This window comes from Pan paniscus, chromosome X (genome assembly GCF_029289425.2).
Source record: "Pan paniscus chromosome X, NHGRI_mPanPan1-v2.0_pri, whole genome shotgun sequence".
NCBI classification, from domain to species: domain Eukaryota; kingdom Metazoa; phylum Chordata; class Mammalia; order Primates; family Hominidae; genus Pan; species Pan paniscus.
The window spans coordinates 1,688,701-1,760,789 of NC_073272.2; positions in this window are offsets into that span (position 1 = coordinate 1,688,701).

The window sequence follows — 72,089 nt, forward strand, 5'->3', positions numbered from 1 at the left end:
AGGGAAGCTTCAGTAGCTTAATTGGATTGATGGGCACAGTGCCTAGTCCTCCACCCACTGGTCCCAGAGATTTTTATGGATGGCATGCTGATCTTCCATGCCCTGAGGCTTGGGGTCCCGTGTCCAGCCTTCCCCACCAGCTGGGCAGATGCTGCTGGATTTATGTCAACAGCGAGTTCTGCAGGCACACCTCTAAAACACAGTCTCATAGTGTCTTCTGTTTTCAGGAACAAATACAAATTTTCTTCTCACATAAGTTATATCATGAACATGAGCATTTAACAAGGGACGGTGTGTGTGTGTGAGCACGTACATGTTGTATGTTGTGTGTTTTGTGTGTGTATGAGAGAGACACCACAGACACACTAGCCCCATGAAAGGCCAGGGCAGTGAGGCCTGGACCATGGTCTGCTAAGGACCTGGTGTGGCACACTGATGGTTACCACAAGTGGCCTGGGAGGTGTTCTGTTGGCCCCAGAGGTTCACTGACCATCATCACAGGTGGCCTGTGATGTGTTGACTTGGTGGGGCCCACGGACCACCATTGCTGGTGGCCTTAGAGGTGATCTGTTGACCCCAGGGGCTCACCGGTGACCATTGCCGGTAGCCTGGGAGGTGGTCTGTTGACCTTGGGGACTCATTGATGACCATTACAGGTGGTCTGTTGACCTTGGGGGCTCACTGACGGCCATTGCAGGTTGTCTGGGAGGTGGTGTGTTGACCTTGTGGGCTCACTGATGGCCATTGCTGGTGGCCTTGGAGATGATGGTCTGTTGACCCCAGGGGCTCACTGGTGACCATTGCAGGTGGGCTGGGAAGTGGTCTGTTGACCTGGGGACTCACTGACCACCACTGTTGGTGGCCTTGAGATGGTTTGTTGACCTTGGGGACTCACTGACCACCATTGCAGGTGACTTGGGAGATAGTTTGTTGACCTTGGGGACTCACTGACCACCATTGCAGGTGACTTGGGAGATGGTTTGTTGACCTTGGGGACTCACTGGTGACCATTACAGGTGGGCTGGGAAGTGGTCTGTTGACCTGGGGACTCACTGACCACCACTGTTGGTGGCCTTGGAGATGGTTTGTTGACCCCAGGGGCTCACTGATGACCATTGCAGGTGGCCTGGGTGATGGTCTATTGACTGGGCACGTCCTACTGATTCACTGCTGAAGACGGGCAATTTGCTGAGCACCTAGAAGGGCCTGACTGTCAGTGCCAGGGTTAGTGGGTCCAACCTCAAGGTCCTGCACCTAGAGGACCTAACACAGACAATCTTCTGCTGGCTGCTGAACACTTGGACCTAACCCTGACCATCTTCTGCACATTGCCCAGGACTAGTTGGCCCCACTTCTTCTCTTCTCAGAGCCCACGATAGGCCCTGTGGTCACTCCCTCTGCAGAGGTGGAACTGAAATTCCCTCAGGTCACATTCCTGGTTATGCAGGAAGCTGAGAATGAGACAGCAATTCCAAACCCAGGTCAGTGGCCTAAATATGGTCCTGTGGATCTGACCACAGGCAGTTACAAGGCTGGACCCCAGGGGAAAGCTGCCTTCCCACATCGCACTGGGTGCACACCTGGAGCATGGCACAGCTTGGGGGGATGAAAGGCAAGACCTCAGGCCCCTGGGCAGCCATGCTCTTATGAGTATGCATATCCTGGAGCAGGTCCTGCCACTTCAGGCCTCCTTACCAGTGGTGGAAGAGGCGGGTGCCTGAGCCCCTCTTCCCCATTCTGACTTGTACTTTTTGACTCCTAGCCCTTTCCACTCTCCCTCCCCAGACCTCCTAGTTCAGGACATGCCTGAACACCTCCGGTAACCTTCCCATGTGTAGTTTCCAGTACACCAAGAGGAGCTTGTGCGGTGGTTGAGCTTTAAGCAGCAGAAAGTTTCTCAGCAATTTGCCTCGTATATATTCGTATTGGTGTGCTCCAGGGAGACAGAACGAATTGTATCATTTCACGATAAGAAGAGGTTCTAAGTCGGGCACAGTGGCTCACACCTGTCATCCCAGCACTTTGGGAGGCTGAGGTGGATGGCTGAGGTCAGGAGTTCGAGACCAGCCTGGCCAACATGGTGAAACCCCGTCCCTACTAAAAATACAAAAATTAGCCAGGCGTGGTAGTGGGTGCCTGTAATTCCAGCTACTCGGGAGGCTGAGGCAGGAGAATCGCTTGAACCCGGGAGGTGGAGGTTAAAGTGAGCCGAGATTGCGCCATTGCACTCCAGCCTGGGTGACAAGAGCGAAACTCTGTCTCAAAAAAATAAAGAAAATAAAGAAGAGGTTCTAAGCCAGGCATGGTGACTCACACATATAATCCCAGCACTTTGGGAGGCTGAGGTGGACAGATCACATGATATCAGGAGTTCCAGACCAGCCTGGCCAACATGGTGAAACCTCGTCTCTACTAAGAATACAAAAATTAGCTGGGTGTGGTGGCGGGTGCCTGTAATCCCAGCTACTCAGGAGGCTGAGGCAGAAAAACCGCTTGAACCCAGGAGGTGGATGTTGCAGTGAGCTGAGATCGTGCCATTGCACTCCAGCCTGGGCGACAAGAGCGAAACTCTGTCTCAAAAAAATAAAATAAATAAAGTAAAATAAAATAAAATAAATAAAATAAAGAAGAGGTTCTAAGCTGGTCATGGTGGCTCAAGCCTGTAATCCCAGCACTTTGGGAGGCTGAGGTGGACAGATCACCTGAGGTCAGGAGTTCAAGACCAGCCTGGCCAACATGGTGAAACCCCGTCTCTATTAAAAATACAAAAAATTAGCCGGGCGTGGTGGCGGGTGCCTGTTATCCCAGCTGCTTGGGAGGCTGAGGCAGGAGAATCACTTGAACCCGGGAGGTGGAGATTGCAGTGAGCTATCGTGCCACTGCACTCCAGCCTGGGCAGCAGAGCCAGTCTCGAAATATATATATATAAATGTATATATGTGTGTGTATGTGTGTATATATGTATATTTATGTGTGTATGTCTACATGCACACGAGTTTGTATATATGTGTCTACATGCATGAATGTGTTTGACATATGTATATGTATATGTAGACATATATTGTATATGTCTACATATACACGTGTATATGTAGACATATGCATATATGTATACACATATACGTGTATATAAATATGCACATATGTATACACATATACGTGTATATGTATAAATATGCATATATGTATACACATACACGTGTATATGTATACATATGCATATATGTATACACATACACGTGTATATGTATACATATGCATATATGTGTATGTATATGTCAAACACGTGTATGCATGTAGACACACACACACACAATATACGTCCAAAGACAGCATCTGAAAGACTTCAGGCTAAACCTACCTGGTGGAAGAAACTATTAACTCCCATTTCCACGTGAGAAGTATATTTAAGATGGGTGTACTTCCCTCACGGTGAAATGGTTTTCACCTTCTCAGGGACAGAAGTCTTATTTCCTTTTTCCCTTTCTCCCCCCATTTTCCCTTTCTTTCCTCTTCCACATAGAGCATTTTAGATGCGTCCAGGGGGCCATGGTCTGTCACTCACTCACTTCTCTTTAGCTTACAGAAGGACATCATTCTATGAAAAAGAAAGAAAAAATCTCTCTTCTCAGTTTCTGATGTTTGCTTATCTGTTATTCTTGTAGATGTATATTGCCAGATTTGTATATGTCAATGTATTATGGAAATTTTAACAGATATAAAAAGTATAAACAATAGTGAGTTTCAGCCAGGTATGGTGGCTCACGCCTGTAATCTCAGCACTTTGGGAGGCCAAGGCGGGCGGATCACGAGGTCAAGAGATCAAGGCCATCCTGGCCAACATGGTGAAATCCCTACTCTACTAAAAAGGCAAAAAATTAGTCAAGCATGGTGGCATGTGCCTGTAATCCCATCTACTCGGGAGGCTGAGGCAGGAGAATGGAGTGAACCCAGGAGGTGGAGGTTGCAGTGAGCGGAGATCACGCCACTGCACTCCAGCCTGGGCGACACAGCAAGACCCCATCTGAAAAAAAAAAAAAAAAAGAATAATGAGTTTCAGCCAGGTGCGGTGGCTCATGCCTGCGATTCCAGCACTTTGGGAGGCAGGAGAATTACTTGAGCCCGGGAGGTCGAGGCTGCAGTGAGCCAAGATCACGTCAATGCACTCCAGCCTGGGTGATGGAGCGACGTTCTGTCTCGAATTTTTAAAACAAGAAGGGTGAGTTTAAAAGCTTGTGTACCTGCGCACAACTTCAAGAAAATATCGCAATGTTATCTTCTTCACTTTCAGCCAGAAACTTAGCCAGGTGTGGTGGCAGGTGCCACCTGGAGACCTGGATGGGTGTCCTATGAGAACATCATGTTCTTTTTCTGAGCCTCTGGTCTCCAGCCTAGCCTGTAGGCATTGCTTCCTCCGATGAGCAGTTTGTGCCTCTGGAAATCACCCTTCTACCTCCCATACCCGCCATCCCAATATCTCTGTGTGCTTGGCACATAGGAGGTGGGACATTTGGTAGGGAAAATACGTGCTGAAGCAAATGGAGTGAAATTGAGGAATCTGATAGAAGCAAATGGAGTCAAATCTGGGAATTTGATAAGCCTCCCATTCACACTGGGGATACTGGGACCAGATCCAAAGCCAGCAGCATTGAAACAGCTGTTGAAGCAGCGTTCAAACGGTATTGAAACAGATTTGTGGACACCGAAGTCGTGCACGCATTCCTCATGAGGAAAGGCTGTCACTCTTTAAATTTCTCCCTGACTTGGGTGTCTGCAAATATCCATGAGTCTTATTCTCTACGTGGACACACAGATGTCCACTCGGATACCTCAGCCGTAGAAGAATCACCAAGCATCTATGACCCACATTGTTTATCTATTTATCTTGCCAGTCGTTTTGTGGGGAGGAAGGGGGCTTGCTTTGTTTAAAAAATTATTTGAGGCCAGGCACGGTGGCTCACGCCTGTAACCCCAGCACTTGGGGAGGCTGAGGCTGGTGGATCACCTGAGGTCAGGAGTTCGAGACCAGCCTGGTCAACATGGCGAAACCCCGTCTCTACTAAAAATACAAAAATTAGCCAGGCGTGGTGGCAGGTATCTGTCATCCCAGCTACTTAGGAGGCTGAGGCAGGAGAACTGCTTGAACCCGGGAGGTGGAGGTTGCAGTGAGCCAAGATTGCGCCACTGTGCTTCAGTCTGGGTGACAGTGCGAGACTCTGTCTCAAATAAAAAAAATTATTTGAAGTAGTGTGCAAGAATGTAGGAGAGAAAAAAACCCTAATCCACAGAGCATTGAGTTCATTATAAATACACACGAGACTGACTCATCTTCTCTGGGAAGATGACAAGAGTTGGAAAGGCCCTGACTTGTGATTGGAAGGGAGGCTTCAGGTACTTGGAGTGAAAATGAGAATTAAAGGCACAAGAAAACAGTTATTTTGCAACAGGAATATATTTGGCAGGGACCTCAAAATCCCAGTTGTGGACCCATTGCTAGCTGCAAGTACAGGATCTCAAACATGGTTTATCTATGTTGCCTATATTTTTTGGAGAGGAAGCGGGCTTGCTTTGTTTAAAAAATTATCTGAGGCCAGGCACGGTGGCTCACACCTGTAACCCCAGCACTTGGGGAGGCCGAGGCTGCTGGATCACATGAGGTCAGGAGTTCGAGACCAGTCTGGCCAACATGGCGAAACCCCGTCTCTACTAAATATACAAAAATTATCTGGGCATGGTGGTGGCCACCTGTAATTCCAGTTACTTAGGAGGCCAAGGCAGGACAATTGCTTGAACCCAGGAGGCGGAGGTTGCAGCGAGCCGAGATTGTGCCATTCATTGCACTCCAGCCTGAGTGACAGAGCAAGACTGGCTCAAAAAAAAAAATATTTGAAGTAGTTTACAAGAATGTAGGAGAGAAGACTGGGAAGATTGGCATCTTGGGAAGATGCCAAGAGTTGGAAAGGCCCTGAGTTATGACTGGAAGGGAGGCTTCAGGTACTCGGAGGAAACATGGGGATTAAAGGTACAAGAAAACAGTCATTTTGCAACAGGAATATATTTGGCAGGGACCTCCAAATCCCAATTGTGGACCCATTGCTGGCTGCAAGCACAGGCTCTCAAACCTGGTTGGGCAGTGGGGACCCTCTGGGCAGAATCACCTCCATCCCACCTGGGTTTCCACTTTAAACCCCGCAGTGAGGATTTTCCCATTCTGGAGACCTGGATGGGGTCCTCTGAGAACATCAGGCTCTTTTTCTGAGCCTTTGATCTCCAGCCTAGCCTGAATTAGGCTGGATGTCAGAGGTGCATCCTCCTCAGAATGAAGGAAGAAGGGACTTGGTAATGTTCTATGTACACACGACAGGGTGATGCTTTGGGGTGTTTGTAAACGAGGTTTCCCCCTTTCATTCAGTTGCTCATCTTCCCTTTCACCCACTGCCCTGCCAACTAATTTGAGTAGCCTGATGGTGCTTGCTTCATCTCGCCAGGGGAGGGATGGGTTAGACCAGAGAGATGGAGAAAAACCAGCCTCTCCCTCGCTTGACTTCAAGGTCTGTTTTCAAGAGGGAGGTGAGTGTGGGTTTGGGTTAGACCTAAAGTGGTTGATGCTTAGAGGGAGGGATTTCTTTGCTCTCAGACTAGGGGGCAGAGATGAGGTAGCGAGGATGGAATATAGAGGTGACTGAAGGTATTTGAAAAGATATGCGTGGGCAATATGCAAATACTACGCCATTTTATATAAGGGACATCCATGAATTTTACTAGCATCTGCTGAGTGTCCTGAAATCAATCCTCCACAGATAACAAGGGATGACTGTATATAGATGACTTAGAGATAGAGAAAGATATATAGAGAGATAGGGCGATACAGAGATGAAAGATTGATTGATGATAGTTATCTGGATGGATAGATAGGAGATAGATACATAGATAGATACATAGATACATAGATAGATGACAGATACATAGATAGATAGGTACATAGATAGATACATAGATACATAGATAGATGACAGATAGATACATAGATAGATAGACAGATAGATATAGAAAGATGATAGATGGTAGATAGATAATAGATAGATAAGTAAATAGATAGTAGACAGAGATAGAAGACAGATAGTAGAGAAGTAGCTGGTAGGTAGGTAGATAGTAGAAAAGTGGTAGATAGATAGAAGACAAGTCGCTGGTAGGTAGGTAGGTAGATAGACAGTAGACAGGTAGCTGTGTAGACAGATGATAGATAGATAGATAGATAGATGATAGGAGACAGGTACATAGATATCTGGATGGACAGATAGGAGATAGATAGATACATAGATACATAGATATATAGATAGATGACAGATAGATACATAGATAGATAGATAGATGATAGAAGATAGAAAGATAGATGATAGATGGTAGATAGATAATAGATATAGATAAGTAAATAGACAGATAGTAGACAGAGATAGAAGATAGATAGTAGACAAGTAGCTGGTAGGTAGGTAGGTAGATAGATAGTAGAAAAGTAACTGGTATATAGATAGAAGACAAGTAGCTGGTAGGTGGTAGATAGACAGTAGACAGGTAGCTGTGTAGACAGATGATAGATAGATAGATAGATAGATAGATGATAGATAGGAGACAGGTACATAGATTGATGTTGTGTTGATTGACAGATGATAGAGCCATATACACTGAGGGGTGTACACACACATGTATAAACACACATTGGATATACAGATGTATATATACAGAGAGAACCATATGCACAGAGTCATGTACTGACATGCCCCCCATTGCTGTGTCACTGCGTACATTTTCGGAAGTCCACCTATTTCTAAGTCGAGGAAGAACCTGCTCTCCCAGGGGTAAAGGGGTGTGCCGCTCCAGGATGACATGCCACCCTGGTGTTGGCTCTTTCAGCCCCACACACAAACAATGGAGATTCCTACCCCACCCACTGGGTCGGGGTTTACACCCTCTTCAGTGAGTGTCCTGGATTTCCTGGAGAGGCTCAGCCAGGCAGGAGGGGACCAGGAGAGGCACTGGCCATTCCTCCAGTTTGGTCACCAAGAAGTGGGTGGTTTCAGCCTGAAAGATGCACCTGCAGGACCTGTGGGTTGAGTAGATGGTGTCACCTGAGGGGCAGGGGATGACCAGCGTCCCTGGGTGGAGAGGGCTGCGTGGACAGTGCACTCATCCCACCTTGCTGCCCCTCAGTCGCCTGGCCACAGAAACTCCAGGTCCACCACATTGAACCCCCACTGCCACGATGCCCTTCACCCTTGACGTGAAAGTCCCTTCCTCACCTGAGCCCGCCAACGTCTCTCCATCCTCACTTCCTCGTCTCTGCGCTGAGTCTATCTACTTATCTATTTATCTACTATCTATTTATCTACTATCTATCTATCTAATCTATGTATCTATCTATCTACTATCTATCTATGTAACTATGTATCTATTATATATCTATCTATCTCTATGTATCTATCTCTATCTACCTATCTATCATCTATGTGTCTATCTATCTAGCTATCTATGTATGTATCTAGTATCTATCTATCTAGCTATCTATGTATGTATCTATGTATTATCTATCTATCTTCTATCTATCCATCCATATATCTATCATCAGTCAATCAATCCTTTCATCGCTGTATCACTCTATCCAGGTATCTTATCTATTTATTTTTCTCTATCTTTCTCTATCTCTAACTCATCTATATACAGTCATCCCTTGTTATCTGTGAAGGATTGGTTCCAGGACACGTGACAGATAATAGTAAAATTCATGGATGTGGCTGATATAAAATGGTGTAGTATTTGCATATTAGCTATGCACATCCTTCCAAATACCTTCAATTGCCTCTATATTACTTATAATACTTAATACAATGTAAGTGCTATGTAAATAGTTACTATACCATATTGTTCAGGGAATAATGTTTTAAAAAGCCTGTACATGTTCAGTACAGATCCATTTTTTTCCAAATATTTTTCATCTGTGGTTGGTTGAATTCATGGATTTGGAAGCCACAGGTATGAACAGCCAACTCTGTGTGTGAGTGTGTGTGTATATATACATAAGTATGTGTGTATACATGTATATGTATATATGTTTGTGTGTATATGTGTGTATATGTATATATGTATGCGTATATATGTGTGTATATATGTGTATATGTATACATATTTGTGTATATATGTATATATGTGCATATAGATGTGTGTATATATGTACATGTATATATGTATGAGTGTATATATGCATGTGTGTATATGTATATGTGCATATTTATATGTATATATGTATATGTGCATATTTATATGTATATATGTATATGTGCATATATGTATGTGTGTATATATGTACATGTATATATGTGAGTATATATGTGTATGTGTATATATGTATGTGTATATATGTATGTGTGTATGTATATGTATATATTTATGTGTGTATATGTGTTTATATGTATGTGTATATATGTACGTGTGTATATATGTGTATATATGCATATATGTATGTGTATATCTGTATGCATGTACATATATGTGTTATATATATGTATATATGTCTGCATGTACGTGTGTATATATGTATATGTGTATATGCACGTGTGTATGTACATGTATATGTGTGTATATATGTACATGTATATATGTGTGTATGTGTGTGTATGTGTGTGCATATGTATTTGTGTGTATATATGTATATGTACATGTGTATATGTGTGTGAATATGTATGTGTGTATATATGTATATGTGTATCCGTGTATGTATACACTACATTTATTCTATTTATCTCATAATTATGTATAAAACATGTAAGACAGATGCTAATTGTTGCCACTCACCTACCTACATTTTCTCTTTAAGAAACATACGGTTTCAGATTTTAAAATGAAACAGACTTGAAGCCGTGTGGAAAATTTTGACTGAAGTTCTCCAGTGGCCAATTTCTGTTTAAAAAATGTAAAAAGACCAAGGATTTCACACACTCCATCAGGCACCTAATAAAGAGACTCATGCATCTGTCAGTAATAGCAGCCCAGCAACCCAGCATTGCACGGTTAGAATATCTACTAGGAAGTGAAAAATAAATAACCGTTGTATCTGAACGTTTACAGGGTCTCAAACACCTGCCTGATTCACAATGGTGCATAATTCCAGTGATTTTCCATTTATGAAGGTTCTTGCTTGGAGCACCTGGTCTCTCTTCCCTATGATCATGCAAAACCAGCTTTCAAAACCTTTTCATCGGTGGATTAAACAGATTCTCGTTTCCCCTCTCCCTTACTACATTCCAAAGTGTTTGAAAGAGTCGTGGATACATTTTAATTTTCTTAATCATAGTTTTGCGGCGAATTGTCACGTCTCCGGGTTCATTTGTTTGGAAGTGTATTGAAGCTTCCTCTTCTGTAGCGTTATGAGATAGTGGCTTTCTATCCAAATCCCATTCTGTGAACCCATGTGTCCAGTGGAGGGTGCCTGTACCCAAGCTAAGTTACTCTTTCAGCCCGGGAGGCTCTAAAATCCAAAGAATGCTTGCTTGTCTAAAACGTCCAGTTCAATATCTGGACCTTCGCTTTTTCTTTTCTTTTTTCTTTTTAACCAGTAGCCTAGTTAGAAGGTCCCTTCCTCTTTATTTTTATTTTACTTTAACTTCTGGGATACATGTGCAGAATGTGCAGGTTTGCTACGGAGGTATACATGTGCCATGGTGGTTTGCTGCACCTGTCAACCCGTCATCTAGGTTTTAAGCCCTGCATGCATTAGGTATTTGTCCTAATGCTCTCCCTCCCCTTGCCCCCCACCCCGCAACAGGCCCCGGTGTGTGATGTTCCCCTCCCTGTGTCCATGTGTTCTCATTGTTCAACTCCCACTTATGAGTGAGAACATGCAGTGTTTGGTTTTCTGTTCTTGTGTGAGTTTGCTGAGAATGATGGTTTCCAGCTTCATCCATGTCCCTGCAAAGGACATGAACTCATCCTTTTTGATGGCTGCATAGTATTCCATGGTGTCTATGTGCCACATTTTCTTCATCCAGTCTATCGTTGATGGGCATTTGGGTTGGTTCCAAGTCTTTGCTATTGTGAACAGTGCTGCAATAAACATACGTGTGCATGTCTCTTTATAGTAAACTGATTTATAATCCTTTGGGTGTATACCCAGTAACGGGATTGCTGGGTCAAATGTATTTCTGGTTCTAGATCCTTGAGGAATTGCCACACTGTCTTCTACAATGGTTGAACTATTTTTCATATTGTTTCTATTGCATAAGCACTTTCTTAAATAAAAAAAGTTTTATTCCTCCTTCCCAATATGTAGGCATTTTCTTAGCTTTTTTGAATTGCACTAGAGGGTCCTACAGTTTGCTTTTGTGTGAGACAGGACATTTTGCCGTGCTCCTGATCTTACCAGGAAGGCATTTAGCCCTTCCCTGCTAAGTATAATCAATAGCTGTCAGTTTGTAATGCGCTTTATAAGGTGGAAGAAATTGTCTCTATTCCTACTTTAAGAAATATATATATATATATATAAACATAAATGAATGTGTACATTTGTTAAGTGCCTTTTGGCATTTACTGTAATCATATGCTTTTAATTCTTTATTCTGTTGTCATGGTGAGTTACCTTGATCTGTTTCAAAGGCTGAGCCAACCCACGTTTCTGGGATAGATTCTTTCCTTCCCCAACCCTTGGTCCTGAAATATTCTCTTCTCCTCTCCTCTCTCCTCTCCTCTCTCCTCTCCTCTCTCCTCTCCTCTCTCCTCTCCCCTCCCCTCTCCTCTCCTCTCCTTTTCGGTGTGTGATGTTCCCCACCCTGTGTCCATGGGTTCTCGTTCAACTCCCACTTATGGGTGAGACTCTCTTTTCTTTTCTTTCTTTTCTTTTCATTTATGTTTCTGAGACGGAGTCTCACTCTTGTCGTCCAGGCTGGAGTGCCGTGGCGCGATCTCAGCCTCACTGCAACCTCTGCCTCCCGGCTTCAAGCGATTCTCCTGCCTCAGCCTCCCGAGTAGCTGGAATTACAGGCACCCAGCAGCACATCTTGCTAATTTTTGTTATTTTTAGTAGAGACGGGGTTTCGCCATGTTGACCAGGATGGTCTCGATCTCTTGACCTAGTGACCCGCCTGTCTCGGCCTCCCAAAGTGTTGGGATGACAGGTGTGAGCCACTGCACCCGGCCAATACTATTGTTTTAGTACTGGTGGTTTTGATCTGTCAACATCTTGTGAAGCCAGCATTCCCTGGATACTAACACCAGACTAGGACATTGTCAGACTCTAAAACGAATGGCAAAGATTCCTCATGAGCAAATATACAAAAAGTCTTTAATATAATGGGCTGAGAAGTATATGCTTCCATTTTCTGGAAGCATTTGTATAGCATTGAGGTTTTTTTTTTTCTTGAATAATTGGTAGAATTTACCTGTACAGCTGTTTGGGGTTGGAGTTTTCTTTGGGAGTATTTAATGACAAATTCATTTACCTTATTCGATATATAACACAGCAGTGAGTGAGCCGAGCCTCTTTCAAACCAGAACCCCCGTGGGATCCCAAGACCTTCCACTGAGTCAGATGCTGGAATCCACCTCAGTACCCCACGGAACTCAAAGAACAGGCTTAAACAGTGAGAAAAACACCCTTTCGAGTCAGATTAAAAACTGGGACATTTCCATGTTTCTGTTTGACGCCATTTGGTGCATGTATAAATATAATCTCAAGGGATAACTTCCAGTTCCAGGCAGAGCAAAGGACCATGACGTCTCAGCCCAGAGAGAAAGGCTTTGAGTATCTGCCATCCTCCCAGGAAAAAATAAAGGCGTTTTTCCATAGTTTCCTTCCGACTTATCTTCCCCTTGACATATTGCATCAAATGCTTTAAAATTTTATTTTTGGTGTTGGCTCATGACTCACATCCATGCTCCAATGTCTGAAATCTAATTAATATTCTCTGAGTACCCCCTGTGAGTTAGCCTCAAGTCCGAGCCTTTGAGCAGTGCTCAGACGTTACAGGAAGAAGAAAGTAATCGAAACTTGGTGAGTTTGAGACACTTTTGAAATGTTCCTCTGCGTTTAGAGATCCTGCTAGTTCTCATCTCTTACCAGTTCCAAAGTGTAACACATTCTGCTTCCCTGAGCTAATAAAAATCAATTTCTGCTGCTCACAGTTTGTCTTTCTCAGAAAGACGGGTCTCAGGCTATTTGTCTTGGCCAGGTGCCACAGAAGTAACTACAGGGAGGATCTGGTCTTTGATGTTCTGTCCGTAAGATTAGCCATCTTGGCCGGGCACGGTGGCTCACGCCTGCAATCACAGCACTTTGGGAGGCCGAGGTGGGTGGATCACTTGAGGTCAGGAGTTCGAGACCAGCCTGGACAACATGGTGAAACCCCGTCTCTACTAAAAATACAAAAAAATTACCCAGGCGTGGTGGCGGGTGCCTGTAATCCCAGCTACTCAGGAGGATGAGACGGGAGAATCGCTTGAACCTGAGAGGCGGAGGTTGCAGTGAGCCGAGAACACATCATTGCACTCCAGCCTGGGTGACAAGAGTGAAATTCCATCTCAAAAAAAATTAATCATCTCCTGGGTTTTTTGTTTATTTTTATTTTTATTTTTTTTGAGTTGGAGTCTCACTCTCTGTCGCCCAGGCTGGAGTGCAGTGGCGCGATCTCAGCTCACTGCAACCTCCGCCACCCAGGTTCAAGCGATTCTCCTGACTCAGCCGCCTGACTAGCTGGGACTACAGGCACATGCCACCATACCTGGCTAATTTTTGTATTTTTAGTAGAGATGGGGTTTCACCATGTTGGCCAGGCTGGTCTCGAACTGCTGACCTCAAGATCCGCCCGCCTCAGCCTCCCAAAGTGTTGGGTTTACAGGCGTGAGCCACTGTGCCTGGCCAGAATGATGTGGTTTTAAACATCAATACTGCTGAGGTTGAGAAAATCTTCTTTAGCATGAGAGACTCAGTCTACATATTCTCTCTCTTTCATCTGTCACTATTGTTATTATTCTATCTGTTCATCTAACTATTAATATCTACATATCTTCTATATATCATCTATTATCTAACATCTACCTATATCTATATATCATGTATTATCACGTATCTATCCATTGTCTATTTCTATCATTTATCATTCTGTGTATTGATCATCTTTTTTTCTATCATCTATGTAACTCATCTATCATCTGTCATGTCTATCATCTATTTTTCTATCATCTGTGCATTGATCGATCTAGCATCTATTATCCCTATCATCTATTGATCTATCTACATATCTATCCGTCTACCTACTTAGCATCTATCTGTCATCTATTGGTCTTTCTACATATCTACCTACCTACCTACCTACTCAGCGTCTATGTATCTATGTATCTATCTATCATCTATTGATCTCTCTACATATCTACCTACCTACGTACTCAGCGTCTATGTATCTTTGTATCTAGCTATCATTTATTGATCTATCTACACATCTATCTACCTACTTAGCATCTATCATCCATTGACCTATCTATATATCTATCTACCTACCTACTCACCATCTATTATCTATCATCTATCTAATCTATCTATTGTCTATTGATCTATGTACACATCTATCTACCTACCTAGTTAGCATCTATCATCTGTTATCTATCTACATATGTGTCTACCTATCTACTTAGCATCTATCTATCATCTATTGATCTATCTATATATCTATCTATCTACCTACTTAGCATCTATCTATCTATGTATCATCTATTGATCTATCTACATATCTATCTACCTATATACTTAGCATCTATCTATCACCTATTGGTCTATCTACATGTCTATATACCTACCTCCTTAGCATCTATCTAATCTATCATCTGTCTATCTATCTATCCAGCTATCTCTCATCTATTTACCTAAGTATTCTCTCTCTCTCTCTCTCACTCTTGCTGTCTCCCCCTTGCTCTCTCCCTACTACCTATCTATTATATATCTATCTATGGCAGTTGCTAGCAACCAGCTATGATGTTTTGCCCTAGGGCACATTTGGCAATGTCTGAACATATTCTTGGTGTCACAAGGCTGTTTGGCACATCTTGTGTAATTATGAATTTCCCAGAACATAGGCTTTTATCAGGAAATCCTCATGGTTCTGCCCTCAGCATGTATCCCACAGGTGAGTACATTATGACCTCTAGGGTGCCCAGTGAAGTCTCAGCCCTCCACCACACACCCTGTGCTTGACTTTTGAAGCCATCTCTTCCTGGTCTTTCTGCCTCTTTCCTGACCCTTGGTCTATCAGCTGTAGATAATCCTGGGGAATAATCATGCTGTTACCTGAGTGGGCTGCTTTGAAGAATGTGTCCCAAATCCATCCAACGGGAACCTCAGAATGTGACCTTACTCGGAAATAAGATTTTTGCTGAAGTGATGAGTTAACACAACATCATATTGGAAGTGCATGGGCCTTAAGTCCAATGACAGGTGTCCTCGCAAGAGACAGAAGAGGAGACACAGACACAGACGAGGAGGCCACATGGACATGGCGGCAGAGACTGGAATGATGTGGCCACAAGCCCATGGATGCCTGCCACCCCCAGGAGCTGGGAGAGGCAGGAAGGATCCTCCCCTAGAACCTCCAGAGGGAGCTCAGCCCTGAGACACATTCAGTTCAGACTTGTGGTCTGCAGGACTGGGAGAGGATAAATTTCTGTTCTACCTATCTGACTATCATCTATCTATCATCTCTATTTATCTATCATCTCTATCATCTATCCCTCATCTCCATCTATTATCTATCGACCTATCATCGATCTATCATCTATTATCTATGTATCTATCTATCCTTTCCATCTATCATGTCTATTTATCTAACCTATCTGTCTATTATCTATCTATGTATCTCTCACCTCCATCTATTATCTATTGATCTATCATCTATCATGTATTATCTGCCTATCTATCATCTATTATCTGTCTCTCATCTCCACCTATTATCTATCGATTTATCATTTATCTATCATCTATTATGTGTCTATCTATCCTTTCCATCTATCATCTCTATTTATCTATCCTATCTATGTACCTCTCATCTCCATCTATTATCTATCGATCTATCATCCGTCTATCATCTATGTATCTCTCATCTCCATCTATTATCTATCGATCTATCATCTATGATCTATGTATCTCTCATCTCCATCTGTCAATTATCTATTACCTATTGATCCATCATCTATTATCTGCCTATCATCTATTATGTATGTATCTCTCATCTCCATCTATTATCTATAAATCTATCATGTATCTATCATCTATTATCTATATATCTATTATCTATGTTTCTCTTATCTCCATCTGTCTATTATCTATTTTCTATTGATCTATCATCTATCATCTATTATGTATGTATCTCTCATCTCCATCTATTATCTATAGATCTATGATGTATCTATCTTCTATTATCTATCTATCCTTTCCATCTATCTATCATCTATTATCTATCTATCTATCTATGTATCCTTTCCATCTATCTATCATCTATTATGTATCTATCTATCTACCCTTTCCATCTGTCTATCATCTATCATTTACTGTGGTGTCCCCAGGATCACCCCCTGGGCTCTCATCAACAATGAGAATGAATCCCAGTGGACATCCTTTCGTTCAGGGTCTCCAGACACCATCTCTGGACACCCTCCTCTTTTCTAACTCAAACTGCCACAGACCAAGATAAACATTTCAGCTGGAATTTCCACTTTGTGACCCTGGAGGAAGAATTTCCTATCCTTCAGGTCCCAGTCTTGATTTAGTCATTTCTGCCAGCTGATTGCTCTGTGATTTGTTAATTACCCACTTGCTCTTCAGTGACCACAATTTAATCTCAACTTAACAGGGTCGCGCTCCATACTCAGAGCTTGGCGGATGTTTTCTTACTGACCAAAGACTGGATTTCTCAGGCATGTGTTTTCAGACACTGCTCAGAATCTACAGGCAGGAATGTCAGAGCTAATTTCAGGTCTTAGGAGCTCAGCACAAAATTAGGTAGTGAGTTTTCTTTCCATGCACACCTTGCTGTTCATTTTTTTTTTCTTTTTTTTAGACGGAGTCTTGCTCTGTCACCCAGGCTGGAGTGCAGTGGCACAATCTTGGCTCACTGCAACCTCCACTTCCCAGGTTCAAGCGATTCTCCTGTCTCAGCCTTCCGAGTAGCTGGGATTACAGGTGGGCACCACCACACCCGACTAATTTTTTGTATTCTTAGCAGAGACGGGGTTTCACCATGTTGGCCAGACTGGTCTCGAACTCCTGACCTCAGGTGATCCACCCCCCTCGGCTTCCCAAAGTGCTGGGATTACACGTGTGAGCCACCATGCCCGGCCCCAGAGTCAGTTCTGATCATTCAGTGTGTAGAACAGCTCAGGAACCATGGATCTGGCTTGGTGTTTGCAGCCACCAGGTGCTTTCTCTACAGGCTGGTCCCCTTCCCATCTCTTCTTGTGGACTGGATTTGACCCCCTACCACCACTCAGAGACACAGGTGGAAGCTCTGAGTCCACCATTACGACTGTATTTGGAGACAGGGTCTGTGAGGAGGTAACTGAGGTCAAATGTGATCATAAGTGTGGGGTTGTAACCTGGTAGAATTGTGTCTTTACAAGAAGAGTACTGGCTGGGCGAAGTGGCTCATGCCTATAATCTTAGCACTTTGGGAGGCCGAGGTGTGTGGATTGCTTGAGGTCAAAAGTTCAAGACCAGCCTGACCAACAAGGTGAAACCCCATCTCTACTAAAAATACAAAAAAAAAGTTTGTGTTTATTTTTTTGCGGTGGTGCATGCCTGCAATCCCAGCTACTCGGGAGGCTGAGGCAGGAGAATCCCTTGAACCTGGGAGGAGGAGGTTACAGTGAGCTGAGATCGAGCCACTGCATTCTAGCCTGGGTGAGAGAGCAAGACTCCATCTCAAAAAAAAAAAAAAAAGAAAAGAAGAGGATCACCTTTTACCCTCAAGTAGACCCCCTGTCTTTTCTCTCTCTCTGTGTTTCCATGTCTTCTGGATATTTAACTCTCACTTATCAGTGAGAACAGGTCGTATTTCATTTTCTCTTCCTGTGTTAGTTTGCTCAGGGAAATAGTCTCCAGCTCCAGCCATGTCCTTGCAGAGGACATGATCTCATTTTTTTTTCTTTTTCTTTTTTTTTTGAGACAGAGTTTTTCCTCTCGTTGCCCAGGCTGGAGTGCAATGGCACGATCTCAGCTCACTGCAACCTCCGCCTCCCGGGTTCAAGCCATTCTCCTGCCTCAGCCTCCCGAGTAGCTGGGATTACAGGCATGCACCACCACGCCCGGCTAATTTTGTATTTTTAGTAGAGATGGGGTTTCTCCATGTTGGACAGGCTGGTCTTGAACTCCCAACCTCAGGTGATCCACCCTCCTTGGTGTGATTACGGGCGTGAGCCCCCTCCCCTGGCCATCTCATTCATTTTTATGGTTGTATAGTATTCCACAGTGTATCGCTACCACATTTTCTTTATCCAGTTTATCACCGATGGGCATTGATGTTGATTCCATCTTTTTGCTGTTGTGAATAGTGACATGAACAGGTAGTTTTGAAAAGAAGGCATACGTATGGCCAAGAGTCATATGAGAAAAATTCTCAACATCACTAATCATTAGAGAATTGCAAATCAAAACCACAATGAGATACCATCTCACTTCAGTCAGAATGGCTATTACTACAAAATTGAAAAACAGCAGATACTGACGAGGTTGCAGAGAAAAGGGAACGCATATATGCTGCTGGTGGCAATATAAATTAGTTCAACCATTGTGGAAAGCACTGTGACAACTCCTCAAAGAACTAAACACAGAATTACCATTCGACCCAGCAATCTCATGATTGGGTATATACCTGAAGGAATATAAATTGTTCTAGTGTAAATGGCCGGGCACGGTGGCTCATGCCTGTAATCCCAGCACTTTGGGAGGCTGAGGCAGGTGGATCACAAGGTCAGGAGATCGAGACCAGCCTGAGCAATATGGTGAAACCCCGTCTCTACTAAAAATACAAAAATTAGCTGGGCACGGTGGCTCACGCCAGGAATCCCAGCACTTTGGGAGGCCAAGGTAGGCAGATCACAAGGTCAGGAGATCGAGACCAGCCTGAGCAATATGGTGAAACCCCGTCTCTACTAAAAATACAAAAATTATCTGGCTCACGCCAGTAATTCCAACACTTTGGGAGGCCGAGGCAGGCAGATCACCTGAGGTCAGGAGTTTGAGACCAGCCTGGCCAACATGGTGAAACCCCATCTCTACTACAAATACAAAAATTAGCCAGGCGTGGTGGCTCACGCCTGTAGTCCCAGCACTTTGGGAGGCCGAGGCAGGCAGATCACAAGGTCAGGAGATCGAGACCAGCCTGACTAACATGGTGAAACCCCATCTCTACTAAAAATACAAAATTTAGCTGGCTTACGCCAGTAATCTCAACACTTTGGGAGGCTGAGGCGGGTGGATCACCTGAGGTCAGGAGGCTGAGACCAGCCTGGCCAACATGGTGAAACCCCATCTCTACTAAAAATACAAAAATTTGTCAGGCATGGTGGCTCACACTTGTAATCCCAACACTTTGGGAGGCGGAGGCAGGCGGATCACCTGAGGTCAGGAGTTTGAGACCAGCCTGGCCAACATGGTGAAACCCCGTCTCTACTACAAATATAAAAATCAGCCAGGCATGGTGGCTCATGCCTGTAGTCCCAGCTACTTGGGAGGCTGACAGAGGAGAATCACTTGAACCCGGGAGGCAGGGGTTGCAGTGAGCTAAGATCCTGCTACTGCACTCCAGCCTGGGTGACATAGTGAGACTTGGTTTCAATAATAATAATAATAAATAAATAAATTGTTCTAGCATAAAGACACGTGAACACGAATGTTCACTGCAGCACTAACTTTTGGCTTTCTTTTCTGGTAGGATCCAAACGTTTTCACGGGTTGGTGCCATTTTATTCTGTTGTTAGCAAGCATCTATGACCTGTGGTGAGTTACTCCTAAGCAGTGGCTCTGAACTCTGGGTGCACAAAGGCATTTTATGGGAGCTTTTAGAAAATACTGAGGCTAGGACCCCCCCCCCCAGAGACCCACGTTTATTTGATGGGAGGCGTCGGCTGGGTAACAGGAGTCCTAAGGTATCAGCAAGGGGTGGTGAAATGCAGGGAGTTTGAGAAACCGCTGAGCTAGCCAGGTGTTCTGCACCTTAACTCCCCCATCCCTAGTGGGTTGGGGGTGCCCTCAGGAGTCAGTGAGGAGCCTCCAGTTTGGACGCGGCTTCAGCAGCTTGGCTGCAAGACATCCCATCAATACAGGCCAGCCAAGATGAATCAATTTTCAGTTGCGTGTGGCCAGCTGCCCTGCAAAGCCAATTTGTAATCTGATCCCGTCCTTGTCCAGGGGAGCTTTCTTTTTTGTTTTTTTTTTGAGACAGAGTCGTGCTCTGTCACCGGATTCGAATGCAGTGGAGCTTTCAAATTTCCCTGGGATGCCCGGAAGCCTGTGGAGACAGAGAGGCTGTTTCTGTAGGGTTACCCGGTGGCCGCGCCAAAATGCTCAGCTCTGCGTTTCGGGGGCCGGCATCCCCTGAGACTCAGTGAGAAAAGAAAACAAGGGCTAGAAGGAGGGTTAGCAGGACGGGTGAGAGGCTGTTTCAGACATGGTATTCTGCAGTGTGCTGGTATACAAAATGCAGCATAGTGTCATGCTTTGTGTTATATGTACTTTATAACACCTATAAAACATCTATAAGATGCAGAATATATAATCGCGCAATTGTTAAAAAAGATATATATGTTATAAAGTATATATAAAGATATATATTATATATAAAATATACATAAAGACATGTATCTTTATCTATAAAAGATATATATTTATAAAAAAAGACATCTTTATATATAAAAGATATATATTTATAAAGACATGTATCTTTTATATATATAAAGATATATATTTATAAAGATATATATCTTTATACATATAAAAGATATATATTTATACAAAAGATATATATCTTTATTATATATGTCTTTATTATATATATTTTATATATCTTTATATATATTATATATCTTTATTATATATAATATATATCTTTATATATATTATGTGTCTTTATTATATATATTATATAAGATATACATTTATAAATATATATCTTTAATATATATAAAAGATATATATTTATAAATAAAGATATATATATCTTTAATATATTATTAAAGATATATATATCTTTAATAATATATTAAAGATATATATATCTTTATATATATATTAAAGATATATATATCTTTAATATATATTAAAGATATATATATATTAAAGATATATATATCTTTATATATATATTAAAGATATATATATCTTTAATATATATTAAAGATATATATATATTAAAGATATATATATCTTTATATATATATTAAAGATATATATATCTTTAATATATATTAAAGATATATATATTAAAGATATATATATCTTTATATATATATTAAAGATATATATATATATTAAAGATATATATATATATATATATTTTTTTTTTTTTTGCAGGAGTCTTGCTCTGTCACCAGGCTGGAGTGCAGTGGCGTGATCTCGGCTCACTGCAACCTCCGCCTCCCGGGTTCAAGCAATTCTCCTGCCTCAGCCTCCTGAGTAGCTGGGATTACAGGCACCCACCACCATGCCCGGCTAATTTATTTGTATTTTTAGTAGAGATGGGGTTTCACCATGTTGGCCAGGCTGGTCTTGAACTCCTGAGCTCAGGAAATCCACCCACCTCAGCCTCTCAAAGTGCTAGGATTAGGTATTTTTATAGCAGCCTGAAATGGACAAACACACAAAGATGAAAAAAATAACTCTAGTCGTGTTCTCCAGGGTTTAGAACAGCGGCAGAATAGGCAAGCTCATGCCTTGCAAATGGTGAGACCCTTTTTGACAAGCTGTTGGACAGCAATTCCTTTTCCATGAGATTTTTTTTTTCCTAAGGATAAAAATGGAAAATGGACTGGGCGCGGCGGCTCACACCTGTAATCCCAGCACTTTGGGAGGCCGAGGTGGGAGGATCACGAGGTCAGGAGTTCAACACTAGCCTGGCCAATATGGTGAAACCCCGTGTCTACTAAAAATACAAAAATTAGCCGGGCGTCTTGGTGTGCACCTGTAATCCCAGCTACTGAGGAGGCTGAGGCACGAGAATCACTTGAACCCGGGAGGCAGAGGTTGTGGTGAGGCGAGATGGAGCCACTGCACTATTCCAGCCTGGGTGACAGAGCAAGACTCCGTCTCAAAAAAAAAAAAAAAAAAAAAAAAAAAAGGCAAATGAAACATTAAGGATCAGACTGTGTTGCCGTGCCATTTATACATGGAGAAAACTCCAGAGGGATCTCATGTCCAAGGACCAGGACACGGCCAGGTAACAGCAAAGCTTCCATGCAAGTGACAGGGTGAAAAAAATAGTGTGGATGGTCCCCACCGAGAAAGAAACCCAACACATTTTCCAGTGGAGAAAATGGGACTGGTGGGAGAACATCACGACGACGATGGTGCTATCTGTGAGCGAAAGGGTTTGCACTGGTGTGAAAAGCCCTGGAAAGCAGCAAGTCAATCTACGCACAGAGGTTATCTGGATTCAGCAGAAAACGAAGGTGGCAGGTGTGAGCGGTTTGCATTTCATAAATATTTGCAATGCTTTTTAATTAATTAATTAGTTTATTATTTTTGAGACGGAGTTTCGCTCTTGTCGCCCAAGCTGGAGTGCAGTGGTGCAATCTCTGCTCACTGCAACCTGTGCCTCAGCTTCATGCAATTCTCCTGCCTCAGCCTCCTGAGTAGCTGGGATTACAAGCGCCTGCCAGCACGCCCGGCTAATTTTTGAATTTTTAGTACAGATGGGGTTTCTCCAAATTGGCCAGGCTTGTGTCAAACTCTTGACCTCAGGTGATGTGCCCGCCTTGGCCTCCCAAAGTGCTGGGATTACAGGTGTGAACCACTGCACCTGGCCACATTTTCCCCCTCTTATAATGACAGTATCATGTTGCATCAGGGGCCAACTCCGCTTCATTCTGACCAAATCTTTACGAATCGCATCTGCAAAGGCTCTATTTCCAAACGAGGTCACACTTGAGCTTCTGAGCAGACGTGAATTTGGGGGGTACATGTTTCAACCCCATTCACATCAACGTCTTTTTCTTCTTTAGCAATCAGTGAAGATAATAAGGTCATTTTTATTCTGAGAGGAAATGTGAGTTTGTCTCGTCTCAGAGGATTGCTCAGAGTCCAGTTGAGCATGGCTGGGGTGCTAGGCTGTGCCGTTCTTGCTCTGAGCCCGAGGGATAACTAATTTCCATTATTTTGTTCTTGCCGCCTCATAATTTGTCTACATGGGGGTGAGGAGAGTGAATGTCCTGTGACAGGAAGCTGTTGCGGTTGCACTATTTAAAGGGATTTCAGGCCGGGTGCGGCAGCTTATGCCTGTCATCCCACCACTTTGGGAGGCCGAGGAGAGTGGATCACAAGGTCAGGAGTTCGAGACCAGCCTGGCCGATATGGTGAAACTCCGTCTCTACTAAAAATACAAAAATTAGCCGGGTGTGCTGTCGGGCGCCTGTACTCCCAGCTACTCAGGAGGCTGAGGCAGGAGAATCTCTTAGAACCCGGGAGGCGGAGGTTGCAGTGAGCCAGATTGGGCCACTGCACTCCAGCCTGGGTGACAAGAGGGAGACTCCATCTCAAAAAAAATCCTAAAATAAAAAATTAATTAATTAAAAAGCCTAGGTGCAGTGGCTCATGCCTGTAATCCCAGCACTTTGGGAGGCCGAGGTGGGCAGATCACCTGAGGTTGGGGGTTCGAGACCATCCTGGCCAACATGGTGAAACCCCATCTCTACTAAAATACAAAAATTAGCTGGGTGTGGTGTCGGGTGCTTGTAATCTCAGCTACTCAGGAGGCTGAGGCAGAATCTTAGAATCCAGGAGGTGAAGGTTGCAGTGAGCCGAGATCAAGCCATTGCACTCCAGCCTGGGCGACAAGAGGGAGACTCTGTCTCAAAAAAATACATAATATAATATAAATAAATAAATAATAAAATAGGCCGGGCACGGTGGTTCACGCCTGTAATCCCAGCACTTTGGGAGGCCAAGGCAGGTGGATCACCTGATGTCAGGACTTCGAGACCAGCCTGGCCAACATGGTGAAACCTCGTCTCTACTAAAAATACAAAAATTAGCCGGGTGTGGTGTCGGGCGCCTGTAATCCCAGCTTCTCAGGAGGCTGAGGCAGGAGAATCTCTTAGAACCCCGGAGGCGGAGGTTGCAGTGAGCTGAAATTGCACCACTGCACTCCAGCCTGGGCGACAAGAGGGGGACTCCGTCTAAAAAAAAAAGATGATAAAAAATAAATAATATAAAAAGTAAAATAAATAAAAGGATTTCAGAGGCATCTAACCGAGTAAGGACCTGGCCAAGCATATATGTTGAAGACAAGCTGAGAAGGCTTTATAGCAATTAACAAAAAAAAACAGCTGGTAACAACAGCCAGTCTGGGGGTGTAAAAATGGAACTACCATTGGTAACAGGACCTTCCGTTCCTTCTAATGACCTCTTTGAAGGTACGAGTGATTTACACTCCATCATAACCCTCTTGGCCCCTGGGGCCTCATCTCAGCATCCGTTCCGTAGGCAGGAGGCACGGTTCTCGGTGTCCCCGGAGACCAACCCTGTTTTGTTTCTTTGGTAAAGCATAGAGCGTGGTGCTACTGACGTCAGGAAAATACCACGGCTTTGAAAACATTATTCTCAGTGAACAGAAGCCTGTCACTGAAGACCGCGTATCCTGTGATTTCATTCAGATGAAAGGTTCAGAATAGACCAGTCCAGACACAAAGCAGATTAGTGGTTTCACAGGGGCTAGGGTGGGGGTGGGAAGGGAGTGGGGTCATGGGGAAAGAGTGTGGGCTTTCTTTGTCTTATGCAAGGGATGAAAATATTGTAATCTACCCACAGTCATGCTTCTCTGCATCTGTGAATATCCTAAAAGCCACTGAATGGTAAATTGAATTGTCCATGACTAGAGGGGCCGGTGCACGTCACAGGCAGAGGTAGGAGACCCCATCCTAGCATCCACTGTTGACATTCTAAAAGTGACTGTCGGCCAGGCATGGTGGCTCACGCCTGTCATCCCAGCACTTTGGGAGGCCAAGGTGGGTGGATCACCTGAGGTCAGGAGTTGGAGACCAGCCTGGCCAACACGGTGAAACCCCATCTCTACTAAAAATATAGAAATTAGCTGGCCATGGTGGCTCACGCTTGTCATCCTAGCAGTTTGGGAGGCCGAGGTGGGCGGATAACCTGAGGTCGGGAGTTCGAGACCAGCCTGGCCAACATGCGGAAACCTTGTCTCTACTTGAAAAATGAGTGAATTGTATGGGATGTGAATTATATCTGAATAGAACAATCTCTTTTCTTTTTCTTTTGGCCGATTTTCTTTTTCTTTTGGTTTCTTTTGATCTGATGGTTTTACAAATGGGAGTTCCCCTGATAATGTCTCACTCTGTCACCCAGGCTCAAGTGCAGTGGCACGATCATAGCTCACTGCAGCCTCGATCTCCTGGGCTCAGGTAACCCTCCCACCTCAGTGTCAGCGTAGCTGGGACCGCAGGTGTACACCACCATGCCCAGTTAATTTATTTCTTCTAATTTGTAGAGACTTAAAAAAATATATATATATATATATATGGAGGCTGATGCGGGTAGATCACCTGAGGTCAGGAGTTCGAGACCAGCCTGACCAGCATGGCGAAACCCCATGTATAGTAAAAGTGCAAAATTACCCGGGCGTGGTGACTCATGCCTGTAATCCCAGCTACTAAAGAGGCTGAGGCAGGAGAATCGCTTGAGCCAGGGAGGCGGAGGTTGCAGTGAGCCCAGATCATGCCACTCCAGTCTAGCCTGGGTGACTGTGTCTAAAATATATATACATATATATATATGTTCTTAGAATTTTTGCTTTAACCTTTTAACCTTTAACTTTAGCCTTTAACCTTTTAACCTTTTAATATATTTAATATATATCTTAGCATTTTTGCTTTAACTTTAATGTTTAATGAAAAACTTCAGAGCATACTTCGCAGATCCTGTAGGATCAGCTGCAGACCACTGCAAGAAAATGAATATCACAGTAAAGCAAGTCACACAATTATTTTTGTGCATATAAAAATGCATATAGGGCCGGGTGTGGTGGCTCACACCTGTAATCCCAGCACTTTGGGAGGCCGAGGCGGGTGGATCATGAGGTCAGGAGGTAGGGACCATCCTGGCTAACAAGGTCAAACCCTGTCTCTACTAAAATACAAAAGTTAGCCGGGCATGGTGGTGCTTGCCTGTAGTCCCAGCTACTCAGGAGGCTGAGGCAGGAGAATTGCTCGAAGCTGCTAGGCGGAGGTTGCAGTGAGTGGAGACCTCACCACTGCACTCCAGTTCGGGTGACAGAGCAAGACTCCATCTCAAAAAATAAAATAAAATAAAAGTGCATATAAAAGGTATGTTTATAACCATATTGTAGCCTATTAAACGTGCAATAGCATTATGTCTTAAAAATATGCATGCTTTAATTTAAATCTACTTTTTTCTTAATTATAGTTTAAGTTCTAGGGTACATGCGCACAACGTGCATGTTTGTTACATATGTATACATGTGCCATGTTGGTGTGCTGCACCCATTAACTCATCATTTACATTAGGTATATCTCCTAATGCTATCCCTCCCCCCTCCCCCTACCCCAATTTTAAATCTATTTTATTGCTAAAAAAGCTAATAGATTTTCTTCATGGGTGGGGTTACAACATTCCTGCAATTTGTAAACAACAACAACAAATAGTGTCTGACGGTGCCATAAAGCAAACTGCAATCAAATGAGGCATGCCTGTATAGACACACTTTGGCATCCATTCAATTCTTTATCCAACCAGAATATATATGTAATTTTCATTATTTATTTATTTTAATTTTTAATTTTCTAATTCTTTGATATTTTATTTTATTTTATTTTATTTTATTTTATTTTGAGGCAGAGTCTCGCTCTGTCTCCCAGGCTGGAGTGCAATGGCCCTATTTTGGCTCACTGCAACCTCCACTTCTGGGGTTCAAGTGATTCTCCAGCCTCAGCCTCCTGAGTAGCTGGGATTACAGGCATTCACCACCAGGCCTGGCTAATTTTGTATATTTAGTAGAGACAGGGTTTCGTCATGTTGGCCAGGCTAGTCTTGAACTCCTGGCCGAGGTGATCCGCTCGCTTCAGCCTCCCAAAGTGCTGGGATGACAGGTGTGAGCCACCTTGCCCAGCCCAAATCTTTCAAGCCAGCTGTCAGCAGGCATCCATGTAAGGTCCACCTGTCCGTCCAGCTCCAAGCTGATTGTCAGCCACTGCACAGGCTGAAAAAAATGGACTTTAATATCTGTGAAAATTTCGTTGGCTCAAAGGAACCTGTAGAAAATTCTTTTTTTAATTTTTATTTTTTAACTCAAAGAGTGAAGTTTGCATTGACCTTGTGATGGCACGCTGCTCTTTTGTTTTGGTGAAAATCCTCTAGTGGGCACTTTGCAAAAGCAATTTTAGAGCAAAGGTGGTGGCATGGAGTTGTGTGAGGTTGCTGAAAAGTAGCAAATGGAAGAAAGGTTAATGGAGCTGGATTTCTACAAAGGACGTCCTTTGAGGAGATCCACAGCGGCAACAATCACAGAGCAGCTTGCCTTTCCTATTCTGGGGACTTGGAGCACTTGATTGTAAGGAAGAAAGTGTGAGTGGGCACAGGGCTGGTGGTCACAATAAAAAGAACAACAGTAATAATATGATACTACCACTGCATGAGAGCAGGAATAATCACAACAGTAATATGATACCACCGCCGTGTGAGAGCAGTCATAATCACAACAGTAATATGATAGAACCACCGCATGAGAGCTGTAATAATCACAACAGTAATATGATACTACCGCCGCATGAGAGCAGTAATAACAACAGTAATATGATACTACTGCCGCATGAGAGCAGTAATAATCACAAGAGTAATATGATACTACCACCGCAGGAGAGCAGTAATAATCACAAGAGTAATATGATACTACCGCCGCAGGAGAGCAGTCACAACCACAACAGTAATATGATACTACCACTGCAGGAGAGCAGTCATAATCACAACAGTAATATGATACTACCACCACATGAGAGCAGTAATAATCACAACAGTAATATAACACTACCGCTGCAGGAGAGCAGTCTTAATCACAACAGTAATATGATACTACCACTGCGTGAGAGCAGTAATAATCACAAGAGTAATATGATACTACCGCCGCATGAGAGCAGTAATAATCACAACAGTAATATGACACCACCGCCGCAGGAGAGCAGTAATAACAACAACAGTAATATGATACCACTGCCACATGACAGCAGTAATAACAACAGTAATATACTACCGCCACATGAGAGCAGTAACAGTAATATACTACCGCCACAGGAGAGCAGTCATAATCACAGTAATATGATACTACCGCCGCGTGAGAGCAGTAATAATCACAACAGTAATAAGATACCACCGCCGTGTGAGAGCAGTCATAATCACAACAGTAATATGATAGAACCACCGCATGAGAGCTGTAATAATCACAACAGTAATATGATACAACCACCGCATGAGAGCGGTAATAATCACAATAGTAATATTATAGAACCACCGCATGAGAGCTGTAATAATCACAACAGTAATATGATACAACCACCGCATGAGAGCGGTAATAATCACAACAGTAATATGATACTACCGCCGCATGAGAGCAATAATAACAACAAAAGTAATATGATACTACTGACGCATGAGAGCAGTAACAACAGTAATATGATACTACCACCACAGGAGAGCAGTCATAATCACAACAGTAATATGACACCACTGCCGCATGAGAGCAGTAATAACAACAACAGTAATATGATACTACCGCCGCATGAGAGCAGTAACAACAGTAATATGATACTACCACCACAGGAGAGCAGTCATAATCACAGCAGTAATATGACACTACCGCCGCATGAGAGCAGTAATAATCACAGTAATATGATACCACCACTACATGAGAGCAGTAATAATCACAACAGTAATACGATACTACCACCGCATGAGAGCGGTAATAATCACAACAGTAATATACTACCACCGTATGAGAGTAGTAATAATCACAACAGTAATATGATACTACCACCGTATGAGAGTAGTAATAATCACAACAGTAATATGATACTACCACCGTATGAGAGTAGTAATAATCACAACAGTAACGATACTACTGCCACATGAGAGCAATAATAACAACAGTAATATGATACTGCTGCCGCATGAGAGCAGTAATAACAGTAATATGACACCACCGCCGCATGAGAGCAGTAATAACTGTAATATGATACTACCGTGACATGAGAGCAGTAATAATCACAGTAATATGATACCACCACTACATGAGAGCAGTAATAATCACAACAGTAATATGATACTACCACCACATGAGAGCAATAATAACAACAGTAATATGACACCACCGCTGCATGAGAGCAGTAATAACAGTAATATGATACTATCACTACATGAGAGCAGTAATAATCACAACAGTAATATGACACCACCGCCACATGAGAGCAGTAATAATCACAACAGTAATATGATACTACCGCCGCATGAGAGTGGTAATAATCACAACAGTAATATGACACTACTGCCTGCAGGAGAGCAGTCATAATCACAACAGTAATATGATACTACCACCTCATGAGAGCAGTAACAACACTAATATGATACTACTGCCGCATGAGAGCAGTAACAAGAGTAATATGATACTACCGCCGCAGGAGAGCAGTCATAATCACATCAGTAATATGACACCACCGCCGCATGAGAGCAGTAACAAGAGTAATATGATACTACCGCCGCAGGAGAGCAGTCATAATCACAACAGTAATATGACACCACCACCGCATGAGAGCAGTAACAACAGTAATATGATACTACCGCCGCAGGAGAGCAGTCATAATCACAACAGTAATATGATACTACCGCGGCATGAGAGCAGTCATAATCACAACAGTAATATGACAGTACCGCCACATGACAGCAGTCATAATCACAACAGTAATATACTACTGCCGCATGAGAGCAGTAATAATCACAACAGTAATATGATACTACCACCGCATGAGAGCAGTAATAATCACAACAGTAATATGATACTACCACCACATGAGAGCAATAATAACAACAGTAATATGACACCACCGCTGCATGAGAGCAGTAATAACAACAGTAATATGATACTATCACTACATGAGAGCAGTAATAATCACAACAGTAATATGACACCACCGCCGCATGAGAGCAGTAATAACAGTAATATGACACCACCGCCACATGAGAGCAGTAACAAGAGTAATATGATACTACCGCCGCAGGAGAGCAGTCATAATCACATCAGTAATATGACACCACCGCCGCATGAGAGCAGTAACAAGAGTAATATGATACTACCGCCGCAGGAGAGCAGTCATAATCACAACAGTAATATGACACCACCACCGCATGAGAGCAGTAACAACAGTAATATGATACTACCGCCGCAGGAGAGCAGTCATAATCACAACAGTAATATGATACTACCGCGGCATGAGAGCAGTCATAATCACAACAGTAATATGACAGTACCGCCACATGACAGCAGTCATAATCACAACAGTAATATACTACTGCCACATGAGAGCAGTAATAATCACAACAGTAATATGATACTACCACCGCATGAGAGCAGTAATAATCACAACAGTAATATGATACTACCACCACATGAGAGCAATAATAACAACAGTAATATGACACCACCGCTGCATGAGAGCAGTAATAACAACAGTAATATGATACTATCACTACATGAGAGCAGTAATAATCACAACAGTAATATGACACCACCGCCGCATGAGAGCAGTAATAACAGTAATATGACACCACCGCCACATGAGAGCAGTAATAATCACAACAGTAATATGATACTACCGCCGCATGAGAGTGGTAATAATCACAACAGTAATATGACACTACTGCCTGCAGGAGAGCAGTCATAATCACAACAGTAATATGATACTACCACCTCATGAGAGCAGTAACAACACTAATATGATACTACTGCCACATGAGAGCAGTAACAAGAGTAATATGATACTACCGCCGCAGGAGAGCAGTCATAATCACATCAGTAATATGACACCACCGCCGCATGAGAGCAGTAACAAGAGTAATATGATACTACCGCCGCAGGAGAGCAGTCATAATCACATCAGTAATATGACACCACCGCCGCATGAGAGCAGTAACAAGAGTAATATGATACTACCGCCGCAGGAGAGCAGTCATAATCACAACAGTAATATGACACCACCACCGCATGAGAGCAGTAACAACAGTAATATGATACTACCGCCGCAGGAGAGCAGTCATAATCACAACAGTAATATGATACTACCGCGGCATGAGAGCAGTCATAATCACAACAGTAATATGACAGTACCGCCACATGACAGCAGTCATAATCACAACAGTAATATACTACTGCCGCATGAGAGCAGTAATAATCACAACAGTAAGATGATACCACCGCCGTGTGACAGCAGTCATAATCACAACAGTAATATGATAGAACCACCGCGTGAGAGCTGTAATAATCACAACAGTAATATGATACAACCACCGCATGAGAGCGGTAATAATCACAACAGTAATATACTACCACCGTATGAGAGTAGTAATAATCACAACAGTAATATGATACTACTGCCACATGAGAGCAATAATAACAACAGTAATATGATACTACTGATGCATGAGAGCAGTAACAACAGTAATATGATACTACCACCACAGGAGAGCAGTCATAATCACAACAGTAATATGACACCATCGCCACATGAGAGCAGTAATAACAGTAATATGACACCACCGCCGCATGAGAGCAGTAATAACAACAGTAATATGATACTACCACTACATGAGAACAGTAATAATCACAACAGTAATATGACACCACCGCCGCAGGAGAGCAGTCATAATCAGAACAGTAATATGATACTACCGCCGCATGAGAGCAGTCATAATAACAGTAATATGATACTACCGCCACATGACAGCAGTAATAATCACAACAGTAATATGACACTACCGCCGCAGGAGAGCAGACATAATCACAAGAGTAATATGACACCACCGCTGCATGAGAGCAGTAACAACAGTAATATGATACGACCACTGCAGGAGAGCAGTCATAATCACAACAGTAATATGATACTACCGCCGCAGGAGAGCAGTAACAACAGTAATATGATACTACCGCCGCAGGAGAGCAGTAACAACAGTAATATGATACTACCGCCACAGCAGAAGAGTAACAGTAATATGATACTACCGCCACAGGAGAGCAGTCATAATCACAACAGTAATATGATACTACCGCCACAGGAGAGCAGTAACAACAGTAATATGATACTACCGCCGCAGAAGAGCAGTAACAACAGTAATATGATACTACCACCACAGGAGAGCAGTAACAACAGTAATATGATACTACCGCCACAGGAGAAGAGTAACAACAGTAATATGATACTACCGCCACAGGAGAAGAGTAACAACAGTAATATGATACTACCACCACAGGAGAGCAGTAACAACAGTAATATGATACTACCGCCGCAGAAGAGCAGTAACAACAGTCATATGATACTACCGCCGCAGGAGAGCAGTCATAACCACAACAGTAATATGATACTACCGCCACAGGACAGCAGTAACAACAGTAATATGATACTACCGCCACAGGAGAACAGTAACAACAGTAATATACTACCGCCGCAGGAGAGCAGTCATAATCACAACAGTAATATGATACTACCGCCACAGGAGAGCAGAAACAACAGTAATATACCACCGCCACAGGAGAGCAGTAACAACAGTAATATGATACCACCGCCACAGGAGAGCAGTAACAACAGTAATATGATACTACTGCCGCAGGAGAGCAGTAACAACAGTAATATGATATCACCGCCACAGGAGAGCAGTAACAACAGTAATATGATACTACCGCCACAGGAGAACAGTAACAACAGTAATATACTACCGCCGCAGGAGAGCAGTCATAATCACAACAGTAATATGATACTACCGCCACAGGAGAGCAGAAACAACAGTAATATGATACCACCGCCACAGGAGAGCAGTAACAACAGTAATATGATACCACCGCCACAGGAGAGCAGTAACAACAGTAATATGATACTACCACCACAAGAGAGCAGTAATAACAGTAATATGATACTACCGCCACAGGAGAGCTGTAATAACAACAGTAATATGATACCACCACCGCATGAGAGCAGTCATAATCACAACAGTAATATGATACCACTGCCGCAGGAGAGCAGTAACAACAGTAATATGATACTACCGCCACAGGAGAGCAGTAGTAGGAGTAATAATAAAGGTAACAGCAGCAGCCGGGTCTGGTGGCTCACGCCTGTCATCCCAGCACTTTGGGAGTCCGAGGCAGGTGGATCACTTGAGATCAGGAGATAAGAGACCATCCTGGCTAACATGGTGAAACCCCATCTCTACTAAAAATACAAAAAATTAGCTGGGCGTGGTGGCAGGTGCCTGTCATCCCAGCTACTCGGGAGACTGAGGCAGGAGAATTGCGTGAACCCAGGAGATGGAGCTTGCAGTGAGTCGAGATCGCGCCACTGCACTCCAGCCTGGGCGACAGAATGAGACTGCATCTCAAAAATAATAATAAAAACTAAAAACAAGAGTAATAACATTATACTACCACCGCATGAGAGCAGTAGTGAGAGTAATAATAAAAGTAACAGCAGCAGCCGGGTGTGTTGGCTCATGCCTGTCATCCCAGCACTTTGGGAGTCCGAGGCGGGCAGATCAGTTAAGGTCAGGAGATGGAGACCATCCTGGCTAACATGGTGAAACCCTGTCTCTACTAAAAATACAAACAATTAACCAGGCGTGCTGGCAGACACCTGTAATCCCAGCTACTCGGGAGGCTGAGGCAGGAGAATCAGGTAAACCCGGGAGGCGGAGGTTGCAGTGAGCTGAGATCATCTCACTGCACTCCAGCCTGGGTGACCGAGTGAAATTCTGTCTCAAAAAAAGAAAGAAAGAAAGAAAAAAATGTAATCCCCAAAGTGGCAGTATTGGAAAATGGTTCTGTTAAGAGGTGACAGGGCCATGAGACCTTTGCCCTCATGAATGGATGACTCCACACATAGATTAATGAATTAATGGGTTAATAGATTAAGTGTTTATCATGCAAATGTACTGACCTAAGCCAAGATGTGGATATTATGGGGTTTCACCCATGCTGCCATAGCAAAGTCTCACAGACTAGGTGGCTTAACCAACAGACATTGATTCTCCCACAGTCCTGGAGGCTGGAAGTCTGAGATCCAAGGTGTGGGCAGGGCTGGTTCCTCCTGAGGCCTCTCTCCTTGGCTTGTAGACACTGTCTTCTCCCTGCAGCCTCACAGTGTCATCCCTCTGTGTGTGTCTGTGTCCTCACCTCCTCTTATGAGATGCCTTAGTCCATTTCAGGCTGCTAACACAGAATACCATAGACTGGGTGACTTATAAACAACAGGCATTGATTCTCCCACAGTCCTGGAGGCTGGAAGTCTGAGATCCAGGTATGGGCAGGGCTGGTTCCTCCTGAGGCCTCTCTCCTGGGCTTGGAGACGCCGTCTTCTCCCTGTGTCCTCACAGGGTCATCCCTCTGTGTGTGTCTGTGTCCTCACCTCCTCTTCTTATGAGATGCCTTAGTCCATTTCAGGCTGCTAACACAGAATACCATAGACTGGGTGACTTATAAACAACAGACATTGATTCTCCCACAGTCCTGGAGGCTGGAAGTCCGAGATCCAGGTGTGGGCAGGGCTGGTTCCTCCTGAGGCCTCTCTCCTGGGCTTGGAGACGCCGTCTTCTCCCTGTGTCCTCACAGGGTCGTCCCTCCATGTGTGTCTGTGTCCTCATCTCTTCTTATGAGATGTCTTAGTCCATTTCAGTTTGCTATCCCAGAATACCATAGACTGGGTGGCTTATAAGCAATAGACATTGATTCTCCCTCAGTCCTGGAGGCTGGAAGTCTGAGATCCAGGCGTGGGCAGAGCTGGTTCCTCCTGAGGCCTCTCTCCTGGGCTTGGAGACGCCGTGTTCTCCCTGTGTCCTCACAGGGTCGTCCCTCCATGTGTGTCTGTGTCCTCACCTCCTCTTCTTATGAGATGTCTTAGTCCATTTCAGGCTGCTATCACAGAATACCATAGACTGGGTGACTTATAAACAACAGACATTGATTATCCCACAGTCCTGGAGGCTGGAGGTCTGAGATCCAGGTGTGGGCAGGGCTGGTTCCTCCTGAGGCCTCTCTCCTGGGCTTGGAGACGCCATCTTCTCCCTGTGTCTTCGCAGGCTCGTCCCTCTGTGTCTGTGTCCTCATCTCCTCTTCTTATAAGGACACCAGTCCTATCGGATGAGGGTCCACCCTAGTGACCTCATATTACCTTAATCACCTCTTTAGAGGCCCCATCTCCAAACACACTCACATTTGGAGGTCCTGGGGGTTAGCGGCTTCAACATAAGGATTTAGGGCAGACAACACTCAGACCTGGAACCACTGTATACATCACTGTTCCAGGGTTGTAGAGATATCCCTAGCTAGGAGAGGTAGCCTTGTGGGGTGACTCTGAAAACACCCAAATCTAAAAAGACAGGGGAAGACCATGGAGAGGGGGGTCATGTATCTGTAACTCTTGAACATTTTATTCCAGGATCAAGTAAACGTGCCAATATTTGGGTTAGCTTTCTGCTTTTTCTCCGGCAAAACACGACAATTTACACTGCATTGAATTTAAGGATGGTTGCTTTCTCCTTGACATGCCAACAGAACAAACAGGGTCTCCGATTCTGAAATGACTCCAGATTTGGGAGACAAAGTTGTGTCAGCCAATTTCTACAGATGCTGTCTGTAGACTCCGGTTGTGCCTGCATTTGGCTTTACAGATTCAGACTGTGTTTCTGGAGCCACCTCGCACTTTCTCCTCTATGGAGATTATAAAATTATCAAAAGCTTGAAGGTAAATGCTCTCTGTTGACTCAACACGATTACAACTTTTTGTGTGTGTGTTTGCTGCAGTGCAGCGCACAAGTTTTATAGGACAACCTGAGCCTTCATTTCTTCAGTTTGACATTCTGAGTTTAAGACAAAGGGAATGATCACCCCGCAGTGTTCTTGGTAAAGGAAGAGTGTTAGAGCATCATGGCAGTATTCTTCCAGCCTCTAGGAAGAGAAGCTTTTAAAATGACAATTTCTGATTTGACATTTTCACTTATAACACCCTAGAGGTATAGGCAGGTCTTGCATCAGCAAGAGGTTATTGCTGTGGAGAATTAGGAGCTCTGGTAAATGAAGTGTGACCGCCTTGCCCACAGTAAGGCAGGGAAGACAAGAGAATGTAAAAAATGTGAATACCTTGAGGAAGACAGTGTGGCAATTCCTCAAGGATCTAGAACCAGAAGTACCTTTTGACCCAGCAATCCCGTTACTGGGTATATACCCAAAGGTTTATAAGTCATTCTACTATAAAGACTCATGCACACTTATGTTTATTGTGGCACTGTTCACAATAGCAAAAACTTGGAACCAACCCAAATGCTCATCAATCATAGTCTGGATAAAGAAAATGTAGCACATATACACCATGGAATACTCTGCAGCCATCAAAAGGAACAAAATCATGTCCTTTGCAGGGACAGGGATGAAGCTGGAAACCATCATCCTCAGCAAACTAACACAAGAACAGAAAACCAAACACTGCATGTTCTCACTCATAAGTGGGAGGTGAACAATGAGAACACATGGACACAGGGTGGGGAACATCACACACCAGAACCTGTCAGGGGATGGGGGCTAGGGGAGGGATAGCATTAGGGGAAATACCTTATGTATATAATGGGTTGATGGGTGCAGCAAACCACCATGGCACATGTATACCTATGTAACAAAACTGCCCATGCTGCACATGTACCCCAGAACTTAAAGTATAATTTAAACAAAAAAAAAGAAAAAAAATGTGCAATACTCACCAGATGATGTTCCAAGTTGTTTAGCTGCAATAGTGACTGGCTTAATGCATTAGTTTGCCCCCCTTTTTCCTTATTATTTTGTTATCCCATAAAACCTTTCCTACAGGGGCTAAGAATATATGGGAAATTCCAATATACCATTTCTGGGGAAACCCAAGCAAATAACAGACAGGGGTAATGGCCACACCGTGCTTTCTGGATATACACACTGTTATGAGTGGAAATGTGTCCTACGCAAAATTCATAGATTGACGTCCTAAATCTCAGTTCCTCAGACTGTGGTCTTGTTTGGAAGTACATCATTGCGGATGTAATTAATTAGTTCTGTTAGGATGAGGTCAGGCTGCAGTCAAATGGGCCCCTAATCTAATATAAATGTTCTCTTCAAACATTTGAGCATCTATCACAAGATGTCATAAATTGGGTTGGTTTGAAATAACGGGAGTTTATCGCTCACAGCTCTGGAGGCTAGAATTTCAAGATCAAAGGGTGGAAGATTCAGTGTGTGCGGAGGGCTTCCTGGTTCACAGACGGTGCCTTCTCACTATGCCTTTACATGGTATCGCCTCCGCCAACAGGGAACAGACCTGAGCATCAGACTCAAACACCTCCACCCAGTCCCACCTCCATCACTGGGAACCAGATTTCAGCATGAGACCCAAACCCCTCACCCAGCCCCATCTCCAACACTGGGAACAAGATTTCAGCATGAGACCACACACCCTCACAAAGACTCACCTCCAACAATGGGGACCAGATTTCAGCATGAGACGCAAACGCACTCACAGAGCCCCACCTCCAACACTAGGGACCAGATTTCAGCAATAGACCCAAACACCCTCACCCAGCCCCACCTCCAAACTGGGGACCAGATTTCAACACGAGACCCAAACACACTCACGCAGCCCCAACTCCAACACTGGGGACCAGATTTCAACATGAGAAACAAACACCTCCATCCAGCCTCACCACTAATACGGGGGACCAGATTTCAGCATGAGGCCAAAACACCCTCACCCAGACCCACACCCAAAATTGGTGACCAGATCTCAGCAAGAGACCCAAACACCCTCACCCAGACCCACCCCTAACACTGGGGACCGGATTTCAGCATGAGACCCAAACACCTCCATCGAGCCTCAGCAACAACACTGGGGACCAGATTTCAGCATGAGGCTCAAACACCCTCACCCAGACCCACCTCCAACACTGGGGACCAGATTTCAGCATGAAACCCAAACACCTCCACCAAGCCCCACCTCCAACATTGGGGAACAGATTTCAGGATGAGATCCAAAGAGTTCCACCCAGCCCGACCTCCATCATTGGGGACCAGATTTCACCATGAGGCCCAAACACCCTCACCCAGGCCCACCTCCAACACTGGGGACCAGATTTCAGCATGAGACCCAAACACCTCCACCCAGCCTCACCGCCAACACTGGGGACCAGATTTCAGTAGGAGACCCAAACACCCTCACCCAGACCCAATTCCAACACTGGTGGTCAGATTTCAGCATTAGAACCAAACACCCTCACCCAGCCCCACCCCTAACACTGGGGACAAGATTTCACCACGAGACCCAAACACCTCTATCCAGCCTCACCACCAACACTGGGGACCAGATTTCAGCATGAGGCCTAAACACACTCACACAGACCCACCTCCAACACTGGGGACCAGATTTCAGCATGAGACCCAAACACCTCCACCCAGCCTCACCTCCAACACTGGAGACCAGATTTCAGCATGAGACCCAAACACCCTCACCCAGACACACCTCCAACACTGGAGACAGATTTCAGCATGAGATGCAAACATCTCAACCCAGCCCCACCTCCAACACTGAGGACGAGATTTCAGAATGAGACCCAAACACTTCCACCCAGCCCCACCTCCAACATTGGGGAGCAGATTTCCGCATGAGACCCAAACACGTCCACCTGTCCTCACCTCCAACCTCAGGGACCAGATTTCAGCATAAGACACAAACACCTCCACCCAGACCCACATCAAACACTGGGCACAAGATTTCAGCATGAGACCTAGACACCTCCATCCAGCCTCACCACCAACAATGGGGACCAGATTTCAGCAGGAGACCAAAATACCCTCACCCAGACCCACATCCAACACTGGGGACCAGATTTCAGCATGAGGCCCAAACACTTCCACCCAGCCCCACCTCCAACACTGGGGACCAGATTTCAGCATGAGGCCCAAACCGCCTCACCCAGACCCACCTCCAACATGGGGGACCAGATTGCAGCATGAGACCAAAGACCTCCACCCGGCCTCACCTCCAACACTGCAGACCAGATTTCAGGATGAGACCCAAACAGCCTCACCCAGACCCACCTCCAACACTGGGAATCAGATTTCAGCATGACACTCAAACAGTTCCACCCAGCCCCACCTCCAACACTGGGGAACAGATTTCCCCATGGCATCCAAACACCCTCACCCAGACCCACCTCCAACATCGGTGAAAAGATTTCAGCATGAGACCTAAACACGCTCACCCAGCCCCACCCCTAACAGTGGGGACAAGATTTCAGCATGAGACCCAAACACCTCCATCCAGCCTCACTAGCAACACTGGGGACCAGATATCAGCATGAGGCCCAAACACACCCACACAGACCCACCTCAAACACTGCGGACCAGATTTCAGCATGAGACACAAACACATCCACTCAGCCCCACCTCCAACAATGGGGACCAGATTTAAGCATGAGGCGAAAACACCCTCACCCAGACCCACCTCCAACACGGGGGACCAGATTTCAGCATGAGACCCAAACACCTCCACGTGGCCTCACCTACAACTTCAGGGACCAGATTTCAGCATGAGGCCCAAACGCCCTCACCCAGACCCACCACAAAAACTGGGGACCAGATTTCAGCGTGAGACCCAAACACCCTCACCCAGCCCCACCTCCAACACTGGGGACCAGATTTCACCATGAGACCCAAACATCCTCACCCAGCCCCACCTCCAACACTGGGGACCAGATTTCAGCATGAGACCCAAACACCCTCACCCAGACCCACCTCCAACACTGGGGACCAGATTTCAGCATGAGGCCTAAACATCCTCACCCTGACCCACCTCCAACACTGGGGACCAGATTTCAGCATGAGACCCAAACATCCTCACCCTGACCCACCTCCAACACTGGGGACCAGATTTCAGCATGAGGCCCAAACACCCTCACCCAGACCCACCTCCAACACTGGGGACCAGATTTCAGCATGAGACCCAAACATCCTCACCCAGCCCCACCTCCAACATTGGGGACCAGACTTCAGCATGAGACACAAACACCTCCACCTGGCCTCACCTCCAACTTCAGGGACCAGATTTCAGCATGAGACCCAAACACTTCCACCCAGCCCCACCTCTAACACTGGGGACCAGATTTCAGCATGAGACCCAAACACCTCCACCCAGCCTCACCTCCAATACTGGAGACCAGATTTCAGCATGAGGCCCAAACACCCACACCCAGCCCCATCTCCAATAACGGGTACCGGATTTCATCATGAGGCCCAAACACTTCCACCCAGCCCCACCTGCAACACTGGGTAACAGATTTCAGCATGAGACCCAAACACCCTCCCCAAGACCCACCTCTAACACTGGGGACTTGATTTCAGCATGAGACCCAAACACGCTCACCCAGCACCACCCCTAACACTGGGGACCAGATTTCAGAATGAGACCCAAACACCCTCACCCAGCCCCATCTCCAAGACTGGGGATCAGACTTCAGCATGAGACCCAAACAACTCCATCCAGCATCACCAACAACACTGGGGACCAGATTTCAGCATGAGACCCAAACACCTCCACCTGGCTTCACCTCCAAATTCAGGGACCAGATTTCAGCATGAGACCAAAACACTTCCACCCAGCCCCACCTCCAAAACTGGGGACCAGATTTCAGCATGAGACCAAAACACCTCCACCCGGCCTCACAACACTGGGGACCAGATTTCAGCATGAGACCCAAACACCTCCACCTGGCCTCACCTACAACTTCAGGGACCAGATTTCAGAATGAGACCCAAACACCTCCAACCAGACCCACCTCCAACACTGGGGAACAGATTTCTGCATGAGACCCAGACACCTCCATCCAGCCTCACCACCAACACTGGGGACCAGATTTCAGCATGAGGCCCAAACACCCTCACCCAGAGCGACCTCCAACACTGGGGACCAGATTTCAGCATGATACCCAAACACCCTCACCCAGACCCACCTCCACCACTAGGGACCAGATTTCAGCATGGGACCCAGACAACTCCATCCAGCCTCACCACCAACACTGGGGACCAGATTTCAGCGTGAGGCCAAAACACCCTCACCCAGCACCACCCCTAACACTGGGGACCAGATTTCAGCATGAGACCCAAACACCTCCATGCAGCCGCCTTTACCTCCAACACTGGGGCGAGATTTCATCATGATACCCAGACACCTCCACCTGGCCTCACCTCTAACACTGGAGACCTGATTTCAGCATGATACCCAAACACCCCCACCCAGACCCACCTGCAACACTGGGGACCACATTTCAGCATGAAACCCAAGCACCCTCACCCAGCCCCACCCCTAACACTGGGGACCAGAATTCAGCGTGAGACTCAAACACCTCCATCCAGACCCACCTCCAACACTGGGGACAAGAATTCAGCCTGAGACTCAAACACCTCCATCCAGACCCACCTCCAACACTGGGGACCAGATTTCAGCATGAGACCCAAACACCCGCACCCAGCCCCACCCCTAACACTGGGGACCAGATTTCAGCACGAGACCCAAACACCTCCACCCAGCCCCACCCCTAACGCTGGGGACCAGATTTCAGCACGAGACCCAAACACCTCCACCCAGCCCCACCCCTAACGCTGGGGACCAGATTTCAGCACGAGACCCAAACACCTCCACCCAGCCCCACCCCTAACGCTGGGGACCAGATTTCAGCACGAGACCCAAACACCTCCACCCAGCCCCACCCCTAACGCTGGGGACCAGATTTCAGCATGAGACCCAAACACCTCCACCCAGCTCCACCCCTAACGCTGGGGACCAGATTTCAGCATGAGACCCAAACACCTCCACCCAGCCCCACCCCTAACGCTGGGGACCAGATTTCAGCATGAGACCCAAACACCTCCACCCAGCCCCACCCCTAACGCTGGGGACCAGATTTCAGCATGAGACCCAAACACCTCCACCCAGCCCCACCCCTAACGCTGGGGACCAGATTTCAGCATGAGACCCAAACACCTCCACCCAGCCCCACCCCTAACGCTGGGGACCAGATTTCAGCATGAGACCCAAACACCTCCACCCAGCCCCACCCCTAACGCTGGGGACCAGATTTCAGCATGAGACCCAAACACCTCCACCCAGCTCCACCCCTAACGCTGGGGACCAGATTTCAGCATGAGACCCAAACACCTCCACCCAGCCCCACCCCTAACACTGGGGACCAGATTTCAGCACGAGACCCAAACACCTCCACCCAGCCCCACCCCTAACGCTGGGGACCAGATTTCAGCACGAGACCCAAACACCTCCACCCAGCCCCACCCCTAACGCTGGGGACCAGATTTCAGCACGAGACCCAAACACCTCCACCCAGCCCCACCCCTAACGCTGGGGACCAGATTTCAGCATGATACCCAAACACCCGCACCCAGCCCTACCCCTAACACTGGGGACCAGATTTCATCATGAGACCCAAACACCTCTGTCCGGCCAGCCTCACCTCCAACACTGGGGACCAGATTTCAGCGTGAGACCCAGACACCCTCACCCAGCACCACCCCTAACACTGGGGACCAGATTTCAGCATGAGACCCAAACACCTCCACCCAGCCCCACCCCTAACGCTGGGGACCAGATTTCAGCATGATACCCAAACACCCGCACCCAGCCCTACCCCTAACACTGGGGACCAGATTTCATCATGAGACCCAAACACCTCTGTTCGGCCAGCCTCACCTCCAACACTGGGGACCAGATTTCAGCGTGAGACCCAGACACCCTCACCCAGCACCACCCCTAACACTGGGGACCAGATTTCAGCATGAGACCCAAACACCTCCACCCAGCCCCACCCCTAACGCTGGGGACCAGATTTCAGCATGATACCCAAACACCCGCACCCAGCCCTACCCCTAACACTGGGGACCAGATTTCATCATGAGACCCAAACACCTCTGTCCGGCCAGCCTCACCTCCAACACTGGGGACCAGATTTCAGCGTGAGACCCAGACACCCTCACCCAGCACCACCCCTAACACTGGGGACCAGATTTCAGCATGAACCCAAACACCTCCATCCAGCCTCATCACCAACACCGGGGACCAGATTTCTGCATGAGACTCAAACACCTCCATCCAGCCGGCTTCACCTCCAACACTGGGGCGAGATTTCATCATGATAGCCAAACACCTCCACCTGGCCTCACCTCTAACACTGGAGACCAGATTTCAGCATGAGACCCAAACACCCCCACCCAGACCCACCTGCAACACTGGGGACCAGATTTCAGCATGAGACCCAAACACCCTCACCCAGTCCCACCCCTAACACTTGGGACCAGATTTCAGCATGAGACCCAAACACCCTCACCCAGCACCCCCTCCAACATTGGTGACTAGATTTCAGCATGAGACCCAAACACCCGCACCCAGCCCCATCCCTAACACTGGGGACCAGAATTCAGCATGGGACCCAAACACCTCCATCTAGACTCACCTCCAACTTTGGGGACAAGATTTCATCATGAGACGCAAACACCTCCGTCCGGCCGGCCTCACCTCCAACACTGGGGACCAGATTTCAGCGTGAGACCCAGACACCCTCACCCAGCCCCACCCCTAGCACTGGGGACCAGATTTCAGCATGAGACCGAAACACCTCCATCCAGCCTCACCACCAACACTGGGGACCAGGTTTCTGCATGTGACTCAAACACCTCCATGCAGCTGCCTTTACCTCCAACACTGGGGCGAGATTTCAGCATGATACCCAAAAACACCTCCACCTGGCCTCACCTCTAACACTGGAGACCGGATTTCAGCATGAGACCCAAACACTTCCACCTGGCCTCACCTGTAACAGTGGAGACCAGATTTCAGCATGATTCCCAAACACCTCCACCTGGCCTCACCTCCAACATCAGGGATCAGATTTCAGCATGTGATTTGGAGAAGACAAACATGCCAACTATATCAGCCACTGAGCCTGGCCACAGATATTTAGTCCTTAGCAACTGATGTCTTCATGAAAAGGGGGAAATGGGATGTGAATGGCGAGAAGCTATGGGAACTTTGCAGTGATGCTGCCCGAAGTCAAGGAAGTAACAGATGCCAGAAAAGGCAAGGAAGGATTCCTCCCTGGATCCCTCAGAGGAAACGCAGGTCTGCAGACACCTTAATCTCAGACGTCTGGACTCCAGAACTGGGTGAATCTACACTTCTGTTATTGAAGCCCCTCTGTTTTCTGTATTTTGTTAGATCTGCTCCAGCAAACTAACATTTCATTCCTGTACCTGAGCATTGAAAGTCAGCTATGAATGAGTCGGTTCCTGGTACACAGCTTTTTTTTTTCCTTTTCTTTTTCTTTTTTTTTCTTTCTTTTTCTTTTTTTTTACACAGTCTCAGCGTCTCACTCTGTCACCCAGGCTGGAGTGCAGTGAGATGATCTCAGCTCACTGCAACCTCCGCCTCCTGGGTTCAACCGATTCTGCTGCCTCAACCTCCCAAGTAGCTGGGATTACAGGTGCCCACCACCATGTCCAGCTAATTTTTTTTTTTTGTATTTTTTTTAGTAGAGACAGGGTTTCACCATGTTGGCCAGGCTGGTCTCAAACTCTTGAACTCATGATCTGCCTGCTTTGGTCTCCCAAAGTGCTGAGATTAACAGGCATGAACCACTGCACCCGGACTGGAATGGACAGTGTTTTTCTTCCTTGCCAGAAAAGGCAAGGAAGGATTCCTCCCTGGATCCCTCAGAGGAAACGCAGGTCTACAGACACCTTAATCTCAGACGTCTGGACTCCAGAACTGGGTGAATCTACACTGCTGTTATTTAAGCCATTCTGTTTTCTGTGTTTTGTTAGATCTGCTCCAGCAAACTAACATTTTATTCCTGCACCTGAACATTGAAACTCAACTACGAATGAGTAGGTTCATGCTGGACAGCGTTTTTTGTTGTTGTTTTTTGAGACAGAGTCTCACTGTTGCCTAGGCTGGAGTCCGCTAGTGCAGTCTTGGCTCACTGCAACCTCCACCTCCCGGGTTCAAACGATTCTCCTGCCTCAGCCTCCCAAGTAGCTGGGACTACAGGTGCATGCTACCACGCCCAGCTAATTTTTTGCATTTTTAGTAGAAACAGGGTTTCACCATGTTGGCCAGGATGGTCTCAATCTCTTGACCTTGTGATCCGACCGCCTCAGCCTCCCAAACTGCTGGGATGACAGGCGTGAGTCACCACGCCCAGCCTGCAATCAATGGACTGTGTTTTTCTAACGTCATCCTCATAGACTCAAAGGCATCTCTCGGCCTTCAGTCCACCTGGGTGGGTCATCACAACTTTACAACCCTGCTGTCCCATCTGGGTAGAATTCCACCTGCGTTCATTCCACCAGCACGATTTTATGACCCTGCTGTCCAAAAGTATATGTACATTGGCTTGATTTAGCTGTTCCAGCATGTGTATATATATTGCAAAAGAACATAGTGTGCCATGGTAAATAAATGCCATTTAAATCTGTCCATTTCAAAACGATAAAACTTTAAATACAATAGGGCAAATTTACCAACTGCAATAAACAAGCAAACCCTGAGGATTGGTGCACTGTAAACTGTAATAGGGTTCTTGACAGGGTAAAGGAACAGGCTGGGAGCTTCAGAGCAAGCAAAGTTCTTCAGACACTTTAAACTTTGATGTCTGGACTCCAGAACTGAGAGGGTCTACACTTCTGTTATTTCAGCCATTCAGTTTGCTGCATTTTTGTTAGATCTGTCCCAGCAAACTAACATGCATTGATCAAAAGTATTCAGGTATTTCATTCCTGCACCTGAAAATTGAAACTCAACCATGAAAGAGTCGTTTCCTGGTGGACAGCGTTTTTCTTTTCTTTCTTTTTGTTTTTTTTTTTTTTGAGACAGAGTCTCACTGTGTCGCCCAGGCTGGAGTGCAGTGGTGTGACCTCGGCTCACTGCAACCTCCATCTCCCGGGTTCAAGCGATTCTCCTGCCTCAACCTCCCACATAGCTGGGACTACAGGCGCCCGCCACCATGCCCTGCTAATTTTTTTGGTATTTTTTTTTTTTAGTAGAGACGGGGTTGCGCTATGTTGGCCAGGCTGGTTTCGATCTCTTGACCTCGTGATCCACCCATCTCAGCCTCCCAAAGTGCTGGGATGACAGGCGTGAGCCACCACGCCCGGCCTGCAATGGACTGTGTTTTTCTAACGTCATCCTCATAGACTCAAAGGCATCTCTCGGCCTTCAGTCCACCTGGGTGGCTCATCGCAATTTTACAACCCTGCTGTCCAAAAGCGTGTGTACAATAGTTTCATTTAGCTTTTCCACAATGTGTGTAGATGTTACAAAAGCACATAGTGTGCATGATAAATAAATGCAATTTAAATGTACTAATGTTAAAAGTAAAAATGTTTAAAATAATAGGGCAAATTTATCATTCCAATTTTAGTTATATGTGCTGCCAAAGTGAGCGTGGCAAAGTTATCAACTGCAACAAACAAACCAAATGCAAATTGTAATAGTGTCCTTGAGACGGGAAAAACGGACCCTTGGCCCTTCACTGGGAATGCAGTTCTGTGGACACCTTAATCTCAGACGTCTAGAGTGCCCTTGAACAGTGAGTCTAAATTTGTGTTGTTTAAGCCACTCAGTCTGTGGTATTTTGTTAGAGTTGCCCTAGCAAACTAATATGCATGGAACAAAAACAAAGCTCATCCCAGCACTTTGGGAGGCCGAGTCGGGTGGGTCACGTGAGGTCAGGAGTTCGAGACCAGCCTGGGCAACATGGTGAAACCCCATTTCTACCAAAACAACAACAACAACAAAAAAGTTAGCTGGGCGTGGTGGCACGTGCCTGTAATTCCAGCCACTCGGGAGGCTGAGGCAGGAGAATCGCTTGAACCTGGCAGGTGGAGTTTGCCGTGAGCCAAGATTGTGCCATTGCACTCCTGCTTGGGGGACAGAGGGAGACCCTGTCTCAAAAATAAAATAAAATAAAATAAAATAAAATAAAAAACAAAGCTTATGAGACACTGAAATGGTCTGAATTCAGCAAACTTCCTTGGAATAACATCTTGTACTAGTCCATTTTCATACTGCTATAAAGAAACACCTGAGACTGGGTAATTTATGAAGGAGAGAGGTTTAATGGACTCATAGTTCCACATGGCTGGGGAGACCTCACAATCATGGCAGAAGGTGAAGGAGGAGCAAAGCCACACCTTACATGGCGGCCTTACATGGCGGCAGGCAAGAGAGAGTGTACAGGGAAACTCCCCTTTATCAATCCATCAGATCGGCCAGGCACAGTGGCTCAAGCCTGTAATCTCAGCACTTTGGGAGGCCAAGGCCGGCGGATCGCCTGAGGTCAGGAGTTCGAGACCAGCCTGGCCAACATGGTGAAACCCCGTCTCTACTAAAAATACAAAAGTTAGCCAGGCATGGTGGCGGGCACCTGTAATCCTAACTACTTGGGAGGCTGAGGCAGGGGAATCGCTTAAACCTGGGAGGTGGAGGGGCCAGGTGTGGTGCCTCATACCTGTAATCCCAGTACTTTGGGAAGCCAAGGCAGGCGGATTCACGAGGTTAGGAGTTTGAGGCCAGTTTGACCAACATGGTGAAGCCCTGTCTCTACTAAAAATACAAAAATTAGCCAGGCGTGGTGGTGCGCACCTGTAATCCCAGCTACTCAGGAGGCGGAGGCAGGAGAATTGCTTGAACCTGGAAGGCGGAGGTTGCAGTGAGCCGAGATCATACCAGTGCACTGCAGTCTGGGCGACAAAGTAAGAGTGTGTTTCAAAAAACAAACAAACAAAAAAAGTGAAAAAGCAATGGACTGTGAATGACATTCATATCTTAAATTCCCACACACATCGTGAAACTGGCTGCTTTCAGCTTTACGGAAAACCCAGGGAGGATGATTTCAATGTTTAGCAAATACTGGGTCAATATTGAAAACAGGGTCTACTATTTTTCCACTCACTCGAGACAGTGGGTGAGACCTGGCCATTCTCCATAAGTTGGAGGCATCTGCTCTTGTTTAAACTCATATCCAAACATGGAAGTATGAACTTACTTGGAAAAATGATCTTTTGGAGTAAGGATTATTATTATTATTATTTTTTGAGACAGAGTTTCTCTCTTGTTGCCCAGGCTGGAGTGCAGTGGCATGATCTCAGCTCACTGCAACCTCCCCTTCCGGGTTCAAGCAATTCTCCTGCCTCAGCGTCCTGAGAAGCTGGCACTACAGGCACCTGCCACCACGCCCAGCTAATTTTGTATTTTTAGTAGAGACAGGGTTTTGCCATGTTGGCCAGGCTGGTCTTGAACTCCCGACCTCAGATGATCTGCTTGCCTCGGCCTCCTTAAGTGCTAGGATTACAGGCGTGAGCCACCGCGCCCAGCTTGGAATAAAGATTATTTACACGTGTAAACATTCAGAATCTTTATGTAATCTTTACTAATTAGATAAGTGAACTTACTTGGGTTCGACCACACAGTAGCAGAAAAGTAGCAGAAAAGGCTCACTTAATTGGCTAGCCCATGGACTTGGGTCCCATTCAGATTTCCAGGTGGGAGTGGGTGTGTGGTGCCCGCCAGGTCTAGGGTGGGTGGAATAACACAGGACTGCTTTGAAAGGTCTTCAGAGAATCTATTGTTAGTTCATTCATGCTTCCCAGCTCATAATGATAAATTAATTTGCTTCAATGAGGCTGAAACGACGATATCCATGTTATCCGATGGGGTCACCATATTGAAAGTCATGCACGGGCCAGGCGAAGTGGCTCATGCCTGTCATCCCAGCACTTTGTGAGGCTGAAGCGGGCGGATCACCTGAGGTCAGGAGTTCGAGACCAGCCTGGCCAACATGCAGAAACCCCGTCTCTACTAAAAATACAAAAAGGCCAGGTGTGGTGGCTCACGCCTGTCATCTCAGCACTTTGGGAGGCTGAAGCAGGTGAATCACCTGAGGTCAGGAGTTCGAGACCAGCCTTGCCACCATGGAGAAACCCCGTCTCTACTAAAAATACAAAAAGGCCAGGTGTGGTGGCTCATGCTTGTCATCCCAGCACTTTGGGAAGTCAAGGCAGGCAGACCACTTGAGGTCAGAAGTTCAAGACCATCCTGGCCAACATGGCGAAACCCTGTCTCTGCTAAAAACACAAAAATTAGCCGGGCATGGTGGTGGGTACCTGTAGTCCCAGCTACTCAGGAGGCTGAGGCAGGAGAATCACTGGAACCTGGGAGGCGAAGGTGGCGGTGAGCCAAGATCACGCCACTGCACTGCAGCCCGGGCAACAGCGCGAGACTCCGTCTCCAAAAAAATTAAAAAGTTATACATGGTACTTAGATGGAGCTGGAGTACGGTCATGTAACAGAACCACCTCGTTGTGACCCTTTGCAGTTCAAGTTGGTGGAAGAGCCGGCTCTGGGACTCAAGGAGGTGGCTGGGAGACAGGGAGTGAGGGATTAGGTGAGCTGATGTCTGGTCATACCCAAGCACTATGAGGAAGACAGCGGAACGGTGGCAGCTCTCGTCTCCAATATAATTTTCTTTCTTTCTTTTTGAGACAGAGTCTTGCTCTGTCACCCAGGCTGGAAGGCAGTGGCACAATCTCGGCTCACTGCAACCTCTGCCTCCCAGGTTCAAGCCATTCTCCTGCCTCAGCCTCCCGAGTAGCTGGGACTACAGGTGTCCACCAACACTCCCAGCTCATTTTCATATTTTAGTAGAGACAGGGTTTCACCATGTGGGCCAGGCTGGTCTTCAACTCCTGAGCTCAAGTGATCCAGCCACCTCGGCCTCCCTAAGTGCTGGGATGACAGGCAGGAGCCACTGGGCCCGGCCTCCAATATAATTTTCTTACACTTGACCTTTGCCGTGGCCTCCATGGATAGAATCCAGGCTGCGACCTGGCCAGGAGGCTCTAAATGCATTCCCAAAGCCAGGGAAGTCAGAGAAACTCAAGGCAGCACGGGCCATCTTGGCCATGTCGTCCATTGGAGAAGGTTTTGGGCTGTAATGTGTTGGAATGAATTTTGGAAGGCGCCTTCAAGAATGTTGCTGAGCTGTGTTGAACGCTGATGGAAAGTTATGCATTGTCACGTATGGGGTTCTCCAAAAGTGACAGCTCTCCGAGGAGTTGGCTTCTGTGTCCTCCAATTTAATTTTAAATTGCCCTCAGGGAGGTGCTGGGAACCTCTTTCCCTGGAGGCTGTGAGCGATGGGAGAGAAGCCATCTGTCTGCCTCGCTTGGGTGCTAGTAACACAATGCAGCTCATCTTCCAGCTTCCAAAGCAGGATGATATACGCGTCATTCCTCATGATGTAGACACCGAAGGCAAGAAAAAGAAATCCACCAAAAGACCCACTTTTACATCTTCTTATGCTTTCAAAGTCAGGCATGAAGTGTCTTCACATACAGAATGGTTGTTATTGTTTTTTAATTACAACCATTTCTATGGGAGCCTGCACAGCACAGATAAAGCCACCAGAGAGAAACATTCATGAAAATGAAACGTCGTGTTTGGAAATAATAATGGAAGAAATCAATATGTACGTTGCCGGCTCAGGGGAGATTTACCTTGTTAATTCGACATGAAGGCCGTGAGGCAGAAATGCATTCTTAATTTAACTGTACGGTGTTTACAGATTTATGAAGATTATACTAGTAAATGCAAATAGGCATTGGCATGAATATGGAAAGAAGGATGTAAAATGTGATTAAAAATTACAAATGGAGAAGAAAAGGAAACAATAGTCATGAAGGAAGGAAAGAAAGAAGGAAGGAAGGAAAAGGAAGGAAGGAAGGGAAGGGAAGGAAGGAAGGGAAGGAAGGAAGGAAGGAAAGGAAGGAAGGAAGGAAGGGAAGGAAGGAAGGAAGGGAAGGAAGGAAGGAAGGGAAGGAAGGAAGGAAGGAAGGGAAGGAAGGAAGGAAGGGAAGGAAGGAAGGGAAGGAAGGAAGGGAAGGAAGGAAGGGAAGGAAGGAAGGAAGGGAAGGAAGGAAGGAAGGAAGGAAGGGAAGGAAGGAAGGAAGGAAAGGAAGGAAGGAAGGGAAGGAAGGAAGGAAGGGAAGGAAGGAAGGAAGGGAAGGAAGGGAAGGAAGGAAGGAAGGGAAGGAAGGGAAGGAAGGAAGGGAAGGAAGGAAGGGAAGGAAGGGAAGGAAGGAAGGAAGGGAAGGAAGGAAGGAAGGAAGGAAGGAAGGAAGGGAAGGAAGGAAGGAAGGGAAGGAAGGAAGGGAAGGAAGGAAGGGAAGGAAGGAAGGAAGGGAAGGAAGGGAAGGAAGGAAGGGAAGGAAGGAAGGGAAGGAAGGAAGGGAAGGAAGGAAGGAAGGAAGGGAAGGAAGGAAGGAAGGAAGGAAGGAAGGAAGGAAAGGAAGGAAGGAAGGGAGGGAAGGAAGGAAGGAAAAGAAGGAAGGAAGGAAGGGAAGGAAGGAAGGAAAGGAAGGGAAGGAAGGAAAGGAAGGAAGGAAGGAAGGAAGGGAAGGAAGGAAGGAAGGGAAGGAAGGAAGGGAAGGAAGGAAGGAAAGGAAGGAAGGAAGGAAGGGAAGGAAGGAAAGGAAGGAAGGAAGGGAAGGAAGGAAAGGAAGGAAGGAAGGGAAGGAAGGAAGGGAGGGAAGGGAAGGAAGGGAAGGGAAAGGAAAGGAAGGAAGGAAGGGAAGGAAGGGAAGGAAGGAAGGAAGGAAGGAAGGGAAGGAAGGAAGGAAGGGAGGGAAGGGAAGGAAGGGAAGGGAAAGGAAAGGAAGGAAGGAAGGAAGGGAAGGAAGGGAAGGAAGGAAGGAAAGGAAGGAAGGAAGGAAGGAAGGGAAGGAAGGAAGGGAGGGAAGGGAAGGAAGGGAAGGGAAAGGAAAGGAAGGGAAGAAAGAAAGAAAGAGAAAGAAAGAAAGAAAGAAAGAAAGAAAGAAAGAAAAAAGAAAGAAAGAAAGGAGGAAGGAAGGAAGGAAAAGGAAGGAAGTAAGGGAAGGAAGGGAAGGGAAAGGAAAGGAAGGGAAGAAAGAAAGGAAGAAAGAAAAGAAGGAAGGAAAGAAAGGAAAGAAAAAAGAAGGAAGGAAAGAGAAAGAGAGAAAGAGAGAGACGGACAGAAGGGAAGGAAAGGGAAGGGAAGGAAAGGGAGAGAGAGAAAAAAAGAAAGAAAGGAAGGAAGGGGAAAGGAAAGGAAAAGAGAAAAAGAAAAGAAAGAAATACAAAGGAGAAATACAAGGATATAGGATTGGGGAGATCCAACATAGGAGAGAGGCAGACGAAATTCCAAAGATCATCATAAAAAACATCTCAGGAAAAGAGATCTGAACAGCAATCCATTCAGAATGCAGTAAGAGAGTATAAGACATTAATCAATCCATGAAACTGATTGATTTTCAGAAACTCTACAAACAGGCACTATTTCTTCTGCGAATCTACTGCCAGGTTGATTAATCTGCTGGTTTGTCACTCTCCCTACATGTTGGTAACACCCAAATCCATGATATCTCCCAATTGAGGAAGCATGGATTGCATCAGCCTGGTTTTTAGCAGAAAATGGCTAGCTTGCTCATTTAGGATTTTTAAAACCCTGCACAGATAAACGGAAAGGGTTAAGAAAATTCCCAGTGGCTGCTGATCCTCCCAGAGCTTACTAACATAGCAGAGAAGTTTTATCACCCCTGAGCTTCCAGGTCAAAAGACAATGAGGTCAAGATACTGTTAAGGCTCATTTAACAGCAAGGGCCGCCTGCAGCAGAGAGGCTGCCCAACAAAAGACGTAGTTGATGAAGGACACAGATAAATCCATATATGTCCAAACATGGAATGACCCAGAGAATAAACATCCAACACTCCTTTTCGTTCCCCGCCTTCCATTACTTGTTAGAGTCTTTTTTTTTTTTTTCTTGAGATGGAGTCTCCCTCCATCACCCAGGCTGGAGTGCAGTGGTACAATCTCAGCTCACTGACACCTCCGCCTCCCGGGTTCAAGAGATTCTCCTGAGTCAGCCTCCCCAGTAGCTGGGACTATAGGTGCCCACCACCACCCCCAGCTAATTTTTTGGTACTTTTTAGTAGAGACGGAGTTTCACCATATTGGCCAGGCTGGTCTCGAACTCCTGACCTCAAATGATCCGCCCGCCTCGGCCTCCCAAAGTGCTGGGATGGCAGGTGTGAGCCACCACACCCGGCCTGGTCACTGTCTCTCCTTCCCTGAATTCACATAGAAAAGCTCCAGAAACCTTGGGTGATGAAATCCAAAGTCATCAGCCTCTTGGAGATGTAAATTTGATCAAACAGAGGGAAATGTAGTGTGTCTGGTATACGTATCAAGTGCTGAGGGTCGGTCATCTGAAGTCCGCTCTTACCAGGCTAAAAGTTAGGTGTGGGAGAGTCTATTAGTTCTTCACAATTCTTCTTCCTCTCTACCTGGTCTCTGGCTCATGCCCCACGGGAGAAGCACGCCTCCTGCCCCCACTAACTTTGGACTGACATCTGATTTGTTTTTGCTTATAGAATGTTGGTCAGTGGTGTTGCGGTAAACTGAGGAACGGAGAGACCAATACGGAGTACAGGAGGATTTGTTTATTTTTAGCTACACACTGGCTCAGCAGACTCGCGTTTCAAAAGCTCAGCATTGAACAAAGACGGAGCGGGGGTTTCATAAGCGGCCTTATAACATAACTCGTGACCTTGCATAGCTGGTGGCCTTGTAGCTGCATTGAAAGAAAAACAAGAACTGGCTAAATACAGACATTTGTAAAACATAGTCATGCTTAAGAAGCCTGGGAAAAGAGTAACAGTAAAATAATCTGTCTTTCTCTTTTTTCCTTCAACCTTGCTCTGGAAGGCGGGTGGGGTGTCTGGAGCCCATTCCTTTGGCCTTGGCTACTGTGACAGTGTTACTTTATAACTATCCTTGAAGTGAGCTGGTAGGCAGAGGAAAACTTGTTCTTTTCTCTCTTTTTTTTTTTTTAACCCTTGCCTTGCCACATTCTGGGCCTTAGCTTTGACTTTTCTTGGAGTGAATAAATGCAGGACTTATTATTTTTTAAATTTCTGCCTCGGTGGAGGCACAACAGGGATTGACATAGTGTGTTATGTCCGTTCTCATGCTACTAATAAAGACATATCTGAGACTGCGTAATTTATTAAAAAAAAAAAAGAGGTTTAATGGACTCACAGTTCCACATGGCTGGGGAGACCTTACAATCATGGCTGAAGGTGAAGGAGGAGCAGAGGCATGTCTTACATGGTGGCAAGCAAGAAAGCTTACGCAGGGGAACTCTCCATGATGTCTCCCAATTAAGGAGACATTGATTGCATCAGTCTGTTTTTGGCAGAAGACCGCCAGATCTCATGAAACTTATTCACTATCACGAGAACAGCATGGGGAAAACCAGCCTGCGTGATTCAATTACCTCCCACCAGGTTCCTTCCATGGCATGTGGGCATTATGGGAGCTACAGTTCAAGATGAGATTTGGGTGGGGACACAGCCAAACCCTATCACATGGTTGGACTTTTCCTCTGCATGTCTGTATTCCAACATTAGAAAAATGTGCCCAGGATAACCACTGGTTCCTCCCATGGCATGTGGGCATTATGGGAGCTACAGTTCAAGATGAGATTTGGGTGGGGACACAGCCAAACCCTGTCACATGGTTGGACCTTTCCTCTGCACGTCTGTATTCCAACATTAGAAAAATGTGCCCAGGATAACCACTGGTTCCTCCCATGGCATGTGGGCATTATGGGAGCTACAGTTCAAGATGAGATTTGGGTGGGGACACAGCCAAACCATATCACATGGTTGGACTTTTCCTCTGCACGTCTGTATTTGAACATTAGAGAAATGTGCCCAGGATAATCACTGGTTCCACCCATGGCATGTGGGCATTACGGGAGCTACAGTTCAAGATGAGATTTGGGTGGGGACACAGACAAACCCTATGGTCCCAAAATGATGACAGTATGTGGCATAGACATGAATCCAACCTTCAGCTTAGCTTGGGGTAACCCAGCCTATATCTGCACCAACCTAGCTGACTGGTAGACTCACATATTTAAAAAAGAAATAAATACTTATTATGGTAGAGAATTGAGATTTAGGACTATTTATTATCCAGCATAACTTCAGGTGTAGCTGACTGATACAGAAAGCAGGCATCTTCTAGGGTGGGAAAAGGCTCTTAGCAGAAAACTTCTCTAAGAAAAGATTTCACAACCAATTGTTTGCATGTTTTCATAGTTTTTAAATGTGGAGCAAAGGTAAAGAGTTAGGGAATGGTTTCATATTTTTTTCTTCTTGTTTGTAAATGTATGTATGATGATGTGTATCTCACCTTGAAATTTCAAACATGTTTTATCTTGGTGTCTGTTGGAGACTGCATTTTAACATTCTCTTTCAAAAGGTATTTGTATGGGGGAGAAATGGGTGTGTGTATATGTGCAAGATATTTGAAGACCCCAAATCATCCCTTACCCCTCCTCTCTTCAGAGGTAATTACTACCCTGAAGGGGAAATGTATTCTTCACATTCATCCTTGGGTTTTTTTTAATCTTTATGTTTGTAATTATCTGTAACACTATAATCTAAAATATATTTCACAAGGAATATACAGAGATGGCAAATTATTCTTTTATATATTGACTTGATGTCACAGGTAATAATTCAAAATCCTTTTGCCTCTCTTGAAACTGTCGCTGTGATTTCAACTTTCCAAGTGCCTCTTTGATAAATTGTGTTTTTATCTGCTGAAAGAAAAAATAGACTAAATCTACCATAACATCCATTTTCATGTGGCAAATTTGAGGTATTTATTTCTCCTTAACTGATGACAATTTTCTGACTCCAGATGAAGTTCTTTCCCCAAACGATGTTTTCGTGTTTTTTTTTTCCCTACAAAAGCCAAATTTCCACTAATTTAAAACCAAACAAGTGTCTTGATTTAGATGCTGACATAATCAAAGCTATGCACACAGCTCTCTGTTTTCCACTTTCTGGATATTTGGATGAAGAAATGAAATGTGTCAGAAATAAATCCTTTGGGGTAAATTTGTAATTAAGCTCTGAAGAAATGCTTTTGTACATCGGATTTAAATCTCCACGCCTCTAAAAAATCCAATTCCATGCACATTTGGAAACATTCGTCTTGTAAATGCAGAGGTCTCTGTTTCTGAGACCCGTCTATAAGAGCGCAGAAACTTAACAGCTGTAGCAATATTGCTGCCAAGCAGGTGGGGGCAATAAAGATAACAAAGCTAGTGGGGTCTCTGTAGGATGGACATTGCCTGTGAAATGCATCCTCCTCTTCTGAACAGATCTCTGATTTGTTCATCTTTTCTCTGTCTCTCCTTTTTTTTTTTTTTTTTTGTTGTTGTTTTTGTTTTTTGAGACGGAGTTTTGTTCTTGTTGTCCAAGTCGGAGTGCAGTGGCGCAATCTCAGCTCACTGTAGCCTCCGCCTCCCAGGTTCAAGTGATTCTCCAGCCTCAGCCTCCCAAGTAGCTGGGATTACAGGCACGCGCCACCACAACTGGCTAAACATTTTTTGTATTTTTAGTAGAGACAGCGTTTCACCATGTTGGCCAGGCTGGTCTCGAACTCCTGACCTCAGGAGCTCCACCTGTCTCAGCCTCCCAAAGTGCTGGGATTACTGGCATGAGCCACTGCGCCCAGCCTCCTCCTTTCTGAGTCTGTGCTGCAAGGAGGCTGCTTCTACCTGCCCTCCAGGGCTGATCCTTCAGCAATGATTGATTTAGAAAAGCACATGCAACTGAACCCTGTCCAATAATATGGGAGAGACCTTCTCCTGTGGGTATAGCTTTGGGGGAAAGTTTTCTCCTTCCTAAGAAGACTAAAAGATGGATTCTGTTTTTTCTCTCCACGTCGTGGCATGTGGATAAGTTGACTGTGAGATTCTGGCTTACCCAATCTGATTTCCTAACACAGGGATTCCTGGAGACGATCAACTTTGGACATTCTCTGGTATGGATATAGTTTGTCTGGTCCCACCAAGTCTCATGGGGAAATCTGATCTCCAGTGTTGAAGGCGGGGCCTGGCGGGAGGTGTTTGGGTCATGGGGTTAAATCCCTCATGAATGGCATGGTGCCATTCTCAAGACAGTGAGTGGGTTCTTACTTAATTTATTTTATTTTTATTTTTTATTACACTTTAAGTTCTGGGGATACATGTGCAGAACGTGCAGGTTTGTTACATAGGTATGCATGTGCCATGGTGGTTTGCTGCACCCATCAACCCATCATCTACATTAGGTATTTCTCCTAATGCTCTCCCTCCCCTAGCCCCTCACCCCCCGACAGGCCCCCAGTGTGTGATGTTCCCCTCCCTGTGTCCCTGTGTTCTCACTGTTCAACTCCCACTTATAAGTGAGAATGTGCAGTGTTTGGTTTTCTGTTCCTGTGTTAGTTTACTGAGAATGATGGTTTGCAGCTTCATCTATGTCTCTGCAAAGAACATGGCCTCATCCTTTTTTATGGCTGCATAGTATTCCACGGTGTCTATGTGCCACGTTTTCTTTATCCGGTCTATCATTGATGGGCATTTCTTACTTTTAGTTCCAAGAAGAGCTGGCTTTTGAAAACAGCCTGGCACCTCAGCTGTGTCTCTTGTGCTGTGTGTTCTCTGTACACGCCAGCTCTCTGTCCCCTTCCACCAGGAGTGGAAGTTTCCTGAGGTTTTCATCAGAAGCAGATGTGGGCGCTATGCTTCCTGTGTACCCTGTAGAACTGGGAGCCAAATGAACCTTTATTTCATTGATTGAATGATTGATTGATTGATTCATTCATTCATTCATTGAGATGAAGTTTTGCTCTCGTTGCCCAGGCTGGAGTGCAATGGCGTGATGTCAGCTCACTGCCACCTCCTTCTCCCAGGTTCAAGCAATTCTCCTGCCTCAGCCTCCCAAGTAGCTGGGATTACAGGCACCTGCCACTATGCCCAGCTTTTTTTTTTTTTTTTTTTTTCTGTATTTTTAGTAGAGATGGGGTTTCACCATGTTGGCCAGGCTGGTCTAGAACTCCCGACCTCAAGCAATCCACCCGTGTCAGCCTCCCAAAGTGCTGGGATGACAGGTGTGAGCCACTGCTCCCAGCCTTCTTTTCTTTCTAAATTACCCAGCTTGAGGTACTTATGTATAGCCCTGCAAACAGACAGAGACACGGAGGATAGTCTAGGGGGTTGTTTCAGACATACCCGGGACTCATTCAAGGTTCGCTGTTGAGAAAGCAATGAGATTTGCAGAGGTAGAGCCAGCTGGGCAGAGATACTTGTTTGAGAGTCATTGGTGGATTGTGTTGTGAGTGAAGACAAAATTGGAGATACTCGTCTGAGAGTCATTGGTGGATCGTGTTGTGAGTGAAGACAAAATTGCGTCCAGCAGCACACGGCAAGGAAGGTCTAGGACTCACCTTAAGGAAATTAAGATGGTGGCTCACGCCTGTCATCCCAGCACTTTGGTAGGCCGAGGCGGGTGGATCACGAGATCAAGAGATCGAGACCACCCTGGCCAACATGGAGAAACCCCACCTCTAGTAAAAATACAAAAATTAGCCGGACATGGTGGTACATGCCTGTAGTCCCAGCTACGTGGGAGGCTGAGGCAGGAGAATCACCTGAACCCAGGAGGCAGAGGTTGCTGTGAGCCTAGATCATGCCATTGCACTCCAGCCTGGTGACAGAGAAAGTCTCCGTCTCAAAAAAAAAAAAAAAAAAAAAGATGGTTAAAAGTCAGACGGAGGAGACTGAATCCTCAAGAAAGAAGAATAAGGAGTGAGCAAAGAAAGAGTGATGGGGCCAGACACAACGGCTCACACCTGTAATCCCAGCACTTTGGGAACCTGAGGTGGGTGGATCACCTGAGGTCAGGAGTTCAAGACCAGCCTGACCAATATGATGAAACCCTGTCTCTACTAAAAATTCAAAAATTAGCCAGACATGGCGGCGGGCACCTGTAAGCTCAGCTACTTGGGAAGCTGAGGCAAGAGAATCACTTCAACCCAGGAGGCGGAGGTTGCCGTGAGCCAAGATCGCGCCACTGCACTCCAGTCTGGGCGACAGAGCGAGACTCTGTCTCAAAAAAAGAAAAGAAAAGAAAAAGAGTGATGGAAAACTAGGAGAGACAGTGCCCCAAGAAGAAAGTCATGAGTCCTCCCAGATTCCGCTGACCAGTCCATCCCAAGATGGCAGGAAAGGCAGCAAAATATTCACAGAGGCAGGGCCAGGGTAGGTTTAGTGGACAGAGAAAAGGGCATGCATTTGCTATGCTGTACCAAAGTGCTGGGATTACAGGTGTGAGCCACCGCACCCAGCCTGCAAAAAATTTTTAGAACTTAGCTGGACGTGGTGGTGCATGCCTGTAGTCTCAGCTACTCAGGAGGCTGAGGCAGGAGGATTGTTTGAGCTTATGAAATAGAGGCCCTGATCATGCTACTCCACTCCAGCCTTGGCTACATACAGAGCAAGACACCATCTCTTAAAAAATTAATAGTGCTGGTCATTCCAGCACTTTGGGAGGCCAAGGCTGGCGGATCACTTGAGGTCAGGAGTTCAAGACCAGCCTGGGCGACATGGTGAAACCCCGTCTCTACTAAAAATGCCAAAAATTAGCCGTGTGTGGTGGCGCATGCTTATAATCCCAGTTACTTGGGAGTCTGAGGCAGAAGAACTGCTTGAACCCAGGAGGCGGAGGTTGCAGTGAGCCAAGATCGCGCTACTTCACTCCAGCCGGGGAGACAAAGTGACGCTATGTCTTTAAAAAAACAAAAAAAAATTTGGAGAAGATACAAAATGCAAAGGCCTGGGAACTGTGTTTGAGATGGAAAGTCAAAACTTGGAAAATGATTATACTGGGTTGAGCAAGGTCCTCCCGTAAAATCCACATTCACGCAGAATCTTGAATGTAGAGCTTATCGAAAAGTAGGGTCATTGCAAAGGTACTTGGTTAAGAGTAGGTCATGCTGGATTCAGGAGGGCCCTAATCCAAGGGCTGGTGCCTTATAAGAAGGGGGAAAGTTGGATACAAAGAGGAGAAGGCCACTTGGAGAGGGAGGCAGAGACTGGAGTGATGTAACCGCAGACTAACTCAGGGATACTTGCAGCCCCCAGGAGCTGGGAGAGGCAGGAAGGATTTAGTTTAGCTTGATTTAGTTATTCCACAATGTGTATCTGTATCAAAACATCACGTTGCATGCCATAAATAGATGCAATTTTTATTTGTAATATTAACACAAAGTGCATTCTTTTAAAATTTTAAGAGATTACATTGCATTATTTAAAACAATGAGAACAGGCCAGGCATGGTGGCTCAAGCCTGTCATCCCAGCACTTTGGGAGGCCGAGGCGGGCGGATCACCTGAGGTCAGGAGTTCAAGACTAGCCTGGCCAATATGGCGAAACCTCATCTCTACTAAAAATACAAACATTAGCCAGGCGTGGTGGTGCACTCTTGTAGTCTCAGCTACTCGAGAGGCTGAGGCAGGAGAATCACTTGAACCCAGGGGGAGGAGGTTGCAGTGAGTCGAGATTGCACCACTGCACTCCAGCCTGGGCAATAAGAATGAAATTCTGTCTCTAAATAAATAAATATCAATAAAAATAAAACAATGAAAACATCAAAAAATTGAAATTGATTTTTAAATTGGCAGCTGTAAAATATGCAGCCCAAGCTTTGTTCCTGGCCTCATTCTTTTATTTCCTACTTTTTTTTTTTTTTACTTCAAAATTGGATTCAATAATAACAAGCATTCTCTGAGGCTTTTCTGTGAGAAAGAACAATGAAGGTAACGTCTAAACACAAATTAAAACCTCATACCAAGGAACTGCTTTTTAAATATGTAATTTTATTTGTTTATTTATTTTTTTTTGAAACAGAGTCTCGCTCTGTCACCCAGGCTGGAGTGCAGTGACGCAATCTTGGCTCACTGCAACCTCTGCCTCCCAGGTTCAAGCGATTCTCCTGCCTCAGCCTCCCGAGTAGCTGGGATTACAGGCACCTGCCACAATGCCCGGCTAATTTTTGTATTTTTACTAGAAATGGGGTTTTGCCAGGTTGGCCAGGCTGGTCTTGAACTCCTGACCTCAGGTGATCCACTCGCCTCGGCCTTCCAAAGTGCTGGAATTACAGGCGTGAGCCACTGTGCTTGGTCTTAATAAGTGGTTTTAAATTTAAGTCATAAGAAAGGAAGGCTGAGGCGGGCGGATCACGAGATCAGCAGATCAAGACCATCCTGGCTAACACAGTGAAACCCCGCCTCTAGTAAAAATACAAAAAAAAAGTTAGCCGGGCGTGGTGGCGGGCGCCTGTAGTCTCAGCTACTCAGGAGGCTGAGGCAGGAGGATCGCTTGAACCTGGGAGGTGGAGGTTGCAGTGAGCAGAGATTGCGCCACTGCACTCCAGCCTGGACGACAGAGCGAGAGTCCATCTCAAAAAACTATAACATAAATAAAATAAAATAAGGAAACTTCTGAGATGATTCCAAAAATTCAACTGGGCCTCAAACTCCCATTGGCAAGGAGCTGGTCTTGCATGTACTGTTGGTTTGATAACTAGGAATAATAAACTGTACTGAAAATCTGCAGCAATGTTGCAGTGTTACGTCGACACCATTTCATAGCACTCACCTTAACAGGAAAATTTAAGCACGTTTAGGGACGGGAGCTTTTTTGCCTTTTGAGAGGGTGGTGGCGTTTTGGATGTGAGGTGCTTTTTTTTGTTTTGTTTTCTGGATGAGACAGACTCCAAAAGAACAATCACGCTGGAAAACCAACATAGTGATTTTCCTTCGCAAAGAGAACAAATTGCTGGTACCATTCCCACATCAGCAATCAGCCTGGCTTTCCTGCATGGCTGCCAAAAAACAAGGCAGCTTTTGACAAAGTTGCCGTGCATGGATTCTGGAAGCAAGATGAGCTACTGGTCCCAGGCATGATATAGGGGAAAAGTCGGTAAGGGCCATACTAAGGATTTATTAAAAAAAAAAAAATCTGGCCAGGTGCGCTGGCCCACGCCTGTAATCCCAACACTTTGGGAGACCGAGGTGGGTGGATCACCTGAAGTCAGGAGTTCAAGACCAGCCTGGCCAACATGGTGAGACCCCATCTCTACTAAAAATACAAAAATTAGCCGGGTGTGGTGGTGGGCGCCGGTAGTCCCAGCTACTAGGGAGGCTGAGGCAGGAGAACTGCTTTAACCTGGGAGGCAGAGGTTGCAGTGAGCCGAGACCGCACCACTGCACTCCGGCCTGGGTGACAGAATGAGACTCTGTCTCAAAAAAAAAAAAAAAAAAAAAAAATTCCACACATTTTCTTGGGGCCATATTATTAAACATTCTTGAAGCAACTGGTTCTAGGTTATTTTGTTCTGTGCTGACAATTGCAATCGCTAGAATGTGAAGACGCACCGGGACAGCCCTTTCCAAACCCTTTGGAGCAAATGAGGAAGAGAAAGGAAGGGAGATGCAGAGAAATTAGCCAGGGGGTAATGGCCTGCCCAGGCTACATGGGAGCATGTGGTTTAGAGAGGCAGCTATTATACAAGGAGCTGAACCCCAGAATTAGACAGACTGTACCCCAGTCCTGGTTGGAAGATGGCACAGAGCGGGGGGGTATTAGACGGGGTGTCACGGCGAAGGTCATCTTCCTGAACCACTCCAAGAGACAGGCCCCCCCACGCCCACTCCATGACCAGGGAGTGGGTTTTGGAAGCGGGGGAGAAGAGCTGTTATACTTAATTCATGGGGTTGTCCCCATCTCCTCCTTCCTACACAGCCTAGAGAACTGTCACTGACTGTCACAAGGACATAGGGAAAAATTTTTAAAAAGCACAGATATTTATATTTCTTTTCTTTTTTTCTTTTCTTTCTTTCTTTCTTTTTTTTTTTTTTTTTTTTTGAGGCGGAGTCTAGCTCTGTCACCCAGGCTGGAGTGCAGTGGCACAATCTCGGCTCACTGCAAGCTCCGCCTCCTGGGTTCACGCCATTCTCCTGCCTCAGCCTTCCAAGTAGCTGGGACTACCGGCGTCCACCACCACTCCCGGCTAATTTTTCTGTATTTTTAGTAGAGACGGGGTTTCACCGTGTTAGCCAGGATGGTCTCGATCTCCTGACCTCGTGACCCACCCGCCTTGGCCTCCCAAAGTGCTGGGATGACAGGTGTGAGCCACCGCACCCGGCCAGATATTTATATTTCAACGTTCTGTCTCACAAACATCAGAGCAGCAGGGACCACCACATAAATAGCTTGGATATGGAGTGTACACACTCAGCCTAAGAAAGAAATAAGATTCCTTTCTTTTTGTTGTTGTTATTGTTTTTGTTTTTTGTTTTTTGAGATGGAGTCTCGATCTGTCGCACCCACGCTGGAGTGCAGTGGTGCGATCTCGGCTCACTGCAACCTCCGCCTCCTGGGTTCAAGCGATTCTCCCACCTCACTCTCCCAAGTAGCTGGGATTGCAAATGTGCACCACCACACTCAGCTAATTTATTTTTATTTTTAGTACAGACAGAGTTTCACCATATTGGCCAGGCTGGTTTCGAACTCCCGACCTCAGGTGATCTGCCCCCTCTCTGCCTCCCAAAGTGCTAGGATTATAGGTGTGAGCCACTGCACCCAGTGAAGATTCCTTTGTTTGTTTGTTTGTTTGTTTGTTTGTTTTCTTTTTTGAGACAGGGTCTTTCCCTGTTGTCCAGGCTGGAGTGTAGTGGCACACTCACAGCTCTCAAACTCCCTGCCTCAAGCAATCCTCCTGCCTCAGCCTCCCTAGTAGCTGGGACTACAGGTATGCACCACCGTGCCTGGCTAATTTTATCATTTTTTGTAGAGCTGAGGTCTCACTACGTTGCCCAGGCTGGTCTCCAACTCCTGGGTTCAAGTGATCCTTGCACCTCAGCCTCCCAAAGTTACTGCAATTACAAGCATGAGCCACTGTACCCAGAAAATCAGATTGTTGGTTGAAGATGGAGGTGAATGCAAGCTAGTATTGTTTGCCCAAAGATGTGGTTCTCCACCTTCGTCAATTTTTTATTATTATTATACTTTAAGTTCTAGGGTACATGTGCACAACGTGCAGGTTTGTTACATATGTATACATGTGCCATGCTGGTGTGCTGCACCCATTAACTCGTCGTTTACATTAGGTATATCTCCTAATGCTATCCCTCCCCACTCCCCCCACCCCACCACAGGCCCCAGTGTGTGATGTTCCCCACCCTGTGTCCAAGTGTTCTCATTGTTCAATTCCCACCTATGAGTGAGAACATGCACTGTTTGGTTTTCTGTCCTTGCGATAGTTTGCTGAGAATGATGGTTTCCAGCTTCATCCATGTCCCTGCAAAGACATGAACTCATCCTTTTTTATGGCTACATAGCATTCCATGGTGTCTATGTGCCACATTGTCTTAATCCAGTCTATCATTGATGGACATTTGGGTTGGTTCCAAGTCTTTGCTATTGTGGGCAGTGCCGCAATAAACTTACGTGTGCATGTGTCTTTATAGCAGCATGAGTTATAGTCCTTTGGGTATATACCCAGTAGTAGGATGGCTGGGTCAAATGATATTTCTAGTTCTAGATCCTTGAGGAATCTCCACACTGTCTTCCACAAGGGTTGAACTAGTTTGCAGTCCCACCAACAGTGTAAAAGTGTTCCTATTTCTCCACATCCTCTCCAGCACCTGTTGTTTCCTGACTTTTTAATGATTGCCATTCTAACTGGTGTGAGATGGTATCCCATTGTGGTTTTGATTTGCATTTCTCTGATGGCCAGTGATGATGAGCATTTTTTCATGTGTCTGTTGGCTGCATAAATGTCTTCTTTTGTGAAGTGTCTGTTCTGATCCTTTGCCCACTTTTTGATGGCATTGTTTGTTTTTTCTTGTAAATTTGTTAATGTTCTTTGTAGATTCTGGATAGTAGCCCTTTGTCAGATGGGTATATTGCAAAAATTTTATATTCCTTTGGGTATATACCCAGTCATGGGATGGCTGGTTCAAATGGTATTTCTAGTTGTAGATCCTTGAGGAATTGCCACACTGTCTTCCACAGTGGTTGAACTAGTTTACACTCCCACCAACAGTGTAAAAGCGTTCCTATTTCTCCACATCTTCTCCCGCCTTTGTCAGTTTTAAGCAGCCAGCAGCCCTGTTACAGCTCCCATCAATCACACTCTGTTCTGTGGCTTTTGTGCAAGCCAGAAGCATCTCCTTAGAGTCTTATAAATACAGAAAAATAACTGGGTTTATGTTTTTCTTTAAGGAGTGTTTGATGATTGTAGAAATAGTGGACTCAAGTACATTCATATCAATAACAGTCCAGGAAATGTTGGCAAAAAAAAAAATCCATTGATCTTTAATTTGCTGTTTGAATCATTATACCTTCTTCTGTGTGTTTTTTGGATTTTATGAGAAGAGGAAATCCAGTACGCAGAGTGCAATACAATACATTGATCCAAAAATCTACTGCCATAGCAAATCCCACCTATCCATAATGTGTTCACTGTCTGCATTTTTCTCCTTAAGTTTTTTCTTTTCATGACAACTTGATTAATACAAAGCAGACTCTGTAGATGACCTAGATTATTTATTATTATTATCATTTTTGTTTTGAGAGGGAGTCTCTCTATATAGCCCAGGCTGGAGTGCAGTGGTGTGGTCTCGGCCCACTGCAACCTCTGCCTCCCGGGTTCAAGTGATTCTCCTGCCTCAGCCTCCTGGGCAGCTGGGATTACAGGTGCCTACCACCACATCTGGCCAATTTTTGTATTTTTTTTTTTCTTTTTTAGTAGAGACAGGGTTTCATCATGTTGGCCAGGGTGGTTTCGAACTCCTGACCTCAGGTGATCCACCTGCCTTTGCCTTCCAAAGTGCTGGGATTACAGGCGCGAGCCACCGCACCTGGAGACCTAGATTTTTGTCTTTTTGTTTTTCTTTGTTTTCTTTAGTAGAAAATTCTTTCTGTACTCATTGTACAGGATTCCTTTCAACATCATTTCTGGCTGTTTTTATGTTTGTAGTTAATGTGCAGACCACAACATACCTTTTTTTCTTTGAAATGGAGTCTCATTCTGTTGGCCAGGCTGTAGTGCAGTGGTGTGATCTTGGCTCACTGCAACCTCTGCCTCCCGGGTTCAAGTGATTCTCCTGCCACAATCTCCCAAGTAGCTGGGATTACAGACATGTGCCACCATGCCTGGCTAATTTTTTTGTCTTTTTAGTAGAGATGAGTTTTCACCATATTGGTCAGGCTGGTCTGGAACTCCTGACCTCAAGTAATCCACGCATCTCGGCCTCCCAAGTGCTGGGATTACAGGCATGAGGCAACGCGCCCGCCCCCTGCAAAATTATTTTTAAGGGCAACTTCCTCAACACCAGAAGATGGTACCAGGGACAGTTTCTTTTCTTTTTTTGTTTTTTTGTTTTCGTGTTTTGAGATGGACTCTTGCTCCGTCACCCAGGCTGGAGTGCAGGGGCACGATCTTGGCTCACTGTTACCTCTGCCTCTGGGTTCAAGCAATTCTCTTGCCTCAGCCTCCTGAGTAGCTGGGACTACAGGTGTGCACCACCGTGCCCGGCTAAGTTTTGTATTTTTAGTAGAGACGAGGTTTCACCATGTTGGTCAGGCTGGTCTCGAACTCCTGACCTCGTGATCCACCCGCCTCGGCCTCCCAAAGTGCTGGGATGACACGCATGAGCCACCGTGCCCGGATAAGTTTTGTATTTTTCTTAGAGACAGGGTTTCACCATGTTGGTCAGGCTGGTCTCGAACTCCTGATCAGGCTGGTCTCGAACTCCTGACCTCGTGATCCGCCCGCCTCAGCCTCCCAAAGCGCTGGGATGACAGGCGTGAGCCACTGCGCCCGGCCCACCAGAGACAGTTTCAAGGCAGAAATGGGATATGTGTGGGCGATGCTTTTGCATTGACGGACGGTTTCTTTGCTGGAGGCTGGCAGACGGGTGGCAATGTGGAAAGCTATAGATTGGAATGAAACAGCATGGCGCTCTTCCCTGCCTTAAATTCCTGCATAGCTTTGTTCACTCAGTTGAAGAAAACCCCCAGAGGACGTGACCAATAGTATAAACAACTACCGTGTTAACTCTGGCACCTGGGTGAAATTCAACCCTTGTACGATACACATTGAAAAGCACAAAATGGGCTGGGCATGGTGGCATATGCCTGTAATCCCAGCCCTTTGGGAGGCCGAGGCTGGTGGATCACGAGGTCAGGAGTTCGAGATCAGCCTGACCAACATGGTGAAACCCCGTCTCTACTAAAAATACCACAATTAGTTGGGTGTGGTGGCAGATGCCTGTAGTCACAGCTACTCCGGAGGCTGAGGCAGGAGAATGGCTTGAACCCGGGAGGCAGAGGTTGCAGTGAGCCGAGATCGCACCACTGCACTCCAGCCTGGGTGACAGAGCCAGACTCTGTCTCAAAAACATAAATAAATACAAAAAAGAAAAGTACAAAAAATTAGCTGGGTGTGATGGCTGGTGCCTGTAGTCCCAGCTACTCGGGAGGCTGAGGCAGGAGAATGGCGTGAATCCAGGAGGCGGAGCTTGCAGTGAGCCGAGATCGCACCACTGCACTCCAGCCTGGGTGACAGAGTGGGACTCCGTCTCAAAAAAAAAAAAAAGAAAGAAAAGGAAAAAATCTCTCCCAACCAAAAACCTCTTTAGCCTTTCTGTCTGTGGCTGGACTTGCACACTAGAGGGTTTTGTAAAGGCAGTGTGTGCATTTATTTATTTTATTATTATTATTATTATTGAGAGAGAGTCTTACTATCTTGCCCAGGCTGGAGTGCAGTGGCATGATTTCGGCTCGTCGCAACCTCCGCCCCCCAGGTTCAAAAGATTCTCCTGCCTCAGACTCCATGCCCGGCTAATTTGTGTATTTTTAGTAGAGACAGGGTTTCACCATGTTGGCCAGGCTGGTCTCAAACTCCTGACCTCAAGGGATCCACCCACCTCGGCCTCCCAAAGTGGTGGGATGACAGGCGTGGGCCACTGCGGGAATTCTGTCAGAAGAGCAAGAAACAGGTTACACAACTAACCACCATCTCGGATTCCTTGATAGGATTCAACAGCTGTCTCCCACCATGGGCAGGATGGCCAGCATGGCGGCTCTCAAACCTTCCTCGTGCTTGTGAAACTGGAATTCTGACTCAGTGGATCTAGGGAAGCCTGAGATGCTGAATGTCTAGTAAGGTACCCAGTGATGCAAATACCACTGGTCCATAGACCACACTTTGAGTAGGGAGCGTCTGGGGGAACTGAGGGTTGCTATGGGGTGGCCAGAGGTATGGAGAGCTAGCTCAGCTGGAGGAACTGTGACAGAGGCTTCAGAGAGCCAGGGGAACATCAGTGTGTCTCAGGATGGTACTGGGAGCTTTGTCTATCTACCGGGCAAGCTTCATCACTCCAAACCCGCAGCTATAGACCTAGAGGCCTCTACCTGGGGCCCAAATGATTGGTCCAAGCTGGGAGGTGATCTCTGTGGGAAAGGAGAAAGAACCATATTATTTTCTGAGTATGGTGGCTCACGCCTGTAATCCCAGCACTTTGGGAGGCCGAGGTGGGAGGATCAGGAGGTCAAGAGATCGAGACCATCTTGGCCAACATGGTGAAACCCCATCTCTACTAAAAATACAAAAGTTGGCCAGGCATGGTGGCATGTGCCTGTCGTCCCAGCTACTCGGGAGGCTGAGGCAGGAGAATCACTTGAACTCAGGAAGCGGAGGTTGCAGTGAGCCGAGATGATGCCACTGCACTCCAGCCCGGAAACAGAGCGAGACTGCATCCAAAACAAAACAAAAAAAAGAACCATATTATTGTCTGAGCAATGGGTCAGAAGCTGTCCAAAGCAGAGATGAGCAAATGGCAGTGAGAAACATGGTTAGGTCAAAAGGAGGCAGGAAAAAAAAATTAGATGCTTGAGAAAGAGTACCTGCCCATGATAGTCTCATGGGTGGCCTGGTCCATGCTCCCTGTGGCCTCGGCCATTTTGGTTGGCCCAGGACTTGGTGAGTCACGTGACTCAGCAGGAGGAAAAAATGCAAGGTCAGTGGAATGTTCCCGGATTCGACCAGAAGGCTGTAAAGTGACATGGTGGAGGGATTCCTCAAGCCAAGCTCAAGCCAAGAGGTGGAATGGAGCTTGGACGGATGGTTGACTATCTGCCAGTCCTTCACAGCCTGAGAAGCAATAAATAAATAAATAAATAAATAAATACATATAAAAAATAAAATAAAATAATTTTTTTTTAAAAAAAGGCAGCCTTGTTAATTTTAGGGGAGCTGGAAAGAGAACCACTTCTCAGATGCCAGGGAAATTCACCAGGCCACCCCCTGAGACCTTTCAGAGCTTCCTAAGTGGCAAAGCAGGAGCCTCACCCTCTTGGGCAAACACTGCCATTTGAAGTTCCCCTTGATTAAAAAATCGCCCAAATCCAGCCCCCAAACATCAGCCTAATGGCTAATGTCAGCATAACCAGAAACATTCCATCCCTAAGATAAACCCACTTCCAAGCAGAAACATGCCAACCCTGAGATAGCCTCCCCTCTGACCAGAGACATTCCCGTCCCAAAATAAACTTTCCCCTCACGTACAAACATTCCAAACACGTGATAACCTCCCCCCTTCCTAAACCCTTAAATACTCTTGATCTATTAAGAAAGAACACTCCTGACTGAAATCAGCCAGAAGCCCATCTCAGATTTATCCTCCAAAATAAACCTGTCTTTGACTGTTGAGTTGCTTTCCGTGTTTCTTTTCTCTTTCTTTAAACTCTTTTTTTTTTTTTTTTTGAGACAGAGTCTCACTCTGTGGCCAGGCTGGAGTGCAATGGCGCGATCTTGGCTCACCACAAGCTCCACCTGCTGGGTTCACGCCATTCTCTTGCCTCAGCCTCTTAGTAGCTGGGACTACAGGCGCCCGCCACCACACCCGGCTTTTTTGTATTTTTAGTAGAGACACGGTTTCACCGTGTTGGCCAGGATGGTCTCGATCTCCTGATGTCATGATCCACCTGCCTCCGCCTCCCAAAGTGCTGGATGACAGGTGTGAGTCACCGTGCCTGGCCCTCTTTAACTCTTACACCGAGGATGTTTGGTCATTATCACACTACATACAAGCCACGCTCTTAAAGTCCCTGGAAGTAGAATTGAAATGCGGCAAAGATTGTTTTGAAGTTCATGGAGACTAGTTAAGATGAGGCACTGTGCTGAAACATAGTGGAATCTGAACTGGAATTAGAACTAGAATAGATAAATTGCCCTAAAGTCCTCGATGTAATCCATTGTCCAGTCTTTTAAGCCAGTCAGTCACTCCATCACATCCTTACAGCTCTGGATTCCTTTCAGCCTGACACACAGTTGATCTGTTGTTTGGAAGTATCAACCAACACAGGTTGGTACTTCATCACGCAGGTCAACGTGAGTGTTGTCTGGATGGTGGGATTTTCCAATGAGCCTTGAAAGGTGAACACTCCTTAGAAATGTCTTAGGGAGGCCAGGCGCAGTGGTTCACGCCTGTTATCCCAGCACTTTAGGAGGCTGAGGTGGGCGGATTACCTGAGGTTGGGAGTTCAAGACCAGCCTGGCCAACATGGTGAAACCCCGTCTCTACTAAAAATACAAAAATTAGCCAGGTGTGGTGACACACGCCTATAATCCCAGCTACTCAAGAGGCTGAGGCAGGAGAATTGCTTGAACCTGGGAGGCGGACACTGCAGTGAGCCAAGTTGCACTACTGTACTTCCAGCCTGGGTGACAGAGCAAGACTCTGAGAGTGAGAGAGAGAAAGAAAGAAGGAAAGAAGGAAGGAAAGAAAGAAAGAGAGAGAAAGATAGAAAGAGATAGAGAGAAAGAGAGAGAGAGAAAGGAAAGAAGGGAAACAAAGGAAGGAAGGAGGGAAGGAAGGAAGGGAGGGAAGGGAAGGAAGGGAAGGAAGGAATGAATGAAGGAAGGAAGGAGAGAAAAAAAGACAGAGAGAGAAAGAGAAAGAGAGACAGAAAGATAGAAAGGAAAGGGAAACAAAGGAAGGAAGGGAGGGAGGGAAGGGAAGGAAGGGAAGGAAGGAATGAACAAAGGAAGGAGAGAAAAAAGAAAGAAAGAAAGAAAGAAAGAAAGGGAGGAAGGAAGGAAGGAAGGAAGGGAGGAAGGGAAAGAAAAGGAAAGAAAGCAAAGAAAGCAAGAAAGCGAGAAAGAAAGAGGTCTTAGGGTACAAGTGCCCGGGTCATTTTTGGTTCACTCAACTTCATTTTTCAAGAACACCTGAGAATCCATCCGCTTGTCTGAATACATAACGATGTGACTGTGAACATCAGCTGGAAAATGCAAGAGGAAAACCAGGAACCTCCCACTGGCAACAAGCTGAGTAATCAGCTTGTCAGGCACAGTCCTTGCCCCAAGCAAATGCTTTGAAAATGATGAGTTTTGATCTTGGATTTGGTTGGCTCCTGTGCTTTCTGCTAGATACAGGAAGTTATGTGCTCCTTGTATTCACAGCAGACCAAGCCTCTTCCTGTGTTATCATTGAAACTATTGATCAA